This window comes from Muntiacus reevesi, chromosome 8, assembly GCF_963930625.1.
Source record: "Muntiacus reevesi chromosome 8, mMunRee1.1, whole genome shotgun sequence".
In the NCBI taxonomy this organism is placed as follows: Eukaryota; Metazoa; Chordata; class Mammalia; order Artiodactyla; family Cervidae; genus Muntiacus; species Muntiacus reevesi.
Window position 1 is genome coordinate 34,171,994 of NC_089256.1, and position 72,089 is coordinate 34,244,082.

Below are 72,089 nucleotides of genomic sequence, written 5' to 3' on the forward strand. Positions count from 1 at the left end.
CATGTCTGGTCATTCAAGTCTTCCATCTTTTATTCACCATGTTGTTTCTGAAACATAAATCTCCAGAGGACAGGGGCCTTGCCTGCTTAACTTTTGGTGTGAACTTTCCAGTGAATCATATTTGATAAGTGACCTCCCAGGATATAGTGGCTAATACAAGCACAGATTATTTACTTTCCATATGTATTATGTCTGCCAAAATAGGTTTACCTAGGTTTAGGTTTAGTAAGTTTATAGCCAACCCCATGCCTGTATTTACCTTTCCTTGGGAAACCATAGCAAATTGATTCCACCAAAGCAAGACAATAATGTACTCAGATATATTTTTAGATACCTATTGTGGCTGAAGATCCTTGTTATACAATGGGGAACAGAGTCTGGGAGATGGGAGTCACAAAGTGGCAAAAAGAATGTCCTGTTCTCCTAAATAGTTTCAGGTCTATCAGGAAAGATAAAGGAAATGAATTGGGTAACAGTAAAGCCAAACAGAAAGGTGATGCTACTAGAAAGATAGTGGCAAAAGATTTCATGAGCTGAACAAAGAGCTGGTTTGATTGTTAGGTGAGTTTATTCATCTGTAGAATGAAGGTAATAACAGTACCTATCTCATATAGTGGTTTTGAGGATTAATAAATAAGGCACTTATAACATTGTTAAATACTATTGTTAGTAGCATCAGGATGTCTCATTCTAGCCTTCCAAAATCTTTTTCTCTAATTTTCTTGTTCTCTAGTATTTTAGCTCCACACTAAAACCATTGCTGTTATTGGTGTTGCTGTAATTATTTTTTACTTTACTGTTGTTCTTACAGCCGACACTTACTTATATTTGCCAACATTTAATTATTTATTTGTTTTCCCTTATTCTGTATTCCATTGCTTTCTCTGAGTTCAATTTATTTTCTTGCCAAAATAGATTCTTCAGCTGTGCTTATATTGAGGGTCTGAGGTCTTTAGTCAACATATTTTAATGATATAGATTTTCTTATCATTTCTTGTGTAAAATGTATTAATTTTGCTCTAAAGTGTTAACCACACTCTATCTGGGTACAGAATTCTAGGTTGATGGTTATTTTCCCTCAGCAATTTGGAACTATTACTTTTTTTTTTTTTAACCTGTATGATTGTGGACAAGAAGTATGTCATTTCTTTGGAAATATTAGTCATTTGTCTCTGGTTGTTTTTATAGTTTACAGTCTCTCTAGATGTTCTTCATTTGTTTTTTCATTGTCCTTATATTTTCCTTTAAATCCTTGAACATATTTATATTTACTAGTGTTATCTCAGCCACGGGGTGAGGAAGGTGGAGTATGTATCCTCTAAAACCTTATCTGTGAATGGTTGAGGGCTGCTTCTAAGGCTGCTAACTCTCGGGCTTTTCTGATTTGACCTGGAAATGGGGTGGCATGACTCCCTGTCCAGAAAGGAGGCCCCTGGCCAAGAGTCACGGATGCTTGCGGTCGGCAGCCTGCGGGTATAGACGTGAATGTTGAGGGCGTGTGAAGCGGCATCTGCCTACAATGTTGTCACCCTCCCATTCCCCCTGCTCACTCAGATATCAATGATAGAATCACAGGAAAGGCGAAAATAACAATTAAAAGGGCCTCCTCCTTCAAGGGTTGTTGTTTGAGGGAATTTGTGCGTTTGTGTGCATGTGTATCTGCGAGTATAAAAACAAATGTTCTTAGGACTGTCAACAGTACAGTCAAGGGAGTGGTGAGCTGCTGCTTCAGTTCATGAACACTAAAGAAGAAGAGAAATAGATTTAGTCTCTTCACTTCCACTGAGGGGTCTCCTTCCAATCATCAGTTATTTGTGCATCTTTCCCCCAATCCTGCAAGATACACATATGGCTCCGAGGTGGTCAGTTGTGATCAGGACAAAAAGTGAATGTTTACTTTATGGTCTACTGATTAAATATTTAAGCCAATCTACAAAGAGCTGAATAAAACTGGAGTAGAGAGCTGGGCTGTCCCAGTCACAGACTTCATCTTTACAAAGTGCTGATGTCCAAAGTTGAAGCTATGAAAGCAGGAGGTTTAGAAACACTTAACTGTTGTGAAAATCCCTCCAAGTTTGTTCTTTGTATCTATCTCACAGTTTCCTTTATGTTATAAACACATATGCACTCACTATAATCATTTCTTGTTCCCACTTTGAGAGGCATTTTAGGATCTGAAGGAGCAAAGAATGGATAAATTAATTTGATCACTAATTTGTAGTTTTGGGCTGAGTCCCTGAATTCTAGGATATGAAAATGATAGTAAAAGTAGCTAGATGAATATTTCAGTTCGGTTCAGTTCAATTGCTCAGTTGTGTCCGACTCTTTGCGACCCCATGGACTGTAGCACACCAGGCCTCCCTGTCCTTCACCAACTCTCAGAGTTTACCCAAACTCATGTCCACTGAGTTGGTGATGCAATCCAGCCATCTCATCCACTGTCATCCCCTTCTACTGCCTTCAATCTTTCCCAGCATCAGGGTCTTTTCCAATGAGTCAGCTCTTCACATCAGGTGGCCAAAGATGCATATATGGGAGGTATTAAATCACCTTTACCACAGATCCATAATTATAAAGTTTCCACTTCATTTTAGGGTCAAAGGGAAAATGATGTGGGTAAATATGTCAATCCTGATAAATAAAATTCTAGGTCCTGAAAAACAATAAGTAACATGCTTAATGAAAACAAGAATCTCTGTTTTTCTGGGTTGCTTTCATTTAGCTATTCCCTACACATCTCTGTGAAAATGCTACTCAGCCCATTGATTGGAAGTACTATATGTCTCCCATTTTTCCTGTCTTGACTACATCTCCATGTGCCCTTTTCCAAAGGGAAAATCTTTTTTCTTTTTCAATCATCTCAGTCTAGTGGGGTGGAGAGCCAAACCGGGGTAGTACAGGAGTGGCACTGAAGTACACGAACTTCAAAGTGTGTTAGTTCAGATAAAAGGAGTTTTGAGGCTGAATGAGTTTGGAAAGTTGAGAAGGTTCCTAAACAAGGTTTGGCTGATATGGAAATAAACGAAAAAGCAAAGAGCAAATAGAACAAGAGTGAATCTTGGACAATTTTCAGAGACAAACATATAGGCTTGGTTTTAGTCCATAAGGTCAAATATTCCCTCTGTCTCACATTGGGCCATCTGCTTAATCCACCAAGACAAAGACCAGAGCAATGAGGATTAACTTCAAGGTCAGAAGAATCTATTATGACTTTGTGACAAAATAGCTGTGTGACCTTGAGCCAATCAGATCACTGTCCTGGGCCTCACCCCAAAACAAAGAAAGCAAAAACAAAAGCATAAAGTCTCTATGAAGCCTTTCAAGTTCTTTTCAGCATTGTGGATCCATAAAATGCTACTTAACAGAAGCTTGCCTGGAATAAAATTAAATCCAAAAGGAAAATAGCTTTTAAAAAAAAATCATATCTGAACATTTAATTTGTCATTTGCTTTATGACATGTGCATGAGGCTTGTTTAAAACAACTCGACAAGGTTAATTACCAGTGCAGAATACAACGACTGTGTCGGTAGCACAATATTTTGTTAGGCTTGTGTGACAACATTGCAAAGTAGATCAGCTGCACGATTGTTTGTGATTTGGCATCCTCTTAGTTTAAAATGGCCACAATCCTAAACATGTGCCCCTCAATTCCCCACCTCTATGGATAAAGGGTGTGCCCTTAAAAAAAATTAACTAAAAAAAAAGCACTTTTCAACAATTTATTGAACTCTTCAGAAGGTGTACATAGGGTGGAAACACAGGGGACAAGTTTGCAGGTGGCTCTGATGCTACATAAACAGAAGCCTGTAAGTGCTGTCTCGGAAGATGTGAGGTTATTCAAACACTGGCAAAAAGTTTGTCCCAAACTAAGAGAGATTCTTGATTTGGTTAAGGGGTCTTGCTGAGAAGTATCAATTAGTTGTTTAAATACTTCAAACAATTCCTTGCCTTGTCATAAAATCAAGTTCTTAAAAATAACTGTCAACTCACTTTTTGAATAACCCACAAATAGCACCTTAATATTCAAGGAGGGGTGACTCCCAGTTACAATCACCTGGGTTTTGTACACATAATGTCAGTTTTCGCTTACAGAAGGAAACAGGTCACCACACTTCCCTAGACTGAAAAAACAGAGGCACCTACCTGCAATAAACATGCTATTTCCTGGGGAAGATTCCACTTTTTCTCCTCTGGGGAGAATCAAACTCTCTGTCAGTTGAAGGAGTATTGAACAAATGCCATAAAAAGCGAATGCCAATTTTTCTGAGATTGTTAACAATGGTGAAGATGTTTATTCTTATTGAAGTTATTTATTCTCATTTATATGACCTTGAATAAAATATACTCGTATAGAAGACATGCACTTATGTCAGGCCAAACCTACTAATTCATGTATTTTATCATATGATGATGTGGGTTATTTAATCCAGCAAAATATTTAGACTTTATCTTTTTGCAACATGAAATGACAGCAATTGAAAAGCTTTATGATTTGCATAAGGAGTTTAATCTTTGTGACCTTTCAAGAAAATGTTCTAGTTGAAAAAGTAACATGGCTGGTCGATTTCCATTGGAAGCCATTTGCTTTTGGGGACTTATGAAGGTTACTGTGGTCTAGACCAGGGGGAGATAATTTTATTTTTCCTGAAAATTTACCTGGTTAAGTGGGATCAAAATTGTTCTCATTTGTGCAACTGCAGAGATACGGTTTTGCATGTGCTGTGTACCATCTCCTATTATATTATGATTTGGCTAATAATTTGATATAAGAGATGCAGGTTTGATCCCTGGGTCAGGAAGATCCCCTGGAGGAGGAAATGACAACCCACTCCTGTATTCTTGCCTGGGCAATCTCATGGACAGAGGAGCCTGGTAGGCTACCTACAGTTCATGGGGTTGCAGAGTGGGACATGACTGAGTGGCTGAGCACACAATAATCTGACACCTTATATCAGCTGTTGACTATAAAGGAAATTTGATAAAATACTAAGAAGTGGGAGGAGGAAAATAACTAGACAGCAGCATCAGTGAAAGTGGGGCATCTTTCTTCTGCGACGACTTTGGCCTTTGTTGGACACATTTCTGATGTCTCTGCTCCAATGTTCTTCTCTCATATCAAATTTGTATATTAACTGCCAGGAAGAAAAGAAGGAAATCAAAGTGAAACCATAACTCTGAACCAAACTGCAGAGAATTTTCTTTTTTTCAACAGAAGAGATGGAAAGGAATTGGCACTGGCACTTAGAAAATTACCCACACTTGTTTGAATGAAATGTTTTCCACCTTTAGACCCATGGCTCAACTCCTTACAATCCAAATTCTTTACAAATGTGGCTCTGCCAGCATCCTCAAGTGAAAAAGAAAATTGACATCATTATTTGGATAATATACATTATCATTACCTATTAAGAACTTCATCCTTTGATGTTCCAACATTTAACAATACCCTATGTGGGGTAACAGGCCACCTGCTACTCACTCCCCTCTCCATTTTTTTCTGGTATTAATATTATTGAATATCTTTGTTGAATAAGTGAAGAATTAAGTGAACAAATAAGTGAAAAATAGACAAGTTCTGCTACCCAGAATACAGAGACAGGAGAAGTGACCCTCTGTGAGCAGTTGTGTTTGGGACTCAATGGATGTGAATGTCAGCGACTCCTGGAGATGGTGAAGGACAGAGGAACCTGGCGAGCTGTGGTCCACGGGGTTGCAAAGAGTCAGACAGGACTTAACAACTGAAGAATGGCAACGGCAACAAAGCACAAGCACCCCCTCTCCGGCCGCAGAAAGCTGGCGTCTCTGCATCGTGTCTGGAGGCTTCCTTGTTAGTCGCTTTCTGGGTGGGTTCAGCATGGGGACAGGCCATGGGCAGAATGTCAGAGAAAGAGCTCCTAGGGTTGGGGAGTATCTCCTCCCAGCTCCCACCCAGCAGGTCCATCTCAAGTCAGCTGTCCGCCTGGATCCAGACCACACGTGTTCCTGCAAAGGAGGCCAGCGTGCCTGGCCGCCCCTCCGTGTTCGGTCACTGCCCCCTCTCTGCTGCTCCTCGGGTCTAGGGCTGGCGGTAGCCCCAATGTCCCTGCCTCCTGGTCCTCGCAGGCTCCCTACATGCTTTACCAAACTCTCCTCAAAGGGTCCTCATCTGAACGCGCAACCTCTTTCCTGCTGGACAATACCCTGAACCACACGGTAACTCGTCATGTTAGGAAACGAATGAACTGATGTTTTGCTCTAGCATATATTTTGTGCATGTTGTTTTGGTGGTGGTGACTTTGTTACCTTCAAAAATACTATGTCCCTAAAAGTGTTTCTCACAGACGGGTAAAATGCAACTGAATGAAATGACACTCAAGTATTAAGTTAAACAGTCACAAAGCAACACATTATAATACACTATCCTACATTATAGTATCATACACTATCCCATGTTATAGTATCATACACTATCCCATGTTATAGTATCATACACTATCCTACATTATAGTATCATACACTATCCCATGTTATAGTATCATACACTATCCCACGTTATAGTATCATACACTATCCCACGTTATAGTATCATACACTGTCCTACATGATATTATATTACAGTAGCTGTGTGTGTGTGTTAGCTGCTCAGTCATGTCTGACTGTTTGCAACCCAAACAGACAGAGGAGCCTGGCGGGCTACAGTCCATGGGGATTCTCCAGGCAAGAATACTGGAGGGGGTTGCCATGCCCTCCTCCAGGGGATCTTCCCCACCCAGGGACTGAACCCAGGTCTCCTGCATTGCCGGCAGATTCTTTACTTTGTGAGCCACCAGGTAGCCCATTTACAATAATTATTGGATTGGCCAGAAACCCAAGTGAACCTTTTGGCCAACTCGGTTTATTAATTATATGACTATATTATATTACATTACACTACACTACACTACATTACATAGTATTACACCAATTTTTTGTTAAAACTATAGAACACATGTAAACATTTCTGATAAGGTAGGTTATTTGAGACTTTAATTTTCTTCCTTGATTTTTTTCCTGCACATTTCAAACTTTCTACAATAAATATGTGCTTTTTTCATCAATAAATACTTAAAAACTATTAACCAGTTGGGCAGAATCCCAAACATATATTGTCTTCTACACCAGAGCTGAATGAGCCTGATCTAGGGTGCTGTTTGCACATGTATCCTTGTGCTCTTTCTCTCGGTAGAACTCTACAAAGACATATTTCTGGCTGGGAGGATATGTGAGAGTCACATGAGCCCCAGGTGACTGCTGTCATTCCCAGAAGAGATCCTGAACTATTCTGCACCGTTATCCTCAGCTCACCTCCCCTCTGACTCTTTCCCCTTCTTCCAGCCCTCTCTGCACTTTTGGTTCCCCAGGAAGACCCTCACTCTCACTGTTTCTCTCCTGACCTGCCTCCAGTCATGCCTGGGCCCAGGTGGGCCGGGGTCCTTGAATCAGTCCCATGGTCCTCCACCTCAGTTCTGCCCCCTGGCTCCCAGTCACCCCTGGCTCTTCTGCACTGTGTCTCTCTGAGGCTCTTCATGGTCACTCCCCTGAGGTCAGGCCACTCTCCATCCCGTCTGTGTCCACACCTTGCCATCAAGGGCCACCCTCCACCAAATCTGTATCATCTTCCTGCAGAGGGCTTGGGTGGTCTAACTCGTACCATGTACCTTGGATGATGTACAAAGTCCTGACTTCATCTTGAGTGAGAAGCCTCCCTGTTGAGTATGTCTGCGATAGGTGGGTTCTATGATAAACTGTGCCTGAGCAAAACCATCTGGGGTTTTATTGTTTAATTATGTTATGTTTTGAGTACATGAAACTAACATGTGAACATAACTTACATGAATGCTTCATGATGATAGGTCTCAGCAACCTCAGACCCACAACTGGAGTTTCACGGGGTGCTGTGCCTTTTGTATATGTGACACAACCCTTTATGGATCCAAACCTGGGATAGCTGTAAAAGAGTCAGACCATTCCACGTGAAGAAAAGGTTAAGCAAATGAGGAAAAAAATCCCATGGCTCAAGCAATCAAGGATACAGAGGGGCTTCTGAACAAAGTTAGGGACACGTCCTCTTTCATCTAAGAAGTATGGGAAGGTCATTACCGAAGTTTGTTAAATCTTGAACTAAAGGGGACGAGTTCACCAAACTTTTGCAGCTAGAATTAATAAATGAGCATGTACACAAAAAGGCAATATTTGGAGAAACAAAAGGGAACCCTATAAAATTAACATTCTTTCTTTCCCCTAAGAGGGATTCTATCACATGTAACATTTTTGTGGCAGGCTTTGCCAGTGTTCTGGGTACAGGCCCTTAGGACCTCACACTCCTACCTCTGCATTCCAGCCTGACTTCTAACACCCTACAGCTGCACCTTTGTCAGTAACTCCCTGGGTGGAAATAACCCTTCACCCTAGTGATGTGTAACATGCCCTCTGAAGTCTTCCTCAAGTGATGACCAATAATGATGGGGATACCAGTATCCTCACTCTCTTGTCCCTTGACTGATATTTTACACTGTGTCCCGCCTAGTCCCTGGGGTTAAGCCTCGGTCACTGGCTCTAGTTTCCTAATGCACTTCTGCTGGCTGTCTTTCCTTCCCTGTGTCCCCTGACTCCCGGCACACCAGTGTACCCGCACGTCTCATTCGAACCAAACCTGTTTCAGATGTTTCCCAGGGGAAGCAGAGCAGGGCCAACAAGGGTCCTGAGGTTATAGCCCAGCTTTGAAGGATCATGGTGAATGCCTGCCTTGCTTCCTTGTGCATGCTAAGTCACTTCAGTCGTGTCTGACTCTGTGACCCCATGGACCGTAGCCCGCCAGGCTCCTCTTTCCATGGGATTCTCCAGGCAAGAATACTGGGGTGGTTGCCATGCCTTCCTCCAGGGGACCTTCCCAAAGCAGGGACAGAACCCATGTTTCTTACGTCTCCTGCATTGGCAGCTGGGTTCTTTATTATGCTCTTTCATGTGGGTATTTGCCAGTGTAGACAGGAAGGGGTTGCTGAAACAGCATGCATCCTTCATGTCTTTCGAAGAAAGATTCTGCTGTAATGAAATAGTTCTTCTGGTTAGTAGGCATGCATGAAAAGCTATGGATACTAAATTTAGATATCAAACCTTAACTTTTTATGGGAAGTTTGGAAGCTGGTCACATTCAGAATGGCATGTCCCCAACTTTATTTCCATGATAGAAAGACAGTGGGCAGGACTGTCAAACAAAAGGCATTCTTAGTTACACAGTCCAGCCTACCACTTAGGAACAAAAGCAAGCAATTTATTAAACATTCCCTTGACCAACAATGGCTTAAGAGAAGAAAAACATCCAGTGGGGGGGGTGGATTTCATGAATCTCCAAAGTTATTAAAAGTCTAAAAGCTTAAAAACCCTCCAATTCTGCTTTGCTTTTCCCCTCTTGGTTAATGGCAGCACTTCATCGCACATTTCACTTTGGAGCAAGTGTTGTGATTGTGTAAACTCTCTGTAATGAGTGGCGACTCGTAGCTCTGCATAAACACATTGCACTATATTTATAAACTTTCCTCTCTATTTACATTTGAAAATGTTAGGTGACAATCCACCGTAAATGTCCCTCCTTTTCTTTTCTCTCCTATTTTTTTTTCAGAAGCAGTATACATGAGGATGACTGATGACTCTTTCTTCATTGAAACTAGTGTTGTGTGTGTGCGTGTGTGTGTTTGAGTGAGTGATTGGAGAGGATAAGAGTTATAGAGGAAGCAAGATGGAGTAAATTTGAGAGAGAGAAAGGGAAAGAGAATGGTTATACTTAGAAAAACAATTTTTGGAGATGCAAATTTTAACATGAAAGAACTTTATTATCTTAAATAAACTGAGGATAATGCAAATTATAGAAAAATCTGAACTGAAATTCTAATGCTCATCAAGTGTTTGGAACTGTGATGCTTCATACAGTGACTAGTATCCACAAATGGCTAAATTTAAATTAGTTAAAATGAGTCAAAATTAAAAATTCAGTTATCCATTAGATGAGTCACATTTGAAACCTTCAGCAGACATGTGAAGCTAGTGGACAGACCTAGTAAGGATACAGAATATTTCCATCATTGCAGAAAGCTCAGTTGGGTAGTCTTGGTCCAGAAAGTGAAGTATTTTGGCATCATATACAACAGACGTAACTGCGTGCTATCATCTGATGAAGCATATGGAAATTCTGCCATCCTCCACCCCATTTCCTCTTTCTTCCAGAGACTTGAAATAGGAAGAAAAAAAAAAACCCACAGAACTACAAAAAAGAGAGAAAAGACAAAGAGGACCGTTGTAAAAATAAGACACTTTGAAGAATCTGAAGCAGATGTTACGCTGGGAGCTAGTATGTACTATAGTACCACCTGCGCCCACTTAATTCTGTCCAAGATCGTTTCCTCCACAGTTACCATGAAGAAACACTGAGATTCAAGGATTTAAGAATATTTGATGGGGAGTCAGGGAAGACAAAGCAAGAGTAAGGTGCACATGGGAATAACAGTTCATTCCCAGTGGGCATTCCTGGTTCCCTGCCCAAAGCTTGACCACCATGCAAAGCCATTCCATATGTTCACATTTTGCATAAGAAATTATATCTTAGCTACTGCTGGTATATATATATATATATATATATATATATATATATATATATATATGTCAGAAGGGAATATATATTTATATATATATAAGTGTAGAAGTGAAATTTGTGTGTGAAGATGGTCGAGGATCATTCTTTTATCCCATCAGCAACCTGTTTTGCTACCTCTGTTTCATAGAACTTCAGTGATTCTGAAGTTGTTTTAACCCCTTCCTTAGAGTGACTTGCTAATTTTCTGGCACAACTCTTAACTTGACTATTCTTGGTGAAGGAAGTTGCCAGTTTTAACTCACTGATTCTAATTATTGAAGGTATTCTATTGATGAACCCATAGAGACAGAGTGAATTATCTGATGAGTAATATGAAACTTCTCTTCAAAAACAAATTGCCTGGAAAAAGATACATTCCTCAGAAGATGCCATCATTTTTCTTCTGGAGAAGGTACTGGTTCCCATTAATGGATGTAAATCAGAAAATCTAACTGCACCAGAAGAAAGACCATTTTGGAGTCGATGTGGATGACCCAGTATATTACCACTCTAGTGACAGTGGGATCTTTAGAGAAATTGAATAGGAAGTATCAGCCAACTGAAAAAACACCCCATCTGAAAGCTCAGACAGAGAGTAAGTGCTGTCCCAGACCTATGATTTGCTGGCATCTTTGATTGTTCTCTTGGCTTGGCATAATTCTTCTCTCTTTATAGAAGAGGGCTCGTTTTTCACATTTTCTCAGCCAATGTTTTCCCTTCTGACCCATAGAGAGAAACTTGAGATCATCGGCTGCATTTTCTGCTTGATTCTCCACATGTGTGACTCTCACAAAAAGAAGACAAACACTCTGAATGAAGACCGCAAGGTGAACTTTAGGATGGGAATCACAGATTTCTTAGTTTATTCAATTACTCATCTACTTATTCATTCAAAAAATTTATGTGAGGTGCTGTGCTATAAACTGGAGATCCAATGAGAAAGGTATACAAATCCCCTCTTTCTTGAAGATTACATTCTAGTAAAACATAATAACCAGGGATATTAGTTTCCTACTGCTGGTGCAACAAATTACTGCAAATTTAATGGCTTAAACCTGTACAAGTGTATTATCTTAATGATTCTGCAGGGCAGAAGTCTGACATGGGTCTTGCAGGATTGAAAGTTTCTTTCTCGAGCTTCTAGGGGAGAATTCACTTCTTTACCTTCCCAGCTTCTGCAGGCCACCTGCACTTCCTGTTTCACATCTCTTCCCTCTGTTATCAGAGGCACAGTGTCAGAGCCAAGGCCTTCCCACATCACAGTCCTTTGGTCCTTCTTCGGTCATCACATCTCTCCTTGACAACAGGGTTCAGGAGTGGTCCTTTACTTTTAAGGATTCACATAGTTAGATTGGGCCCACCAGGATATTCTCCCCATTTCAAAGGTCAGTAGTCACATCTGCAAAGTTCCTTTTGGTCATGCAAGGTATTTATTCACAAGTTCAAAGGATTCAGGCAAAGACATCTCTTGGAAGCCATTATTCTGCCTACCATATCTTGTGCACCAATGAAATTAAAACAGTTGTTACAAATGAGGCATCAGCACACACTGGTCAGAGTGGCCATCACCAAAAAATCTACAAATAATAAACGCTGGATAGGATGTGGAGAGAAAGGAACCCTGTTGGTGGGAATGCAAACTGTTACAGCCACTATGGAGAACAGTGTAGAGATTCCTTTAAAAATAAAAACAGAGCTACCGTATGATCCTGCAATCCCACTCCGGGGCATACAACTGGACAAAACCACAGTTCAGAAAGATATGTGCACTCCAGCGTTCATTGCAGCATCATCTACAATAATCATGACATGGAAGCAACCTAAATATCCATCGAAAGATGAATGGACAAAGAAGATATGATAGATATACACACACAATGGAATACTACTCAGCCATGAAAAAGAAATAGTGCCATTTGCAGCCACATGGATATTCCTAGAGATTTTTATACTAAGTGAAGTAAGCCAGACAGGGAAAAAGAAGTACCATTTGATATTACCTCTGTGTGAAATCAAAAAAAGATACAAATATACTTATGTACAAAACAGAAATAGATTTGCAGACATAGAAAACAAACTTATGATTACCAAAGAGGAAGTAGGGAGACAGGGATAAGTTAGGAGTTTGGGATTAATGTACACACAGTATTTTATATAAAATAGATAGCCAACAAAGACGTGCTATATAGTACAGGGCACTACACCCAATATTTCATAATAACCTATAAAGGAAAATAATCTGAAAAAGAATATATGTTTGAAATATATTTCAATATTATTCAAATTTGAATATTTGAGATATTCAATATTTCATAATAAACTGTGAGGGAAAAGTATTTGAAAAATTTTATATACATATATATATATACATATATGTATATATGTTGAATCATTTTGTTGTATACCTGAAACTAACACAGCATTGTAAATCAATTATGCTTTTAAAAAAATCACAAAAAGACTGTCTTTGATGAAGCAGGAAAAATTAATGCTATTTTAAAAAACAGTTGCATATCGTGGTGAATGTTGCAAAAGAAACACAGGGTGATACGAGAGGGAATAACAGTAGGGTGCTCACTTGAGAACGGTTAGGAGAGGCATTTCCAAGGTAGTATTCAAGCTGAGCACTGAGGGACTTCCCAGGAGTCTCCATGGTAAAGAACTGTCTGCCCATGCAGGAGATGTGGGTTGGATATCTGGGTCAAGAAGATTCCCTGGAGGAGAAAATGACAACTCTTTCCAGTATTCTTGCCTGGAAAAATCCCACGCACAGAGGAGCCTGGCAACTACAGCCTATGGGGTTGCAAAGATTGAACGCAACTGAGCGACTGAGCCCGCATGCACACACAGGGGTGAAGGGAAGTTCCCCTCAATCAGCGGAGCTGGGCTGGGTGTGAGATCTGACAGATCCCATCCTCCCCCGGCAGCTGATTAGTTTAGGGATGCGCCTGTGACGTTGCTTGGGCCCACGGAGCTCTTCTTTAAGACTTGCAAGCTTAGTTTTCCAGGGAAAGTGTTTTATTCTTATCTGTGGTGGATCTTGTAAGTATAAAATCTTAGCATAGCCATCAATGCTTTTTGCCTTGCAGAGAACACTGATATAAAAAGGAAAGCTGGAATGTAAAGTTAAACAGAGACAAAAGATGGCAAAAAGCCTTTTCCTCGAAGTAAAATTCCTGATGGTATTATTTAGGATTCTTTCGGTGTTAAACGTTAGAAACTGAAAAACCTGTCTGAAGCAAAGATGTAAAATATAACTCTGGTTGCATGGTAGAAGCCTGATCTCTCAGGCTGGTTGGACCCCTAACCTTCTTATGGTCTCATGAACTTCTCGACGCATTTTACTCTTTTGTTCACAAAACACAGGTTTCTATCTTCAACAACCAAAGTAATCCTAAAGAGTGCAATAGTACGTAACTCTACTTTGAGAAACTATAGCACACCCAGAGCTCTCCATGACGTCTGATAAACATTTAAAAATTGGTGTAAAATGTTACTATTGGCTTTTATTTTTTTATTTCAAAACCACAGATACCTCTTCATATCACATTATAAGAGCTGGCTTTGCTCATTTGTCTGATTATTTGTGATTAGAATGCATTTGTGACCTCCATAAGCTAGCTATTTTCTTTCTGCTTTTTAAAACATTGTGAGATATAGCACACACATGAAGTATACATACAGCTTAAAGAATCATAAAAGATAGTAGTAAAGTGACAACTTGCAATGACCAATTTGAACAATCTCCTTGCCTTCTAACCTCCTCTGTGCACCTGTATGCACGCATCTCTCTTCCTACCTCCAAAGGTAACCACGATCCTGACTTTTCTGTTAATCAGGCTTCCGTTTTTCTTTAGAATATTACTGCGTACATGTATGCCTTCCCAAGCGATGGTTTTTAATTTGCTGATTTTAACATTTATATAAATAGACCCCGTAAAATACATTCATCTACTACTTGCTTTGTTGCTCAGCACTGAATTTTGAGACTCATTCACACTGATATGTACAGGAATTCATTCACCTCCACTATTATATACTAAACCATGCTATGACTATGCAACAATTTACTTACGCAGTTCTCCTGAAAATGGACAGTTAGATGATTTCTAATTGCTTGCTATTAGAAAACATGTCACCTGGGGCACAGGAGTAAGCTTCTCTGCTGTGTACACCTAGGGGTACAAGAACGGGGGCATAGAAAAAGAACATCTTCAGCTTTAGGAGTAATTCCAAGTAGGTCTCCAGAATAGCTGCAGCATTTTATGATCCAACCAGCAGTGTACAAGATACAGACTGCTTCATGTTGCAGCTCAAATGTGGTATTGTGAGACTTTATCATTATTGTTAGCATTACTATTATTATTAATAATTTGTGGGTTGTGAAATGGTATCTCACTGATATTTTAAATGGAATTTTCTTAAGGATACTGATCACTTTTTGCAGGTGTATGGGGAAAGCATCATTTTTTCTATTAAAAAACCCATCATTTTTCTTCTATAAAAGCATGTTTGTATGAAAACATTGTGCATTTTGGAATTGAATTATCAGCTTATTGATGTTGCAGTATTTCATTGAGTTTGTGAGTTGCCTTTAAATATTTTTTTTTAATAAAAAAATTCTTAATTTTAATGTAGTAGAATTTATTGCCTGGGGTGTGTATTCTTTTGTTCAATTCTCTGTATCTCCCTTCACCAATGCTACCTATTTTTATTGCTAGTAGTGAAGTAAAAAGTCTTGATATCTGGTAGGACTAGTATATTCAGCAGTATATTGATTATTCTTGGCCATTTGACATACTTGTAAATTTTAGAATTACTTACTAAGTTCCACAAAAAATCTTCTTGGAATTCCAACTGAAACTCTACTTTATCTAGAGATTAATTTGGGGAGAACTGTCATTTTAAAAATATTGTCTCCTTATCTGTGAATATAATTGGTATATCCATTTATTATTTAAATAGGTTATATTTTCACCGATATTTTAAATTGTATTCCTTTTAAATTATATTTTCTGTTTGCAATTGGTGTATCAGTGACAATTGGTTCTTGTTAACTTTGTTTGACAACCTTGCTTAATATTCCTTTAAAATCTATTATTTGAAGAAATCTTGTGCTTTTTATATTTACAATTTTAGCATACAATCGTAAGGAAAAAACAGGTAAAGCTTAGAAAGGAACACAGTATTTTTCATTTTTCTCAAATGGCTGCTGTCATACCACCTATGAAATAGAGGATTTGTTTCCTTTTTTAAAAAATGTATTTACTTATTTGGCTGTACCTGGTCTTAGTTGCAGCATGTGGGAGATAATTCCCCAACCAGGGACAGAACCCACCCCCCTGCACTGGGAGTGTGGAGTCTTAGTCACTGGACCACCAGGGAAGTCCCAATATTTTGTTTCTAGATTTGTAATCTTTATTCTTTGTATTTAAAAAATTTGTGGACACTCTATCAAAAAATCCTATAAATAGAATTTTCCTGATATCAAAAGAAAAATATTTTAACATTTTACTGTGGAGTGATTGTTTGCTGTGGGTTCCTTATAGATAACTGCTATCAGATGAAAGGGAGTCCTCTCTCCTGAGACGTCTTTAAAAATTGGCTTCCCTGGTGGTTCAGATGGTAAAGAATTTGCCTGCAATGCAGGAGACTCAGGTTTGATCCCTGGGCTGGGAAGATCCCCTGAAACAGGGGAAGGCTACCCACTCTAGTATTCCATGGACAGAGGAGCTTGGGGGCCTTCAGTCCATGGGGTTGCATGGTTGAATTTTATTAAATGCCTTTTTTTTCCTTTTTAACATCTATGGTGATTGTATGATTTTTTTTCTGTATTCTTTGAATGCAGTAAGTTACACTAATACATATTCTATTGTTGCACCAACCTTGCATTCCTGGAATAGACCCATTAGTCATCAGAAGTTATCTGTTTATACAATGCAAGATTGTTTCATAATATTTTGTTTAGAGTTTTTAGTATATGTTTATGTGTGAAATGACCTATACATTTTCTTGGTTTTTAAATTTTTTCTTTCTTGATTTTATTAGTAAGTTCATACTAGTCTCATACATTGATGAGTATTTTATTCCGCCATTGCTACAGTAATGACGCCATTATGTCAATGGTTTGCAGCTACTTTTTCTCACGATCTATGTTATATTATAATTCTTACTATCTTTGGTGAGCTCAAAGTTGGACTCTGCCTTATGTGGGTTTTACAAGGCTAAAAAAGTAACTCATTTAGCACATGCTGTTTTCATGACTGAAGATGGAAATGTAAGAGGCATGAGCCAAACTTAAAGGGGCAACCATCACATTTTCTCGTAATTTATTGGCCAGTCACATGGAGAAGCTCAGAGTCAAAGAAGTCAGACATTGCACTCTGTCCCTGGGGAAGCTTGACAATGACAAAATGGGAATACGGAATTGTTAATAAATATCAGCTTATCATAGTCACCCCTTCTTGATCACAAAAACGTTCTTTCTTCCAAAAGTAAAATACACTTACTCGCTCATGAAGACATCCAAAAATCTCATTCAAATATGGCATTAAGATCTAGATCTCCACTGGATTCAATTTCTTTTACTTTTGAGACCTAAGCACACAAAAAAGGCATCTTCTGTGTAAGATGTTTTATGTCTTATGTTTAACATGTCCTTCCCTCACCCCGCACCAACTCTAGCAGTGGAGCAGAGTTCAGTTCAGTTCAGTTGCTCAGTCGTGTCCGACTCATTGCGACCCCATGAATCACAGCACGCCAGGCCTCCCTGTCCATCACCAACTCCCGAAGTTTACTCAAACTCATGTCCAGCTGACCTTAAATCAGCACCCCCTCTGGAAAGGGAAAGAATGGGAATTTCATCATTGTTACTAGTGTAACAACTTGGAAATTCCTCTAGGAAAATGTGGTCCACCCCCTACTGTGGAAGTAGGAAGTGTTTCTTTTTGCTTCCTTCCTTACTCTCTCTCTCTTTTCTTTTTATTTATTTTTGCCAACCGGGCATTGAACCCAGACCCCAGTAGTGAAAGGGCAGAGTCCTAACCACTGGACTGTCAGGGAATTCCCAGGAAGCTTTTCTTGATTAAACTCTAGGCATGGCTCCCTGGGAGAAGTTTCACAGTCTAGTGTCCTGCTCACCTCCTTAACTACTCTCTGGGTCATCTTCCCTGCTTCATAATTTTCCCCAGTCACATCTACAAAGGGCTACAATGTCTGCAGCTCAGGTGTATTGAATAGTTGCAGTCTCTTGTTAATCCAGGTTGTTGGCATTTTTGGAAACAAAATTCTCTTAAATACTTAAAAAAAAAATGATTCCTTTCCCTGGGCAAAATAATGTGTGCTGTTTTGTTTGTGAGATGCCACTCTAAACATCATTATGAGTCCTTTGAGCTTAACAGGATTCTTATGGCAGTCTCAGTCCCTGGACCGTTCTGCCTAATTGAAGAGTGTTTACAGGGAGTCATCTTAACCCAATCAGAGGATTTAATGAAAATATATTAGCTAAGATTTTTTAATTTGGTCTTTTCTCCTAGTCTATATTTTAATGGCCACAACCTTAGCCCTGTGACTATGGGCAAATTTGAAAAAGATTTACCATCTGGAGATGAGTAACAATTGTAATTTTCAACCCTTCAACTCCTGGAATTTCTGGACTCTCATTTTCCGTCTTACCTCTGCAATAACTTGAAAAGCAGAAAATACCTAATAAACTTATGACTTGGGCAGAAAAGTTATAAGACAAAGAGTGTCTCCAGAAAGAACTTTTAGGTCAGTTTTGATGTTTTATGTGTATGTGTGTGTGTGTGCGTGTGTGTGCAATTTATTCAATTCATTTAAATTTTACACTATTTTAATAAAATTTTCTTTATATTTTTCATTAAAAATTTAATCTCCACAGTGGTTACAATCATTTTTTTCTGCTAATAATAATTAGTCATGCTTTCTCTTCCTTTTTCTTAATCAATCTTGCTAGAAGTCTGTCAATTTTCTCCATCTTCCCAAAATATCAATTTTGTGTTGTCTCTCTCTACTATATCTTTGCCTTCCATTTCATTCATTTTTGTGTTTATTGTTGCATTTTCCTTCCACTTATTTTCTTCAATTAATTCTGTTATCTTTTCTTATATCTGAAGTTGAATGCCTTTTCCTTTCAGCCTCTCTTCTTTACTAATACATGCATTTCATTTATACAGCCTATAAATTTTGCTCTAATTGCCATTTTAGCTACAATTCACATTAAAATATGCAGTTTGAAAATCATTTAGTCTTTTTTTCTAATTGCAACTGTCTGTTGATCTATGAATTACTTAGAAGTGCATTTAAATGTACAAATATATATGCTCTTAAAGTCTTTTTTATTGGTTTTTATTTTGTGTTACTCAGAGAATATTGATTTATTGAATTTTGTTTAACCTTGATTTGTAGCAAAGCACAGAATCTTTTTTTTTTTTTTTTTTTGCATGCAAGGAATAAGGAGTAAGCATCCTTAAAAAAACATGTATGAGAATGCTTATATCAATTTACTCATGATGCTCAAAATGGAAACAGCTCATATATTCAGCAATAGAAAAATGGATAAAGAATTGAATATTACTCAAGAACAGTCAGTCACCAATAAAAATGAATAACATAAATGAATCTCAAAACATTATGTTGCAAGAAGGCTTACACTTGAGCACATAAAAAGTACAAAAAGTAGGATTCCTTTTATATAACGTTCTAGAACTGAAAGAATTAGTCTACAATGGAAAAAGCAAAGAACTTGGTTGTTCTGGAGTGGAGTTAGGGAGGGTGAGGATTGACAAAGATAGAATTTTCATGATAAGGTTTTGAATTACAATTATAAAAATTATTAAGTTGTACACTTTAGGTTTGTACTTTTTAAACATCCGAGACATAATTTACTATTGCTTTTGAAGGTCAATTTAACTAGGCATACAATTTTGAGTTACCAGTTGAATTACACCCTGTAGTTTGAAGACATTTTTTTAACTGTCTTTGGACTCTTATTGTTACTGTTGAGAAATCATCTGTTACTCTAATCATTGTGCTTCCGTAGACTCTATTTGACTGCTTTTACTACCTTCTCTTTAGCATCAGTGCTTTGTACTTTCAAAGGAGATTGATCTAGCTTTCATTTTATTAATTCTTTTGAGAATCTTTCGGAATTTCTGAATCTGGCTCTGGAACCTTTCATCTGTTCTAGAAAATGTTTAGCCATTATTCCTTGGACGTGTGCCACGCCCTATTTTTAATATTAACTCTAGGTAGATATCACAATACCCTCTTACTTATTCTCCACCACGCCTCTGCAACATTCTGGGCAGTATCTTTTTAACTGCCTTACTGTTAATTCTATTCTCAGCTGTACTTAATTCACTGTTTAACTGTTTCCCTGCCTTTCTAATTTCAATTATGATGTTTTTAACTTCAAGAATTTGATTTTTTTAAAAACCTGCTTGATTATTTTTTAGGAACTGTTATTACTTTTTGTACTTTTATTACATTTTAAATATTTCTTTAAATATATAAAACAAGCTTATTTTATATGGTATATATGATAATCCAATAAATACCATTTTTAGGTGTATTATAATGCCATATTTGGTTTCTACATGTGTTTTTGCCTCCTCATATGTCAAATAACTTTTATATATCAATTCATGTTTCTTAGAACATGGAGACTTTTTGACACTGTGGTGTTAAAATATTTTTCATGGTGTATTTGTGTTTGCTTATGCTTGGAACCTGTGGACATTACTTATCAGGGACAGCTGTAAGATAAATTTCCAGCTTGAAGTTTCTGGAAATGGCCTCAGCATGAATAAGTATAGTCTTGTAGCTGACAGTTCTCAAAGCAAACATTTTTCTTTTTAGACTTAGCTAAAACCCAAACCTAAGACTGGCAGTTAACCTCCTGCCTCCTACTATGGGATAGGTTTTTCCTAGCTCAGCATTCAGAGGCGTGGACTCTAAGAGCTGCTCTCTGATATAATCTCACAGGCTTTGTCTTCTGCCTGTCACATGCCTGGTCCCTTAATTCCAGGTGTGGGCTATGAGAAATTGGCACATATCGCCAGGGAAACTGTTGTTCCTCACATGAACACGTCTCCCAGAATTTATTTATTTTCTGGATGATGTCCTTTCACAAACTGCACTTTGTGGTTCAAAATTTAGTTATGAGAGAACTTTCTAACATGAGAGAATTTATTGTCATTTGAATGTCCAATGATTTTTGGTATGTTATATATACATCAAAATAACATATCTTCTTTATCTCTTTTAATAACTTTGCATTTCATTTAATATTAATACAGTCATGTTGATTTTAAAAATCAGTCTTTAGAGTTAGCCAGCATTTATATATTTCCCCTTACCTTATTCATTCCCACTTCTCTCTCCACACCAGTTTTGATCACTTGTAGAGACAGTATGAATCTCCCCCTCAAATTAGATTTGAATGTCAAGGCTGATGGCACAACATACCCATTAAGGTGAGATGAAAAGATTTAGTACGTGAGAAGGCTTTCTGAAGAGAGGATAGGAGATCCTCAGCTTGGTTCAAACAAGGCTTGAGAAGGTCTGGAGAGGAGACTGATTGAGTTCTCATCTTCACTAGGAGTTGAGGCTTGAGTGAGGGTTCTTGCGCGTGACAGGACCCTGCATGGTTTAAATTTCTACTGGGACCAAAAGTAACCCAAGCTTTCTGATTTCCTTGTTCAGACGGGAGCAGAGGGGAAGGGAGAGGTGGGAGGTTTGTCAGCACCCAAACATCAAAGATGGGATCAGCTTCTCTATCACAGCACCTCCCACAGTGGGGTCATTTTGGACCTTCATTCCAAATTCTGGATAATTTTCTTTCTCATGTGTATCTAAACAGTTTTAAGTAGAAGTGTGGCTGGTTTCTTTCCTCATTATCATTTTCTTATTCTTCTTTCAACTCATTTTTCATTTTGCTAGAAGGTATTTTTTTTTTCCTGAGGTGGTCTGTAAGTGACATAATTACTAAATGCTGGTTTTCTGGGATATCAGACATAAGTATAAAACAAATCCTCTCATAATTTTAACCCTATATCCTCTTCTAGGGTCTGCTTTTGCCTTTGAGAACTCAGACTCCAATCTGATTTTCATTTGTATCTTCCAAAGTCCCCTCCAGAAGTCTTACTCTTGTATTATAGTTTTCCTCTCTGCTTTGGGGTATTTCTAAACAGTATTGTTGCCTATCCTGCTTGGTATTTTCTGATTTTAGAAATCTGAATCTTCAGTTCCTTGTGTAGCTCTAATCTCACTGCTCACTCATTGGTCCTGCATCTGAATTGATTCTGCTCTTCAATTCATATATGGAGCATGTAATTTTTATATTAATGCTATTGGTTGTTAGAGATGTTTATTTTTCATGCTTTTAATAACTTTGAGGATCTCTGTAAGGATATTCAACATGTTTATGTTAAGATCTTTTAAAATTTTTGCTTCTCCTGTTAACTTTATTTCCTCAAGAGTTAGTTCTTCCATTCATTCATCTCTTCTGTGATGTTGGATTTCCCTAAGCATTTGTGAATTTTTGATCAACTTCTCATACTCATGTGTGAAAATACCTATTCGCTTCTGGGAAGTTTCCAGTCTAGACATAGAGGCACATTTTCTATGGCTTTTGAGTATGGATTGGATGTACTTCCAAATAGGTTACAACTATTCATGTGGGGAAGCTTCCTCTCTCTCCTGATTTTGCAGCTATTTGAAGCAATGAGCTGTCTCTTTGGCCAAACATCTTCACCGTATGCTTTAACGGGGAGGTAAATACCAAACACATCTACTGCTGAACTCAAGTGAGGGTCAGAGAGAGAAGCCAAAACTCCAGGCTGACCCATGTACACTTTCTTATCTGTATACAGGTGTACTTATCCTATGGCCCCTCCTTTATTTTTATTTATTTTTTCAGTTGGTTTTATATATTCATTAATTCTTCTCTTTCCTTATTCCTAGGGTCCTGGATCCATACTCGTATCTCCAACAATCTCCATTGGCCCACTTTTTAACCTTTTACATCTTGGGTTTCCATGTAAGATTTCATTTGAAAACAAATGAATTCGTAAGTGAACATTTAAAAATCTCTCTAAACACGACCCTATTCCCATTAAGAATTTTATCCTATGGGCAGCCTGCTGATAACTTGTATTACGCTTTGCACGTTGCTGCATTCTTATCAGTGATGATAGTAATGCCAGCCAAGTCAACAGTTTCTGAGGGGTAGCTATTAAGAAGAAAACTTTCAATTAACACAAGAAAGGTATTTAAGTAAACATAACGATAAGGAATTGAATTTATGAGAATTTCTTCCCCCAAATGAAATTGTTGTTATTTTGTTACATATCTTGATCTAGTGTTGTTATACCTGCAAGCTTAGATATGGTTAGGGTCCTGGGTGAACTTAAAAAGGATATGACTGAGTGAGTACAATTTTCCAATCTTATAAGAGTTTTAATACTGTGCTACACTAGTTTGGATCAGGTTTTGTGGATAATCACGAGTGGTATAATGCAACCACTGGTGTGGCTAAGACATGGGCCTTCCTGGGCATGGGAGAAGCCACACACTGTTCATTCTGCAGGATTCTGCACTACCCTGGAAGCAACATTGGACAGGGAGGCGATTTTCTATTATTTGACTGGGGTGGGTGGAATAATTTTAATTGCTAAGAAATTGCATTTTCATTGTAAAGCAATTCAAGTTATAGCAGATTCATAATGCAGCTATTGTAAAAATGACATTTCAGTGACATTTCTGTGAGAAGAACATGGTGATTTTGAAAATGACATGGTGAAGGCATAGCAGTTATGCGAATAACACGTTTTCACAATCCATGTGCTGAGAGCATAAATAATGATGATGGCAATAATATTAATAATAATGGCATTCCATGAGAGAAAACCTTTTATCTCCACAATTCCAAAGTTCTTTAACTCACACCTATCCAATGTTACATTCCACTTAAATAATTGATCTTGACTCTTTTTGATGGAATGGAGCTAAGGAAGCAGTGGTTGTTCAACTCTGTAGCAAATTAATGGCAAGCATAGAATCAGAACTCTATTTTCTTTTAAAAAGTCTTTGGGGATGACTCACCAGAATGAGTATCATGAAGGTATGGGAAATGATATTGTTCCAATTTTATTATAGATGTATTTCCATCAGTTTCTTAGGTGGGTTGTTGGTGAGCAATTAGCAACTTCTCTCTTCATGTACATAAAAGAAAATGTAGCATTATTTTATTTCAGGATGAGCTGAGTTGCTCATTTCAAATATGTTTATAAAATACTCTAATAAGTTAAACAGGTAAGCTGCTTTTGTTAGCCTCAAGACATATTATTCCCACAGTGGGTATGTCATCACCATTTTCTTTTCACAATGTCATTATCATGTCATTAATATAGAAATTTCCCATCTTTTCTTCTACATATATTTTAAGAGAAAAATAGCTCCTTCGCAACTACATTGTCAGTGATTGGAAATAAAAGAGTTGGAGTGATGGCTGTCAGCACACATGATCCATGTGGTCAGTGTTCTGCCATGAGCGTTACCAATATAATTTATTAAACAAGCTACAAGACAGAGGAAAAATTTACCCTTTGACCAAATGCCTTGACCACTTGATTTGATGATTTGTGTATGTATGAAGCGGCTTACTCAAATTTAAGAATTTAGAGTCAGAGCTTAATTACTTGTCGCTGATAGCTTGTATTTAATTGATAGCCTGTATTTAATTGATACAGTGTATTCAGGCTGGGTTTTATTGTGTTAGTTCTAATGCAAAATGTGAGGCTGAGGCTCTCTCTCAGGCTAGAGGGGAGGTGAAGCATAGTTGTAAGAGTTAAGATTCAGAAATTCCAGTTTGGATCAATTTGGAAGATGTCTGCCTATAACTGGCCATTATTTCGTTATCCATTAAGTTGGCACTGGAAGTGGAAGTTGAATGTCTCTTTATCATTATGCCTTTGGTCTTCTGGAAGGGTGGTTAGGCTTAGTAAAATTTAGAAGAAACAAACAAAAACGTTTCTTTGGTTTTTAAACAAAGCACTTACTCTTTACGAATTCATTTTCCTTCCTGGGCAAAGAATATATGATTCCAAGCTAATTCCATTACTGATTTGTTGCTACAATGAACACCAGAGAGCTAATGAATTCTTCTGTTTCAAAGGCTATGATTTACATCTTGTTTGGATCACTTGGCCCCATGATGTCAAGCCTTCAATCAGAGTTCTATGGTCTGACTTCTTCATTTTCACAGCTTGCAGGCAGTATTTCCCATGTTCTGCCAACACAGGGCTCCCATGTCTCTTGTCAGCCTTCACTCAGATGACTAAATGGCAAGGTGTATCAGTGCATGTTAAAGCGACCATGCAAATTTGCCACAAAACACTGACATTGTAACATCTGCAAAGGAGTCGTCACCATATCAATAACAATAAGTAATACTGCCATTTCTCTCCCATGGTTTCAGCAAAAAAAAAGACACAGACACGGGGCCAAGATGAGAAAGACTTGAATATGTTTCATTCTGGTTTTTGTAAAAAGTCATTTGCAAAAGAAAGTCTAAGAAGGTATATTCAAATAATTGTAAAACAAAAGAAAATATAAGAAAGTAGATTAAAATATTTAAAGGTAAACACCGAATACAGTGATGGGGCAAGACCCTGGGTAGGACTGGAGAAGCCGTCTGGAGCTTGGATGAGAAAAATGATAAAATTAACATACAAAAGTCCCACCTAATCTTTAGGCTGTTGATACAGTTACTGAAATCAGTGATGATAAAGGATGATGATGACAAAGGAAAAGGTCAAATCTCATTGAATACTTCCATCCTACACTAGCAGTCAGAGGAAAAGAAGGAAAATAAAAATCTGTATCTTCAGGACAACTGGACCAGTCAGACTCTTCAAAGAGTTTCATGATAAGTGTCAACTTGAAAAATGCAGCATGTGAGAGTTGTGAGTTGTTTCATCCAGGGCAAAATGAGGACTGCAGCCCAGAAGACAGTGCCTGAGCTAGCTTGGAGAAGCTGCTTCTAAGAGGCAGGAGGAAGATCAGCGTACCTGTGACTTTGGTGAAGGGGGAGTACATGGAAAAAAGTACCTATTTTTCTAGAAGGTTTCAGCTAGTCGCATGAAGCTTTTACTAGTCACAAGGAATGATCATCACCTTGAAGGATTTCAGTGCTTTTCTAGACACGAGGGGACAGGAGAATTGGGTTCATAAAGTCGGCTCCTGAAAATATCTAACAATCTGAAGACCTGTCTGCCAGTTTTTCCCCAAGCACAGAGTGCCTCATTCCTGCTCCCCACCCGGAGTTCCTTCCAGGGGGTGTTGGAACCCAGCAGCTGCAGCAGCACATGATTTAGTGCATGCAGAGGTAGATGGCAAGGGCCGTACTGCAATTGACCAAAGAAACTATCAACCTGGGTGCCTGACCTGACGGAGCCCCAAATCCCTTCCCAGCTGAGACCAGGAGCTGGCCCAGCCCCATCTCTGGTGCTGCAGTGAGATGCTGGCCTGGCACCTCTGTGCCACTAACCCACTCAGCTCCTCAGCTCCCATCTGGGGACACTCTGGGGAAGACCCAGACATTTGATTACGCTTTCTCTAGGAAAGCATGTTCAATATCTAGTTTAGACATTTTGTACAGGTTCTCAGCAGTCTTGGAATTTGGTCAAGGCAGCCCCTGAAAAAGAATGAGAGCTGAGTGCCAGCCCAAATCCCACTTTTGAACAGAGCAACTCCACTTTTCACCTTATACTTTGTTCATAAAAGGGGTTCTACTACAAACATTTGTAGACCACATCTCCAGTTTCACTCCTCATTTCACGGAAAGCTAGACCAGAGAGAAGTGACTGACCCAAAATCAAGGCTCATGAGGCTAAATTCAGGCAACTGATAACATGATAATATGAGGACTATTTTGCCGAATTGAGAGAGGAATTATAAATGCTGGATAAAATCTGGTGGCTGAAGAACGAATGAATTCAATAGTCACAGAAAACCATTGGTATTTATGCCTGCTGTCACTCTTGCTTTAGTTTCCTAGCCAGAAAATGTGGGTTTTCTGCCAGGGATCTTAGCTAGGCTACCTATACAAGATAGAAAATTCCTGGGCCCATAACACATCTCTCAAGATGAGGAGGTATTGTGGACAAGAGAACCTTTTCTCGTCCCTCAGGTGTTTCATCCAAAGAGCTCGTTTTGGTGCCAGAAAAAGAACTGTGCCCTTGGCAATATCTCGGCTGTGATCCAGCATCCTGTGATGCCGGTCCCTGACCTTGGCCGTCCAGAGTCCAAGGCCACTGGGTAAAGGGCAGTGGTCCACATACTGGGCTCCCAGGCCCGCAGCATGGGGAATCTGCAGCCGGTCAAGCTGCCCGCACCTCTGTCCTCCGAGCCGGATTCCTGATGGGTCCGTGGGATGCCCGTGGCTCCTCTGTGCGAAGCCCGCCCCCTCTGCGGTCTGGCTTCCCGAATTCTCTCCCGGACAGCTGCGGCTGACAGCCTGCCCACAGCACTGCTCTGAGATGCCTCAGGGAACAGCTGGAACGCTCCCAAGGGCTGAGTTTTCCACCACGACTCTGGTACCAAATATTTTTCCCACTTCATAGATAATATGGAAAATATGTTAAGGAAATACCACTTAGCGTCGGAAGTTCCAAAATGGGCCAAATATTATTGTGAGAATTGCTTGCCCTATTTATTTGCCGCCTATTAAATCAATTTGCGGGGGTGAGTATTTTCTGTGTTAACGTATCATGTTGTTCTAAAGCTCAAATGGAGGTCACAGATTAGATTCACTCACTGGGGGTGAAAATGCAGCTTTCTTCTGTTGGAAGAGGATATTTTCTTGCTTCCCTTTAGATTCCAAATGATTTTTCTTCAGTAACCCTCCCCCTAAATCCTCTACCTGCTACTTTTTAAAGCTCGGAGATCTGGAGCTGGAGGTTTCAGTAACGAGCTGTGCCTTTAAAACCAGTAAAAGCAAATGGGTTTTAAGAACCCAACCGGATCTTGGTCCATCATAACATTTAATCTGCGTTACATCTCACTTCCTAATCACTCCTTCCATGCCAATTGTAAGCCGGGAGGTGGGGGGAGGGGGGGCATCCCCAGAGAAGCGCCCGGGAAACAAGTTTACCTGCGAGCTGCCCAGCCCAGAACACGCGCTCCCGCGCCTTCTGACCGCATCCTCCCGGACCATCCCATACGCTAAAAATAACCTCCCGAATACTAGTCCCTCTTCCCCTTCCTTGTTGCTGGTCGCTATGGTGCTGCTTTCGACTGTGAAGAACTCGGCGCCATTATCACTCTGAGTGTCTCTCTCGGAGATGTGATCTAATTGCAGAATCCACACCTGTTCCATAGTTCAATAGAATTCAGCTCCGGTGGAGGCAGACGCAAACAACACAGGCACACTTGTGCACACACACACACACACACACACACACACACGATTACCTAAGAGTTCAGTGGGGGTCAAAGACAAATAAATTGATCAAGAGGGTGAGCTTATCAGGAAATAATACCATGAAGGGGAGGAGGGGGGAAAAGGCTGTGTTTTGTGGTCACTGGAAGATTGCTGATGGGTGCATAAATAAGGCATGCTGCAACATCTGTTCTTTGTTGTGCATTCAGCTTTTTAATGTGTTCAAAGAGCAGCTCTGACGCATCGCTGACTACCACTCCCCATCCGAGCAGCATTTTACCAGAAAATAATAAACCTTCCTGGTGGGGTGCAGGGAGCCAAGGCATTCGGGCAATGCCATTAATTTGGAAATATCTCTTTTTTTGCTGGGATTTTAAAATCTCTCTCCCTTTGAACATTGCACAAATTTGGGACCCAGCCTAGCATCCCTCTCAGCCTAAACATTAAATCAGTCTGAATATCTATTCAACCGTTTTTTTTGTTTGTTTTTTTTTTTTAAGTCAGTAAAGGAAAGGTGGGAGGGGGCAGTCAAGTCCAAGTTTATAGACATTTTCCCCTCTGTTTTTAATTCTATTAATGTGAGCGTCTATCTATCGGGATGACTTTTTTTTAAAAAAGCATGTTCCAGTATTTATTTGTACTGATAAAATTCAGAGGCAGCTGAGGCCTCTGACAGTTGAACAATATTGGCTGGTTATTTTGATACAGTGTGGTAGGCAGCACAAGATTAAAAAAACAGAGCATCCGAAACTGAGAAAAACCAGCTTGAATTCTAAAATAAAATTTTAGCAGCATGGATTTCTCTTGCCATAGGCTATGAGGCTACTATGAATTTCAGATGCATTTCCTGGGCTGTCAATGAGGTGGAAAGATGAGACTGGCATCACGAAGATTTGCTGCGGCTCCATCCAGGGTAATTGCAAGCCTAGGTGGAGCAGCATTAAGCCAGCACCAAGAAGAGCTACTGGTGTGCACACAGCGCGGAAACAGCTCGCCAGGCAACCGAGGACGGGCCCGGGACTTCTTTATGTCCCTTCATCTGATTCCTACATTTCCCCACTTTTTAGGTCAGGGCTCAGAGGCACTGCAACGCCAGTGTGGTGCTGAAGGTCGCCTCCATAACCAGCTGGACTTCATCTTGTGAAAGGGGGACAGGACCTTTTGGGTACAGGACTGCCATTTAAAGTCCTTCTTTCCAACATTCTCTTTTATAATCTTGGTGTGCAGGATTTTGGTCTTCCCCAAAGAAGAAAGGCTTAGTCAGCCCTTTCCCAAAGGACAGTTTCCATTCGATCGATGTCAAAGGGACCAGGTCTCCATTAGGCTCTGCGTCATTAGTAAAAGCATCCTTAACTGCCTGTGGGACTTCTTGGTATCCCAGCTATACTTTCAGTTAAAATCTTTTTGTGCCTTTTCGTGCCAGGATTCTAGGTACAGTGGGTCACCCAAAACTTCAGCGTATAGTACCAGAAGACAGACATCTAAATTTGTGGTTAGATGGGTGATATTTTTAAAAGTATAGTTTCCTGTGTTATACAGTAAGACGTTGTTTATCTATTTTATATATCGTAGTGTATATCTGTTAATCCCAAGCTCCTAATTTATCCCTACCCCACCTTTGGTAGCCAGAAGTCTTCTGTGTCTGTGAGTCTATTTCTGTTCTGTAAATAAATTCATTTGTGTCATATTTTAGATTCTACATACAAGCAATATCATATGATATTTGTCTTTCTCTGTCTGACTTACTTCACTTAAAATGATAATCTCTAGGTCCTAGACTGGTGATATTTAAAAAATTCTATCCTTTTGTTAGCTGTTGCATGATCTTCTTTTTAGCTTACATGGGGATTTATAATGTTCAGTGTCAAGACAACACAATCATAGTGAAAGATATTGGATTTGTCACAGATTAAACCTAATTATCCTGGAGGAAGGCATGACAACCCACTCCAGCATTCTTGCCTTGAGAGTTCCCATGGACAAAGGAGCCTGGTGGGCTACAGTCCATGGGGTCAAAAAGACTCGGACACAACTGAGCGACTAACCACATAAGCACAAACCTAATTATGTTATATTTGATGGTATCTTTGCTGCTTAAAAATCCCACAGGATGACAACTTTCCAAATGGTCAACTAAAATGACCATTTCCAAGGGTGCATTCTATTCTACTTTCAACCCCATCAGCATGGAAGTAAATGAAGATTTAGGGAAGGGTACATTTTGTGGATGTGTCGTTAGCATATATTCTATACAGACTTAATGCACATAACAATTGCCCAGTTAATGAATTTTCACCACAATAATGCTTGAAATTTTGAACTATTTATCAAACAACTTCTTTTTTTATATAACAACTTTTAACCTCCTCAAGCCCACTAGACAGACATGCTATGAGAAGTGACATTATTGTTTCAGACAAAGATATACTAATTTACTGAGCACAAATGTCTAGTCAAAGAATAGGATGTGGAACAAATTTTAATCATGTGCCCCATTTGGGTGAACTCCTAAGTTTTGCATTGTTTTTGCCAACCAGATGAAAGGGAAGAAGATATGGCATTTTCCATAATGCTTTTTCAATATGTTACAAAGCTCAACTTGACCATTTCTAGGTTAAACATTCAAAGAAAAATATATGCCTAAGACAAGACTGAGTGATTCTGATGTTGAAGGCATATATGAAGATCAGTCTCCTGACTTTCTACCACCTTCCAAAAAAGGCTCTGCTCCCTAGGGCCTGCAGTGAGGACCAGCCCAGGCCAGCCTGTCGTCCTGCGGGATTGTCACCCAGGGTCTGGGGTCAACTCACAGTCTGCTCTGGGTGTTGCCCCGAAGAGAAGACAATGTACCTTGACTGAGGTGTTGATACACTCTTAGGCACAGCCTCACCCCAGTGGCAGGTCAAAGTGAGGATGTAAAATCCAGGCCCCTCTACAGCAGGTCAGGACAATTTGGAATGTCCATCCCACTCTGGAGCTCCCAGGGAAGCTGGCTGAGTAACTTGCTGGGACCACTCAGCCAATCTTCCACAGTGACCTGATTTTGAGGTCTCACCTTAAAATTTTGGCTTACCAACCTCCGTCTCAGAGTCTGCCTCCCTGGGAAGACTCTACCTGCAGCACTGCTTCATCTTTCTTTCCAGCCCCCACCACTGCTCACCGCCTTTGATGACTACAATAAACCTTCGTTATCCGACATGTGGTGACAAGCTATATTTATTATCATCTCCTTTATTGCTTATCTAAACTTGTTTTTATTGTTTGATTGATACATTTTTTTCCAATCTGGGATATTATTCAGATACCTTGAATTGGGATGGAATGCATTAGAATTTTCCCATTGAAGTTAATAAAACATTGTTTCATTTAAATGCCTTCACACAGCAGTGAGGCTTGGGGAGAAGATGAGATTGTTGAGTGAGGGAGAGCGCTGTCGGAGGCTGCATTGGCCAAGAGTGCTCTCAGCCACATGGGGCTGAAGATCCAGCCCACAAATACCTGAACAACCAGGAAAACACACTCCCTTGATTAGCAAGAAATCCAGAGGCAGGAAAGTTCCAGGCTGGATAACAGTGGCTCAATCATGTCATCAAGAACTGACCTCCTCGCCTTCTTCTCAGACTTTGGTCCTCAGCGTATCAGCCACCCTTCATGTGGCAAGAGATGCTTGCCTCTCTGATAGGCAACAATGTCAAAGGCTGGAAGAGGGGGAGAGAGATTGCCATCTCCCTGAGTCCATCTTTACGGACAGTAAAATCTTTCTCAGAACTCCCCTCATTAGACTGCACTTGTGTGGATGATTCTGCAGCTTCTTCTGCCGTGGGAGGTCGTGGTGAGCTGGAGCAGCACCCACAGTGACACGCACCTGTCAGACTTCCCTTCCTTCTTTTCCTTTTTTGCTCATTTCTCACTCTTCCTTTCATGCTTTTCCCAAATGAAGCTATGTGCACGCAAACACTGTCTCAGGCTTGTTTCTTCGGGTAACTCACACCACACAAGGGTACCGCCTCCATCACTAGGGACCTCCCACTCCATCTCCCTTGACGTGAGCAAACGCATCCCTAACTGCCTCTGGGACTTCTTGGCACCCCAGGTATACTTTTAACTTCTTTCTACTACAATCTTTTTGTGCATTTTGCAGAATCTTCCTGACCAGTATCTCAGATCACTAGTATCTATCTCAACTCTCTATCTTTACAAAGGAGCCTGTTTCTGGCTTAAAGGAAACTCACAAATTATAAATGACAAACCAAAAAGCACAACAAGAAACTGACTGTGCAGGCTGAGCCCAACATACCCACGTTTGTTTCTTCTTCCACCAGCCAGCCTTTCCGTTCGAGATTTCTCATGAGTGAGGGCAACACGAGGGCATGATGGCACTGGGGCTGAGTGGATTCATAGCACATGCAACACTCTCTCCAAAATATTATTTCTTAGTCTAATTTTTTCTCCCTTATTTTCTCCAAATTTTTCCTGAGATAAAGGTGGTTGATCAACTAAGAATTGCATCCTTTCTCCATCCTTTGTGTATGTCTCACACTTTGATTTGGAAGATAACCTCTATTGTCTTGGAACCTTATGAAAAACAGTTACAACTGAATAAAATTTGTATACATATACAAAGGATTGCAGCCTTATGAATGCTCTGAGCCTCTAAGACCTGATCGTTGGTATAGAATTATTTGATTGTAATTGTCTTTGTGGTCTATTTGCAATGACTATAAAGATGAAGAGTTCCTGATGGTCAAAGAAGAGTAAAAAAGATGGCAAAACTTTAAACTAAAGATCATTCTCTGTTAGGAAATAATTGATGGGCAAATAGATGCTGAATTAGGGATGTGTAAGTGGCTCTTCTAGTCTCAAATCTGTTTAGTTCTTTGTTGGTAATTAAAAATATAATCATTCCCTCATGGAAAGCTGTTTTCACAAACTTGCTATAACTCTTTTTGTATTTGGGGGCCTCAAAAGAGAAAAAAATGATCCTACTGATGAAGAGAGAATGGGGAAATAAATGAAGTAATTATGAGCTGGAGTAACAAATACCACTTAGGCATATACCAATTATTTCTGCAAAATCCACAATTTATGGCAAGAAATCTCAATGTTTACATATTGATCAACTTTTATTCATACCAAAAGAGAATACATTGTAATAAAGATTTCTCACTGATTTGGAGAAAAGTGTATTCCACTAAAGTGTTAGATTACTGCCTCGTCTCATCATCTCTTATTTTTACCACCACAACAAAAACAGCTTTATGGGAAGAAAATATTGTACTGTATAAATCTCTTCATGAATGAATGGGCCTAAAAAGGAGAGAATCGTCCAGGTCCTCTTTACTATCTGGCTGTTTATTGTAAAGTATTGTCTGAAATGAAAGCTGAATTGGGTAACTCTTGCACCAAAGCTGCTGACAAAGATTTATATGGTTTCACCACAATGAGTGTACCTCACTTTGAATGATGACAGGAACTAGAATAATGCCATCCCTGCCCTAGAGGAAGTATTTTTTTAATCTTAGCCATGTTTTACAGATGGCAATTTTTGGTTCATGGAAAGCAAACTTAGAGATTATTTCATGTACCCCTTACCATGAGAAAGCAGAAGTCAGAGAGATTAAAGAAATGCACTAGGTTAATGGCAAAGTTCAAGTCCTAGAGTTCAACTGCCTAGAGTTCAAGTCCTCCAGTTCCAAATCTAGCATCATTCCCTTGGCACCATGCTGTGAAGAATAATACCAGTCAGTTCTCTCTATCAGCCTAAAGGGGCATTACAATGTTGCTCTCTGAGATAGACACCTGCTGGGTAATTTATGGGGGAGTGTTCAAGTTATAAGTGAAACATAGGACTTTTTTCACTTCCGAAATCAGAAAGGAGTTCAGCTTTAAGTTTTCACTTGATATTTGACCAAGAATCTTTCTCTTATAATTTACCCAGAGTGTGGTAATGATGCACCAAAACAATGATGCTTATAAATGAATCTTTGCTCTTTGTAGTTATCCACTAGTATCATCATGAGGTGGTGCCCAAGAATGTCTGTATAGACATCTGGGAGCCTACCTGACAAGGAAAATAATTAATCTAATGGACACTGTAACTGAAAGAACAATCTTATATCTTCCCATCCTAATTTCCAACTCTGGGTAAAAGGAAAATTTGTCTTTATTCTTATCATTTTCCACTTAGGGTTGTAATGGTTACATTACCTAAAAATAGAATTTTTTATCTTGTAAAGATTTCACTTCAACTGTTTGCATGTGACTATAAAGGGCTAGCTGTTCAAGCCGGTTTTAGAAAATGCAGAGGAACCAGAGGTCAATTTGCCAGCATCTGTTGGATTATCGAAAAAGCAAGAAAATTCCAGGAAAACAACTCGTTCTGCTTTATTGACTATGCCAAAGCCTTTTACTGTGTGGATCACCACAAACTGTGGAAAATTCTGAACAAGATGGGAATAGCAGACCACCTGACCTGCCTCCTGAGAAACCTGTATGCAAGTCAAGAAGCAACAGCTAGAACTGGACATGGAACAACAGACTGGTTCCAAATTGGGAAAGGAGTATGTTAAAGCTGTATATTGTCACCCTGTTTATTTAACTTATGTACAGAGTACATCATGAGAAACGCTGGGCTGGGTGAAGCACAAGCTGGAATCAAGATTTCTGGGAGAAATATCAATAACCTCAGAAATGCAGATGACACCACCCATATGACAGAAAGCAAAGAAGAACTGAAGAGCCTCTTGATGAAAATGAAAGAGGAGAGTGAAAAAGTTGGCTTAAAACTCAACATTCAGAAAACTAAGATCATGGCATCTGGTTCCATCACTTCATAGCAAATATATGGTGAAACAGTGGAAACAGTGACAGACTTTATTTTGGGGGGCTCCAAAATCACTGCAGATGGTGACTGCAGCCATGAAATTAAAACATGCTTACTCCTTCGAAGAAAAGCTATGACCAACATAGACAACATATTAAAAAGCAGAGGCATTACTGTGCCAACAAAGGTTCATCTAGTCAAGGCTATGGTTTTTCCAGTAGTCACGTATGGATGTGAGAGTTGGACTATAAAGAAAGCTGAGCATTGAAGAATTGATGCTTTTTAACTGTGGTGTTGGGGAAGACTCTTGAGAGTCCGTTGGACTGCCAGGAGAGCCAACCAATCCATCCCAAAGGACATCAGTCCTGAATATTCTTTGGAAGGACTGATGCTGAAGCTGAAACTATACTTTGGCCACTTGATGTGAAGAGCTCACTCATTTGAAAAGACCCTGAAGCTGGGAAAGATTGAAGGCAGGAGGAGAAGGGGATGACAGAGGATGAGATGGTTGAATGGCATCACTGACTTGATGGACATGAGTTTGAGTAAACTCCAGGGGTTGGTGATGGACAGGAAGCCTGGTGTGCTGCAGTCCATGTGGGTTGCAAAAAGTTGGACACGACTGAGCGACTGGACTGAACTGAACTGAACAAAGGGTTAAATAGCTTTGTTGCTTGAAGAGACCCTTGTACACAAGTAACCCTGTAGCTATGATCTGGAAGGTAGAGAATAAATAAAGAAAAGTTGATGATTCCTCACACCACAAAGTGAAACAATGTTTTTTGCTGGGACAAGAAGATGGCATGGCATCCATGGGTTTTTTCCCCCTTTGTGTAGTAGGTGTGAACTGCACAGTTTCTGAGAATTGTTGCTTTAATCTGGGATGTTATCTTTATTGAGTGAGGGAGATCACCCTCCTGTATGTTACAAAAGGTGAGGAGACACTGCCACACAGATGGATGAAGAGACCTTGAGCGGGGGCAGGCCCGGACGGCACAGTTCATGCTGGGATGGCTGGATGAATCAAGTAACTGGGACTCTGAGCAATATAGTTTGTGTATCATAATATCTGTTTCCCCCTTTTCTTACAAGGAGACGGGTGCACATTACCTACTCATAATAGAACCGAGCCTTGAGGAAGAGACAGGAAATATTCCAGAAAGGAGTTGAAGGGTTGTAACAGGAAGATATTAGAAGGGTGTTCGCTCTTTGAGGAGCCACCCTCAGGGAAGCCCCATGAAGAGCTTAAGCTCCTTTTCTTCACCGTGAGACCAGGGGCAATTTCCCCTCTGAGGGACTATTTGGCAATGTGTGGATATCTTTCTGTGGTCCCAACTTGGGGCCAGGTGCTGCTGGTGTCCAGTGGGAAGAGCCCAGGGGTGCGGGTCAGCACACCACTATGTTCAGAACTGTGCTTTGTGGCAGAGGATCATCCAGCCCCCTGTATCTACAGCACCACGGATGAGAGACCCTGCTTCACATTCAGAACAACCACAGCATTCATCCTAATTGAAGTGTTTCTCCTCATGTTTTCGCTCCCAGCCCATGGGTAAAGTGAGTTCTGCACATGTTGTCTTGCACTTGGAGCGCAAGGGGAGAGGTTCAGAGGCAGGCAGCAGGTGGACAGGTGGTCTTTCTCACACCGCCCCTCCTTGAGGTCTCAGAGCTGGCAGAAACCTCACACCTAGAAGGGGAAAGGCCCTGATTCCAGAAAGTAACCAGCTGTGGAGAGGTGTGCCCTTGGTTTCCGGGTGGTTTCAGAGACCCCAGTGCCCCTTTTCTCTACTCCTCTGAAGTCTAAAAACTACACAGGTTTCCATTGCGTTCTTCTTGTCAGGGGAAGGCCTTGACAAGAGACCGGAAGCGGAAGAGGTGGCAGGAAGGCCTTCCTTCCGGTCTTCAGAGCCTGCTCCTCCCCCCCAGCAGCAGAAGACAGCTACTGCTCCAACCTCCAGGCGTTCAAAACACCTCTATATCCTGCCTGTGGCCCTTCTTTGTGAAGGGGCCCCGCCATCGGCCCGTGACCGCACCTTCTGTGGTAAGAGTGCCGGCTGAATCCTTATCCTCTGAAACCTGATTACCAACCACATGACTCTCCCCTACTTCCGGACACCCGAATACGGGGTTCTTCCTCTCGACTCCTAGGTCCTGGGGAGCACAGATCTCCCCTTTGGTTTCCTCAGCCCTAAGAGTTGTAGCTGCTTCCTCTAGTTAGGATGATTTTCAAGCCTTCTTTTTGCTCTTTTAGTTTTCAACACCTGTGTAACCAATTGCTTGTATTAAATACCCTCCATTTGAACGTCCTGCATGACATCTGTTTTCCTGAAAGAACCCTGACTGTTACCCCTCAGGATTGCTGAAAGGAAGGGGCAGAAGTTGACAGAGGATAGAAACCACCAAGCGGTTTGTTTGGGAGGCCATCCTGAAGAAACGGCCATCACCTTTTTTCCTCCAAACATTGCTGGTAACGCTTGCATGTGGGGAGGTTAACACTTCCGTATCATTGATGAAACTCAGACCTATTTGCTGCGAATCTCTGTGGTGCAGAAGATGAACTCTGAAGCGAGACGTCCTTCCTCTCACATTGAAAGACAACTACCTTCACACTGAGATAATGGTGAGCAGGACATGGCAGTCCTTGGTGAAGAAGCTTCCTGACAATAGTGAAAGAAATAGAGAATTCAGATTCTTGTGAGAAGGTACGGGGTGAAGACAGCCCTGTCCTGCGGTCACTGTGGTGGGAGCTGCCACAGACGTGCCCCTCAGGGCTGAGAGCTGGAAGTTATTCAGTCCGGCCCCAAGAACAAGCAGATCTGCGTGGACCAGAGCTGTTGAGTCAGGAGCGATCCTAGACAAGAAAGACTATCAGATGTTAGTAACTGTATGACACACCCTCATTTCAGAGATTTCAAACGTGAGCATATGCTTTTCACAGAAATAATTAAATATGGAAATCCAGAACCTAGAGAGAGAAACCATAGCAGCTAATACAAATAGAGTATAAATAAGAAGGCAAATACATAATGATAAAGACTAATACCTTGAATATGAAGAGAACTCTCCAGTGCAAATTTAGAATATGGGGAAATCTCAATCCCATGACAAGATCTTTATGGAAGCCTCCAGATTCAATCAGGAGTAAATACTTCATTGGCATGAGATAAACTCCTGTTTAGACAGCACTCATTTATGGGTTGTGCTTGGCCCACACTCCTTCTTATGGACAGAAACAAATTGGAAAAACAACAATTTATACCGTGGTATATGCCCTTATTACAACACTTTGGTTTCCAGTGATACCGTATATTCTTATATTCTGCCTTATGCTTAGTATGAGTGCCTAAAATTTTGAGAAAGAAGAAGTCATCCCTTTTATGAGGTCGTGGTTGAATCCTATATGATAGCAGGGCTTCTCCTCTCTGCCTTCAGTAGTTGCCTGTAATGTTACAGGTAACTTGGACACAGGTACCGCACATGGGGAGTTATTCACAGGAGCACTGGCCAGAAGAAGAAGCTAGGACGTGGCTCTAGATGTGCACAACCAGGCAGGGTAGCTGGGACACCTGGCCCGGCTGCAATGATGAACCCTGGAGAGTCAGGTGGGTTGTTGAAAGCTGGTGTCTTGGTCTTCAAAGAGCTGACAGTCTCAGACAGAAGACCAAGAAGTGAATGAACCCAAAATAAAGCCACATGCTGAATGCCAGCATAGAGATGTGTGTACCAGGTTCTATGGGAGCACAAAGAAGTGAAATAGTAAATGTTTCTGTGAAGCAAGGTCAAAGTCCAAATGGATGTGGTATTTGGGTTGAGTTCTGATGAATGAGAATTTCCCCAAAACACAAGGTTGCAAGGGAAGGAGGATAATTTCTAGGAATAAAGAATAGTATGGTGAAATTCCTCTCCTAAGCATATATTTAGAGAAAACTCTGATTTGAAAAGGCACATGCACCCCAATTTTCATACCACCACTGCTTACAATAGCCAAGCCAAGGAGGTATCCATCAACAGATGAATGTATAAAGAAGATGTGGTGCATACATATAATGGAGTACTACTCAGCCATTCAAAAGAATGAAATAATGCCGTTTGCAGCAACATGGATGGAACTGGAGATGGTCACACTAAGTGAAGGAAGCCAGATGTGTGCATGGTCAGTCACTGAGTCATGTCTGACTCATTGCAATGCTATGGAATAAAACCCGCCATAGTGGCTGTCTGTCCATGGACAGGTTCCTCTGTCCATGGGATTCTCCAGACAAGAACACTGGAATGGGTTGCCAGTTCTCCCTCCAGGGGATCTTTCTGACCCAGGGGTCAAACCCACATCTCCTGTGTCTCCTGCATTGGCAGGTGGGTTCTTTACCACTGAGCCACCTGGGAAGCCCTAGTGAGTCATATAGAGAAAGACAAATATCTTATGATATCACTTTATATGTGGAATCTAAAATGTGACACAAGTGAACTTCTGCAAAACAGAAACAGACTCACAAACATAAAAAGCAAGTTATGGTTACCAAAGAGGGAGTAGGGGAGTGATACATTAGGAATTTGGGATTAACAGATGCATACTACTGTATGTAAAATAGATAACCAACAAGGGCTTACTGTATAGCACATGGAACTAGATTCAAAAAAGAGGAAGACCTAAGGATAGAAGGCTGGGTCATTTTGCCCAACCATTGGGCAGAAAGAAAAAGAGAAAAATAGAAAGTAGTTGGAAAAATAAAGGTCAAGGAAGCAGGAGGAGGTCAGAAGATAGTGGAATCAAGGAAAGAAAATGGAAGAATCTATAAAGGAAGCCATTAGCATTGTTGTGTGTTGTGGTTCAGTCACTCAGTCGTGTCTGACTCTTTGTGGCCCCAGGGGCTGCAGCACACCAGGCTCCCCTGTCCTTCCACACAGCTATGTGTAGCAATAGTCAAAGTGGAAGAACCAGAGAATGTTCTCACAATTGGGAGGCCACAGTCGTCTTAGGTGGAGCATTTTAGTGGAGTTGTTAAGGGTGAACATTGGATGGATTAAGGAACAAAGAGGACATGGAAAATGTTAGTGCAAGCTAGTTTGCCACAATAATGGAAGAAGCTTGACAGCAGAGAAAAGTAAAGAGTGGCGGTTGGAGATAAATGCAATGTTGAAGTGGCAGAGATGTGACTGTGCTTATATGCTGAGATGACAGAACAAGTAAGGGAGGGGGATTCGTGGAAGAAGAAGAGGAAGCAAATGTTGAGCACAGGGAGGTAGCTGCTCTGGATGAAAATTGTCTTTTTTTCTGAGATGGGAGGGAAGAATTAGTTTGCTATAGATATGGATTCATCTAGCAGACTGCTGGTTCATAGTGAAAAGGTATGACAAGACAGCAGGCAATCCAAACGGCTGATAACACTCATGGTTAAGATGGGAAGTCTATCTATTTTAGTGGGGGTAGGAAGGAATCTCCAGCTAAGAGGCTTTTGAAATACTGGTTAAAAGCATGGGCTTTAGAGGATGAGAGGACAGCAAGTAGTAATTTTGACACTCCCTAGCTGAGTGACCTGAAGTTGTTTAAATCCTTTTCTAGGCTTCCAGGCCTTCATTTGTAAATTGGGAATTATAATAATATCTATGTTATACCATTTTGTGAAGATTTAATGAAATCATGCATGTAAAGTGTCTGCCGTCTCATAGGTACTCATGTCTAACTGGGCTGAAAAAAAGTTAGGACCAAAGTAGACATTCAGATATGTGTATAGACCAGGCCAACTTGGAACCATTACAAAGAATCATTGGAATTTAGCCATCATCCTAGAGACTAGCTGGGGTGAAGAGCGAAGCACTTCCAAGAGCCAGCGGGGAGCCCGTGGGTTGTGGCCGGCCCTGAAGATAGCAGATCTGTGCCGGCGCCCAAACGGAAGCCCTGCTGAGAGCCTGCTGAGAGCAGCCTCTGAGATCCATCCTGCTTGTGTAAGTAGTCCCCACTTCCTGGTGAAGATGGCCACATAAGCACAGGAGCCTGTCAAATTCCAGCTAAAGCGTCAAAGGGAACACGAGAATCGGAAACTCCATCACCACTGCTGAGAGCTAGAGCAGAACCCTTTTCCTTTGTCGAAATGTCAAGTAAGATTTTGCCAATGGGACCCTATCTAGAAAAGACACTAGGGCTCCCTTACTGAGAAAGTGGTACTGTCCTAAGAGGAAAAAGGCAAAGGAGGTCTTGAAGGCATTGTAGTAATCCCTTGATACGTGGGATCCATGGTAGGAAGGCATGACAGTCTCAGGATCAGCAGGGAATGCCTCCCTCACAGTTCTTACGAACCCGAGGGCAGTCACTGCTTGGGGCCAGGCACTCATGACCGCATCATACGGCCAGTAGTTGCGCTGAACTGTTGAGGATTCTCCACAAGCTCACACGGTTCTTTTCAGTCGATTTTGTGGTCACATAGAGAACGAGATCAGGTCATTCCGGATTTGGCTCCTGGCACAATGACTTTGCCATACACAGAGAAAGCTATGACCTCAGCTCATAAAATGTCAGAGTAAGTCTCCCACCAAGATGTGTAATCACTAAATGGGTAAAATGTCATATAGCATAGATCTAAAAGAGGATTAGAAAAAATCCAAGCAAACTATGATGGGATCTAAGAAAAATCTATTCACTGTTTTGCTGAGAAATACTAGGCCAGATAAAATAGTCATCATTCAAGGATGAATAAACAGACAAAATAAAACCTCATTATGAGGCAAATGAAAAATTTTGTGACTTGAAGAAATGAAAATATAGCACTCAAGAGGCAGAGGAAGAGCATGCTTTTGAAAAAGATTTACTACAGGAAATGGGAATAAATTTTAAGCAACATATGCTTTGTGATCTAAATAACATTCAAAGACCTCATGAAGCAGGAGATGAAAAATGAGAGAAGAAAATATATTGAGGTAAGAAAGAAGCTGGTTAAGGAACTAAATATAGAGTAAGATGAAAGAAGGAAAAATGCTATAAAACTGAATATGAACTATCAAAATGGAAAATGCATTAGAAGCAATAAAGTGATTAATTGGCAATGTTTATAATGAAATCAGTAATATAAAGGACAAATTTGAAGTCTTCTTCTAGAATTAAAAGAAAGTGAAAATTATACAAAAATGCTGTGAAAAGAGATGATAGATGCAGAGGGCAGAAAGTGAAACCCAACATGAAGAAAACTGGTACTGCCAAAGAAAACACCTGAATAAATAGGAAAAGTAGCAGTGCTATAGCAATGTTATATGTGTGTGTGTATATATATATATATTTTAAGTTTTAGAAAATAAGTAAGTAAACACTTGTAATAATTTGAAAATAAGTAAGTAAATAAAAAAGATACCTGAACTTAAGTAAGTAAATATTCAGATCAAGTGGGCTTGATGAATGCTAAACAAAATTAAAATAAACAGACCAGCTTCTTTGAAAGTTTGAAATTTTAGTTTTTCATAAAAAGAATTATGGAAGACAGGGAAAAAAAAACAAAAGAAAATAATCAGGACAAGAAGTTAATAAAGCAACATCTTCAGAGGCCTAATTTACCAAGATCTAAGAATGCTAAACCTAGACACATTATTATTATTGTACTTTTTTGAAGTCAGTAAATAAGCATTCTCTCATACCAAGTGTCAAAACCTAAATCAATCAAGTCATCTTCATGACAGAAAAAAATAAAAGTTTTCTAGATAATCATAAAATAAGTTCAGTTTTAAAAATATCCTGTAAAATAAAAATGTACTTTGTTAAAAGTATTTCAGTATTTACTGCCAGTAAGTACTGAAATATTTTAATGTGGGATCAAGTCTAAATTGTTGTAAATACACTGTAGCTACAATAGAGATTGCAAACTTCATCTTTAATCCTTGGAAGAGAAAATATAGCATGTAAATAATAATATCTAGCAAATAAGAATTTGGGTCTAAATCCTCAGATAGTGGAGGAGACCTCAAAGAAGGGAAGGCAGTATCTCCTGTTTACAGTGCAGAGGAGAGAAAATGGTAGACACATTCTTCCCCCTTGACATGAACAGAGAAATAGAGTTGTTTATTATTTAAAGGCAACTTTGACTAAAAGTAAAAGTCAGATGTATACTTTTTCATTAGAAGAGAGAAAAGAGAAAGAAAACTTGTATGATAGAGTCAAAGATAAATATTAAAGGAGATAGCAAAGAAACTGAGACAAAATCTAAATCAAGCTGAGTAATACAAACATATAATTTATGACAAATATAATGACTTAATCATATTAAATGGCAAAAATTAGGTCATTAGACAATCAGCACTAATTGTCTATTAAAGATAGCTATGAAAGATTAACACAAGAAAATTGAAAGTATAAGATCATATTTAAATATAAAGAACTATTCTCCCCAACTAACAGTTGGAATTACAATCATACAAGATGAACTAGATTTTCAAGAAAAAAAATTTTAAGTGTCTCATAGATAATCTGTTTTTTTCAATGTTGGTAAGAAGATCCCAAATTAAAATGTATCAGGATTCAACTTCCATGTGCCAAATAACAGAATATATAATAAGCATAAAGCAAGAACTGTTAGAATTAGAAAGAGGAACTGACTGCAATGGATGCATAATAAAAAATGAAATATTTTTCTGTCCTTAAGAGTTAAAGTAGGCAATAGGCAAAGAAATGGGGTATCTTATATCATCAACTGAGTCAATTTGAAAATGCGCATGGAGATTTATTCCTCAAATAGAACATGCATTCTGCTTTTAAATATTTGGAAACACATAAAATATTATATATGTTTGATCAGAAAGATAACTTCAGAATTTTCTAAAACACAGATCTATGCAGATCATATTCTTTAATCAAAATGTAACAATTAATAGTTGAAAAAGAATAATTTTTTAAAAATTTCCCAACCTTTTTAAGTAAAGAAAAAAAGAAATATTCTTCTGGGTCAAATATGAGATTAAAAATGTAATTGCAAAATACTTAGAAAATTGCAATTATAAGCATACTACATATTCAAACCTATAGTATTTAGTTAAAGCTGTAGTTGGGCTTTCCAGGTAGCACTAATGGTCAAGAACTTACCTACCAATTTAGGAGACTTAAGAATCATGGGTTTGACCCCTGGATAGGGAAGATCCCCTGGAGGAGGGCATGGGAGCCCACTCCAGCATTCTTGCCTGGAGAATCCCATGGAGAAAGAAGCCTGGCAGGCTGTAATACATAGGGTTGCAAAAAGTCAGATATGAGTGAAGCGACTTAGGAGGCATGAGAGTTTTAAAAAATAAAAGAAACAAATGAATTAATGCATTAATTTGAGAAACTAAGAGCAAAACAAAGCATGGCTAACAGGAAAAAAAAGAAAAAAGTTATTAAGGATGAAAGCAGAAATTAAAACTTAGTAAACTAAAAGGAATAGAATGGAGAAATAAATCCAAGTGGTTCTTTAGGGGAAAAAGTCAACAATAAATAGAGCAAAAAAAGAAAATATACAAACTTCTGTTTATTCTAATCAAAGAAAAAATTTGAGATGAAAAAAATTAAGGATAAGAACGTGTCATCTTAGACACGAAAACACTTGAAAATCTTGATATAATGAATCATTTCATTCTTATCAAACATGAATATTAACTGCTAAGAAGCAGGAAACATTCTTGAGAACAAAAGAATAAACAAAAGTAAATATTTACCTATTCAGAGATGTAAAGCAAAATTCTTTCAAATTTTAAAGAATGAATAATTTTCTGACTTATTAACTCTTCAAGGGCATTAATACATGGGAACAAATCCTATTTCAAGAACTGGCAAAACTTTAACACCAAAAACTTATAAAACTAACTCAAAAGAGAAAATGACAAAGTAACCTCACAAATATTGAGATTTAGATGCCAAAATCTAAAATGCAATACTACATTTACCTAGCTGTTTGTGAAATAATGGAAACAAACCCTAGCAGATTTTCTTCCAAGAATGCAAATATAAATCAATATTATGAATTAATTTAATTTTCACATCAATATGTCACAGAAGAAAAATAAAGTTATTATTCAAAAATATGCCAAAAACTATTTTGCAAAAAATGCAGCATCCATTTTTAGTTAAAGCACCTGATAACTAGGACCATAATAAGAGTGAAGTATTCTTTCTTAAATTGGTACAGATTATCTATCTAAATATGTGATCAGTTCAGTTCAGTTTCTCAGTCATGTCCGATTCTTTGAGACCCCATGGACTGCAGAATGCCAGGCTTCCCTGTCCATCACCAACTCCCAGAGTTTACTCAAATTCATGTCCATCTAGTCAGTGATGCCATCCAACCATCTCATCTTCTGTCATCCCCTTCTCCCACCTTCAATCTTTCCCAGCATCAGGGTCTTTTCAGTGAGTCAGTTCTTCTTGTCAGGTGGCCAAAGTACTGGAGTTTCAGCTTCAATATCAGTTCCAATGAATATTCAAGACTGATTTCCTTTAGGGTTGACTGGTTGGATCTCCTTGCAGTCCAAGGGACTCTCTTGAGAGTTCAAAAGCATCAATTCTTTGGGACTCAGCTTTCTTTATAGTCCAACTCTCACATCCACACAAGACTACTAGAAAAACTATAGCTTTGACTAGACGGACCTTTGTTGGCAAAGTAATGTCTCTGTTTTTAATATGCTGTCTAGGTTGGTCATAATCATAACTTTTCTTCTAAGGAACAAGCATCGTTTAATTTCATGGCTACAGTCACCATCTGCAGTGATTTTGGAGGCCAGGAAAATAAAGTCTGTCACTGTTTCCATTGTTTCCCCATCTATTTGCCAAGCCAGGCTTCAACATGAACTGTGAACTTCCAGATGTTCAAGTTGGATTTCGAAAAGGCAGAAGAACCAGGAATCAAATTGCCAACATTTGTTGGATTATCAAAAAAGCAAAAGAGTTCCAGAAAAATATCTACTGCTGCTTTATTGACTACACCAAAGCCTTTGACTGTGTGGATCACAACAAACTGTGGAAAATTCTGAAAGAGATGAGAATACCAGACCACCTGACCTGCCTTCTGAGAAATCCATATGCAGGTCAAGAAGCAACAGTTAGAACTGCACATTGAACAGCAGAGTGATTCCAAATAGGAAAAGAAGTGAGTCAAGGCTATATACTGTCACCCTGCTTATTTAACTTATATGTAGAGTACATCATGAGAAACACTGGGGTGGATGAAGCACAAGCTGGAATCAAGATTGCCAGGAGAAATATCAATAATCTCAGATATGCAGAAAGTGAAGAGGAACTGAAGAGCCTCTTGATGAAAGTGAAAGAGGAGAGTGAAAAAGTTGACTTAAAGCTCAGCATTCAGAACACTAAGATCATGGCATCTGGTCCCATCACTTCATGGCAAATAGATGGGGAAATACGTGATGTTAACAATAAAACTCCAGGAACATTGACTTTAAAAGAAGAAAAAAATACATGGATGCTTTTTATTATAAATACTATTCAACATTTTTCTGCAATTCCTAGCCCATGAAATAAGATCTGATAGAGAGGGAGAAGGGGTTAGTGATTGAAGAGGAAGAGGAAACTATTACTCTTCATTCATTTTATGATGGTCTATCCTGAAGTCTTAAAACCAGGGGAAAAGAATCAGTTAAAAATAAGAGATTTTTATTGAGAGATTTCAGCTTAAGTGACCGATCATAACCAAATATACAAAAATCAATTGATTTCATATATAAAAGCAATAAATAACTAGAGGAGTTGATTTAAACATCTCATTCATAATGAAATGAGCAAATTATCTGGGAATATATTTAATAGGAAATGTTTAAGACCCATAGGAAGAAAGCTATAAAATTTATTGTGGATTTAAGACTTCAATGAATGGAGAGAAACACTGTATTTTGTTCCAGTTTGTTTACTGAGAACTTGTAAAGCTGTCAAGTTTGAACGGGTCCCAGAGCAACAGAATCTGGTTCCACTCAGGAACGTAGATGCAAAATTCCTAAGTAGAGCAGCATCATATCAAGTCAAGCAGCATATGGAAATGGTAACACATCTAGAGCAGATAGGGTCGATTCTAAGAATGCAAAGCTTGCTCAACTTCAGGGCAGAAAACTTGCCTGTCTTGTTCTTGTCTATATTCCTGACATTTACCATAGTCATTGACATGTACATAATAGTGTTAGTCATTCAGTCATGTCTGGTTCTTTGCAACCCCATGGACTGTAGCCCACCAGGCTCCTCTGGACCATGGAATTCTCGAGGCAAGAATACTGGAGTGGATAGCCATTCCCTTCTCCAGGGGATCTTCCTCACCCAGTGATCAAACCCAGATCTCTTACATTGAAGGCAGATTCTTTACCATCTGAGCCCCCAGGGAAGCACATATACATAAAAAGTTCTCAATAAATATGTGTCAACTGAATGAACATTATGTTGTCCTTTGTTTTGCTACATTAGTAGATTAAAGGAGAAAATCTTGTCAATGTATGACAAAACCCACTGAAATGTTGTGAAGTAATTAGCCTCCAACTAATAAAATAAAATTAAAAAAAAAATAAAAATAAAGGAGAAAATCTCCTTAATATCTTAATAGATGTCTGAAAAAAATCATTTGAGAAAATTCAAAATCCATTTTTCATTAAATGCTAAGATAGAAATAGAATGAGCTCTTTTTTTAATCTTGCTAATGTTTTCTACTAGAAATATGCAGCAAGTGTACTACTTAATAATAAAATATTCAGGAGCAAGAAAGGTGTGCTTACTATCACCTTAATTTATCACAACTTTACTGGAATTCTTGGTTAAAAAATTAATCCCGAAAATAAGAATAGTGAAAGGGAGGAGTAGATGAAACAAAATAGTTTTTATGTATAGTTGACATTATTTTTAGCTCAGATAATGACACTTTAAGAGGATCAAGAGACAACTGATAAGTAAAGAGATTGACTTCAAGATCAACATGCAGAAAGCTTTTGGCTTTCCCACACCCTAGCAATAACTGAATAAAACTTTAATAATCATCCCATTGACAATTAACAAAATTGAGTAACAAAATAATTAAGTTTTTAGGAATGAAACAGAAATATGCCAAGACCCAGAAGAAAATATATCATAAAGCTTAGTGGAAAAGTTGAATAAATGCAGAAGAGACCATGTTGCTAGGTTATATAGATATCACTTCTTTGTAACTTCTCTATAAATTCAATTAAATCTTAATTTAAAAAATCCCATAGGAATTTTTATTTTGTTTTTTGGAACAGAACTCAATAAGCCACACTTCCAAACTTTGAAAGAGAAAATAAAAGAAAAATCAAGATATTTTTGAAAAAGAGAAATCAAGAGGGTCAATTTGCCCTGTCAAACATGAAAAATAAACTATAATATATTGCAACTACACATGTTGCAGCTGCTGCTGCTGCTAAGTCACTTCAGTCGTGTCCGACTCTGTACGACCCCATAGACGGCAGCCCACCAGGCTCCCCCATCCCTGGGATTCTCCAGGCAAGAACACTGGAGTGGGCTGCCATTTCCTTCTCCACTACACATGTTAGCTGGGGACTAATCAATCAATAGACAAAAAAAGAGAAGGAAATCTAGATGCCTACCAGCCAGTAATTAAAAGTCAAATACATTAGAAAAAGAAAAAAAGACCTGATGTTTAAAAAAACATTTTTATGTATCAAGGAGAAAAATAATGTTTATATAACTTTGGCATGGAGGCCTTCATAGCCAAGATATAAAATCCAAAAGACATGAAGTAACAGATGGACAAATTTGCCCACATAAAAATCAAAATCTTCTGTATGACAAAAAGCAATATGAAGCTTAAAAGCAGGTTTAGACTCAAATAAACTGTTTTTGCTTTATCCTTTAATAGATAAAGTATTCATAATTAAAGTAAGTACACTTTTAAATAGTTAAGGAAGACAACCAATTTTTAAAATGAGCAAAGGATAAGAATAAACTATTCACTGAAAAAAATCATAGTTTCTAAAGATGTTTAATCTCATTAATAACTGGAGAAAATGGGAATTAAAATATGAGAGCTTTGCTCCTAGAACATGGACCCAAGTGTCAGTGAGGGTCGGGGGACAGCCATTTTCGGTTGCTGCTGTTGGGAGTATGAATTGGCAAAGATGATTCGGCAGTATTAGAATTAAAAACACAAGTCTCCCCAGTTAGACTTTCTGTTAAGAGAAAATATACATGTACTGGGGGAGACTGAAAGTAAAAAGAGAAGAGGGTGGCAGAGGATGAGACGGTTAGATAGCATCACTGACTCAATAACTATGAATTCGAGCCATCTCCAGGAGATAGTGGAGGACAGAGGAGCCTGGCATGCTGCAGTCCATGGGGTCACAAAGAGTCGGACCTGACTTAGCCACTGAACAATAACAACTTATACATAGTTCGAAATAGGAAAATATTGGAAATGTATGTATCTGACAGTATGAGTCACTTCTAGTACTATGTAATCTATATGGGCAAATAAAAACAAATATTGCAAGGGCAGAGAAAAGGAATTATATAGACTTGTATATAAGAACATAAAGAGGAAGACATTGTTAAATAAAAATAAACTCCATCTGCTTTAAGACTTTGTTCATCTTGAATCCTCAACATCTTAAACAATTCTTGACATACAGGTTCTCAATTAAAAATCTCTTGAATAAATAAGTGTGAAAATAAGTGTATGAACCATTTAAATATAATGGTCCTATTAATATTTAAAACTGAATATGAACAATGTTTACAAGTATAGAAAAAGGACTGAAAATTTAACAGCAAATATTTTTAGTACTTCTAGGAGTCAAGTTTAGGAAAAGCTGTCATTAGGAAGCATCTCAATTATCCTTTCCTGCATAACAAACCATTCACATTCAGGGACCTAAAACAGCAGTCATTTTCTCATTCTCTCCGATTCCATGGATCATGAATGTAGACAGAATGCAACAGAGACAGCTTGTGTCTGAGCTAAGATACCTGAAACCTCGTCTTAAAAGACTGGGGTCTTTTAAGGGGTGACTAAACCACCACCACCCCTAAGCTCACCCCTCAAAAGACCGGGACTCGATGTCTGGAGACTTCTTACATGTCGGTGCCCAGGTTAGGACGATTTCAAGGCTACTCCTCTGGGACTGTCAGCTGCAGTGACATCTGTGTGGCCTGGGACTCTTCACAGCACGGAGGCTTCAGGGTTGGTGGACTTTTCCTATAGTGACTTAGGAATCCAGGAGCAAGTGTTCCCATGGACAAAGTGGAAGGTGCAAGACCTGTCATGACCTAGCCTTCAAAGCCAGCCAGCATCACTTCTGCCATGTTCTATTGGTTGAAGCATTCGTGAGTCCACCCAAATTCAAGGGGAGGAGTAGTAAAGAGCCACCAGAGAGGGGAAATGTTTATTTTTGTTAATCTTTTTTTTTTTTTTTAAGTAACCTCTTTAATTTGAGAATTTACTCATGACAGTAAAAGAGGTGATGAAAAACACAGAATCTGAAACCAGAAAACCCAAGTTCAAATTCTGACACTTCAGTCCTAATAGCTGACTGATCCTGGGCAAACCCTTAGCCTTTCTGTGCCTCGGTTTCTTTATATGTAAAATTAGAGATAATTACAACAGCTACTTCATGACTGTTGGGAAGATTTTGTGTGTCGACACATACAAAATTCCTTAGGACAAAGTCAGGCATATTGTATTAGGCATAACTATTATTTGTGTGTAAAAATTTTTAAATTGAGCCTGAATAAGAAATGGTCTTTTAAAGATTCAACAATAATGAGAGATAAAGCTTTGTATTAAGTGGATATTCCTAACCCTCAGCTGGGCTTCCCTGGTGGCTCAGTTGGTACAGAATCTGCCTGTAATGCAGGAGACCCAGGTTCAATCCCTGGGTCGGGAAGTTTCCCTGGAGAAGGGATAGGCTACCCACTCCAGCACTCTCGCCTGGAGAATCCCATGGACAGAGGAGTCTGGTAGGCTACAGTCCATGGGGTCGCAAGAGTCAGACATGACTTAGTGACTAAACCACCACCACCCCTCAGGTAAATTTAAAATCTTCTGTCTAGTTGAGTAAGCCATCATTCTAAAAACCACAGTCTGAGCTTCCTCATGACATGGCTGCCTCATGCCTACTACAGAACAGCTCAGGACCCCAGAAATGAATGTCTCAGATTAACCACGGAACAACCTACCTTGTCCTAATCTCTGGAGTCAGCAGTCTCTTCCGCCATGCTCTGTTGGTCTCTAGAGTTGGTCCAGATTCCACGGGAATATTCTCTTTCGGAGGAATGTCAAAAAAAATTGAAGATACATGTTAAAATTTCTATGTCCTCTCTTTCCAGGACAGCATGTTGGAGTAAGAACACTTTTAGATCAGACACATCCCTTGGGTTTGAATACCATCTCGGTCACTTGCTGTTTAGACTTGTTATGGCTATTTAATAAATTAGCACATATAAGATACTTGGTATATACCAAATTAAGTGTTTAGTAAAACCTAGCTGCATTGTTTGAGATAAAAATTAAAGTTTTGTTTCTATGGCCGGATGGGTATTTTTTGGGCTGTTGTGCTATAGAATAGGAAATTTCAAAAACTAAACAGTAGGTAAATTCATATGATGTGCCAGTATAGAGAGGCAATAAAATTGCTAGATATTCATCTTCTTAGAAAACACAAAAAGTGCATGTATCTGCCCAAGGAATTCTCCCCAATGCATATTCCCAACTGGGGATATATGTCTAGTTTTCAATTTTTAGGGTTGCCTGCATGCTAAGTTCTGTCGTGTCTGACTCTTTGCAACCCCATGGACTATAGCCGGCCAGGCTCCTCTGTCCATGGAATTCTCCAGACAAGAATACTGGAGTGGGTTGCCATGCGCCTTTTCAGGGGATCTTCCTGACCAGGGATGGAACCCGTACTTCTTGTGTCTCCTGTATTGGCAGGGGGTGTTCTTTACCACTAGTGCCACCTGGGAAACCCAGGGTAGTCTAGTTCCAAGCAAAAAAAAAGTTGAATATACACCTCCTCCTTCCTGTTTCTAATCACCTTAGCTTTGTGGCACATATCTAGAAAATTCAGCATTTATGGAAACCCTTTTCAGGAGTGACCACAGAATTCTCTTTTCTTATGCCTAAATGGTGAGCAAGGTCTCATAAAATGCATATCACATCATTATATTATGTTTAAACACTTTTATTTCTCCAGAGAGTTTAAAATATACAAACATGTGACTCTGTGAGGAAATGATCCAAAAAAGATTATAAATACGGCCATAAATGTCAAAGTTTCTAAAACATTTCCCTGGCTCTATATTCAGAAGAAAGTGTTTACACAGTGAGCACACGCCAGCATGTTTTATGACTGTTATTGTGGGCATTAAATGTTACAAATGCAATCTGTTTGACATACACATAAACGATGATCTCCACAGAACTTTAAGAAGCACCTCTAAGTCTGTGGGCCTGATCGGCAGGAACAATCGCAAAAGGCCCGGGCAGCAGGCGCTCCAGAGTGAGGAAGACGTTGCCCTAGCTCGGAGACAATTAGGAATTCCTCTTCAGGTGACTAAACAGCAACTTCAGGTTTTTTCTTAATCAATATTTAGTTTTAAAACTGTGTTTGTTTCTGAAAAGTGTGCTACAGTTAATAGTTAATCATCACTTGTGTTCCTGTTTGACTCGTTCAGGATAATCAATATTTCTTTTCTTAAAAAAAAAAAAAAGAACACAGGAAAGGAAGAAGAAAGGAAAGCAGGAGAAGGAAAGGAAATGCAAAACAGGAGAGAGGAAGGAAGGAAGATGGAGATGGAGGGAGGAGGGGAAATGGAGATGAAATGGAGATGAAGACAGGGAGCAAGAGAGAGGGAAAGAGAGAGAGGAAAAAGAAGGAAATGTCCCCCATTTAGACTTGCCCTGTCTAGAGGGTCTCTTGTAAATGTCCCCCATTTAGACTTGTCATATCTAGAGTGTCTCTTGGAAATGTCCCCCATTTAGACTTGCCCTGGCTGGAGGGTCTCTTGGAGATGTCCTCCAGTTTAGACTTGCCCTGACTGGAGGACAAGACTTGCCTCTTTCCTTCTTGGACCCTCTTACTCTTCAATGAATCAGCAGTGAAGTTGACCTTGCCAGGCCCATCCTCCTTTGAAAGGAAACTACTCCCCCTTCAGCCCCTGCTGCCTGCCTGTTTTCTACAATCCTCTTTCCTAACTTACATCTCAACACCAGTAGCTCTAGAGCTGTGATGTCCAGCATAAATCTAACGTGAGCCCCCAATGGGAGCCTCATGTGTAATTTTACCTTGGCAAGTTGTCACATTAAGGAAAGTTAGAAGGAATAGGTGAACTTCATTTGAATAATATATCTTATAAGCCAGTATATCTAAAATATAATCATAGGAACATGCCATCAATATGAAAATGAAATACTTTACACTTTTTTTTAGTACTGACTTTTTGAAATCCAATGTTTTTTCCACACATATAACTCACCGCGATTAGAAGTAGTCACATTTCTCTTGTATTCTATCCTTCTTACTGCTTCCTATTCATCCATAACATAATCGCCACTTAGCTTGAACCAGTTTGAGTTCGGCTCTGCTTCTTCAAGCAAAGCTGAATACAATAGCCACAGTGGTCACGGTGTTTCTTTGTTTATTTCCGGTCTTCAAGAAATTATTTGGTATGGCACCAAATTATTTATCTTCAGTTGTCTGCCACTGGAGATGTTTGGGATTATTTGTGCTTTATGGGATGATATGGTTTAACTTTATCTTCCTATCATGTACCCTTTTCTATTTGAGGTTACATTATGTTTACAAAAATGGGCTTCCCTGGAGGCTCAGACAGTAAAGAATCTGCCTGCAATGTGAGAGACCTGGGTTCTATCTCTGGGTCAGGAAGATCCTCTGGAGAAGGGAATGGCTACGCACTCCAGTATTCTTGCCTGGAGAATCCCATAGACAGAGGAGCCTAGCGGGCTATAGTCCATGGAGTTTCAAAGAGTCAGACATGACTGAGTGACTAATGCTATCTATGTTTGCAAAAATACTGATACAATGCATTTTTTCATCTGGCAATTGACAGAATTCCTTTTAACAATGCCCTGTGAGACTCTTACGAAAGTTAACATTAAATGCCTTAGCGAGGGGCTATCCCTCATAACATATAATTTCATTATTTTAAATCCAAGTAAAGATCAAATTTTCCAATTCATCTCAGCCATTTATTAACCTTAGGTTTCTTGATGATTAACTTTGATGACAATAGCATTTCACACCATGTTCAAATATAATACTTTGCTTCTTACTCTACAGTGGGGTTATTTTGAGATAAATTTTTCTACTCTGGAGCGATTTAGAGAAACCACAAGTCTGAGTTAATTATCCAAGCCTCAGTTTGCTTATTAATTAAATGGAAGAGTTCCTTGACTGTAACCTGTTCTGACAACAACAGATCTTAATTATACTTGGTGTATGAATGCAACAAAACACACGTATCTTGATTGTTTTAAAAATTATTGTGAGTGATAATATTGAAAGATTAAAGACAATCACATGGGAAATAAATACTTTTTTTTTCTGAAATTTATTCTAATTATTTCCTCACCTCTGACCTTGTATGTCCAGTAGGGTTGGGACAGGACCTTGGGTGCCCCAAGCCTCATTAATCAAGACAAGTCACATTTTAAAGCAATAATTTTAAAAATAAAAGGGAATGCAATAAATTGATGATGAAAAAAATCAGACTTTTAAACAAAAGATAGGATCAGAGATTGCAGTGAGCAGAAAATACTGCTCCCAGATCATTAGTAACATTAGTGATCAAACCACTTTACTTCAGTTGAGTAGAATTTCAGAAGTTTCCACTAGACATAGAACTCAATATGTTTTCAGCTCTTCAGCAACCACTGGGTTCTAATATCTTTACTTACGTATCTTTTTTTCTCCTTTCATTTTTCACAGGTTGGGGTTCTCCCCAGATATTATATGAGGAGATTCAAACGTGTTTCACTCTTCAGATCTCTGTTGGTGCTGCATGATTCTAAATAACTTGTGAAACCTACTTTTAGGCAGAGTATAAATAACGTGGTTGAGAATAGAAATCTATGAATAGTGGTTTGACTGAAAGAATGGTGTAGCCAATTTCACTCCATTGAGGTATCACTAAACAAGATAAGCTTGTTTAATTGCATACAAAGGAATGACCAAATTAAGCATGAGAAACTGTGAGAAAATTTTCAGTCAGGACTTTCCCCACCCCCCCACCCCCCCCACCCCCCCGCCTGAATTTTTACTCTTCTGTGTGGTTTGAAATAGAATTCTCAAGAGCCACTCCACCTTTCTCTCAAGCCCTTGGGGAAAGCAATTTGATCTAGACTTATTTTTATCAGTGGCCTCCTAATAGCCTGTGTTTCAGGCCAAGTGGGAAGAAGGAAGCAGTAAGGATGGCAGTGTGCAGTCTAAAAGCTAAACCAGAACTTCTCAAACTCTAATTCCTTGGGATGTTCCTAAAACGCAGATTCTGAGATGCAACCTGATATTCTGCATTTCTAACAAATTCCCTGGTAATGCCAAAGTTGCTATTTAAGACGCCAGACTCTGAGTAGCAAGGATCTATGCTACTTGTGAATTTCTGTTGTTGCTTTAGACCCTGAGTGTTTAAAAAATTGCTCTACTTGGAAAAATAATTTAGGTTGCTTCTCTAGAAGTTAAGATTCTTAAGAGTGGGAGTTTTGTCTTGTTTGTTCTTGTAGCCTTACTGCTTAGGACATTACAGGGTGTATTAAAGGTACTTTAATGTTGTTGGTTGTTGAATGAACAAAAAAATGAAATATGACCAATTTTCAAACAGGAGTTCTTAAGTTTTTTTGGTCCTATGTTCCTTGTCCCTTTGACAATCTGGTAGATTGTGGATCCCTTCTCAGATTAATATTTTTAAATGCATAAAAGAAGATGTATACAGATTGCAAAGGAAACCAATTAGAGGAAATTATAGTTATAAAAATATGTAAAAGTCAAACGTGATATAATAATACATGTGCTTTTAAAAAACAAAATCTATCAGTAGATCTAATAATTACCATAATTTTGAAGAAGTGATGAGATATAAACAATGTTTTCAGATATCTGCAACAACTCTAATTTGATAGGAAAATATCTGTAATTTCTTTTGGTGATGAAGAGACAGGTACTGCTAATAGTACTCAAGTTGTTGCCTGTCTTCATAATTGAAGGATATGCTCAATTTCAGTTGGAAGTGAGTGAAGATAATGTTGTAGTTATTTTCACATTCAAGTTCACAGCCACCCTGCATTCTACCCATGACCCTCTTCGGATCTGTGGACCCTAATTTAAGAACCTGTTTTTGGACAAGTTTTATTTATCATTTTCCACTGTTGGCTGAAAATCCTTTCATGAAAAGGATAAAAACAGTGATACTTATGATTATTTTATCAAATGTAGTGTCTGGTGCTGGACATACATATTATTCCAGTTTTTTAATGCAGTACTTAAACTTGCAGAAATCTGAAATAGCTCTTCCCAGTGATTATTTTCTTCCATTCCATTCATATTTACAACAGTGACAAAAATATAATGGATGCCTATACTCACTGGATAAACAACTCATAAATGCAGGTTTGTAAAGTGCATTCCCATGAAACAGATCCATAAACCTGGTTAGCACACCAAGACACCGTCAAGAATGTTTGAACTAAATCTTAATTTGTTCCTCACGAACATTTCACATGGCCTTCGAAGTGAATTATGCGCTGCCTTGTTGACAAGGAATGTAACAGACTACACATTTGAGAGATGGAACGGGGCTTGTGGGATTGTTTTATTGAACAATTTCACAGGTGTTAACAGGAGAGGTGGGCTGAAGAGTTTCAGCAGAGAGAAAGTAACTCCAAGCCTGGAGTTACTCACACACCTGTTGGCAGGTCATCATATCTCTTCTATTCTGCTTCCTTTGCAATAATTTTTATGGCCACCTCACTGATCTCCTCCTCAGAAGTCAGAGTGAGGGGAAGGGAGAGAGGGAAGAAAGAAAAAGAAAGCAGGAGAGAACTAGCTAGTAATCAACTCTGGCACAGTGCCAGTCTGTCCCCTAGAGCAGGGGGTCTCGGACTTGGGGCTGGAAGCAGGTGCAAAGGAGATTTGTTTGGCTTATGCACCGCTAATAAAAATCAAATTTGGCATGATGAAAAGGGAACCCTCCCCTACTGTTGGTGGGGATGTAAACTGGTACAGTTACTATGGAAAACAGTATGGAAGTTCCGTAAAAAACTAAAATAAGGTTGTCATATGATCCAGCAATCCCACTCCTGGGTATATTCACAGAGAAGGTGAAAAGTCTAATTCAGAAAGATACACCCTCCCAATATTCTATAAATGCACTATCTACAATAGCCTAGATATGTAAGCAATCTAAGTGTTCACTGACAGATGAATGGATAAAGATGATGTGGTAGATGTAGTACATATACACAACGGAATATTACTCAGCCATGAAAAAGGGTGAAATGCTGCCAGTTGCGGCAACATGGATGGACCTAGAGATTATCACACTAAGTGAAAGAAGTCAGAGAAAAACAAATCTCATATGATGTCACTTATATGTGGAATCTAAAAAAAGATACGAAGGAACTTATACACCAAACAGAAATAGACTCACAAGCATAGAAATCAAATTTATGATTACTAAAAGGGAAATGAGTAGGGGAGAGATAAATTAGCAGTTTGGGGTTAGCAGATACTCACTACTGTATCTAAAACAGATCACTAACAAGGTCCTTCTGTACTGCACAGGGAACTATACTGAGTATCTTGTAATAACGTATAATTGAAAAGAATCTGAAAAAGTATATGTATATGTGTATATACCCAGGTATATATATATATATGTATATATACCTGAAATATATACACCCAAAATATATGCCTGAAACATATAAACCTGAAACAGAACATTGTAAATCAACTAGATTTCAATCTGTTAAAAAAATTGAATTTGGTGCTCTTAGAAGAGTGCAGATAGCTTCATGAACCCCTTCTAGGGCTGAGCGCAGGCTGACAGCACTCTTGTGTAGTGTCTGCCAGATTCCGGGATGCAAATGCTTAGGAAGCTGATCGCGGATTTGGGACGAGATGTGTGGACGGGCCCTGGTGGTCCTGCAAGCTGGACCAATGAACGCTGTCCTTCAGCCGCGCTGCCCCCTGTCCAACCTGCCACATACTCGAGGGCACTGGAATGCAGGACTTTTCCTGCAGCTTGTTTCCCAGGCTTCTGACATGGTTTCCAAAGCCAGAGTGAGGAATGTGCTGGCTATTCTGAGATGCCAACGGAGATTTCTGTTCATTGTGAAGAAACCAAGAGGCTTTGGCTGTCGACGGCAAAGACCGCGCCTGGGATACGGGAACTAGGGAAACCGGCTTGGGCTACACTTGATTGGCTGCTCCCTGTCTGTTTTTCCATCTGTTAAAAGCAGCTGTGAGGTCACAACTAAGTGAATGGTGGGAAATGATTTGAAAAAGTAATGGGGTCACACAGGGGGAAGGAAAAAAAGAGTAGTACTTTTCTTTCTTCTCCTCAGCTTCCCTATTCCACTAAATAAGACATTCTGCAAGGATTGGGTACTATTTCTGTCTTTTCACACTTCTTCTCTTGCTAATTTTCAGTGGGCTTCTGAGATCTGATATAAATGTGCCGGCGATGTGGAAACTGATAGAGAGGCAGAGATGTATATGAAAGATGATATACATACATTTTACCACTCATCTTAATGTTGCAGTTTTGGTGATGATCCAGTTGCTTAAATGGAAATATAGACTTCGAGAGCATATTACTTAAAAAAATCATATCATGTGTCCCTTGAATCATATTTTACCCAGGAAACAAAGCCTATCTTTACTTGTGATGATGTCTAGAGAAGAAGTTAGGAGGTTTTGTTCAGGGTTCTTAAATCAGTAGAGCATGATCCTTCAGGAGATCGCAAAGCCCTACTGAGTTCCAAACCAATGACCCAAGCCACCCCAACCTCGCCTTCCTGCCTGATTACAGAGACGCTAGACTATGGAGGAAGTATTGAAGCCGCCGCTGGGCTTTTCCTCTGCCCCCTGTACCCCTGCCCTGCCTCCTTCCCACAGGAAGTTACTGTCAGCACTGGAGGGTTTTTAATAGGAAGTCTGGGGTCCCTGGCTTTATCCCATGACCATCTCTCATTTCTTCATGGAGTCCTATTTCTGGCTTCAGTCACCTCCTCTATCCTAGAGACAACGGAGTAAGGTAGAAAGCAGTAAGATCTGAATATTCATTTAAAGAGCACTTTAATGATACTTTAGGGAAATAAACAGTAAGTCAGGTTTAGATAGTGAGAATAAGTTTAGAAGCCATTTTCTGCCACTTTGCCATAGGTCCATTATCTCATTTAACTTAGATGTTCATGGTCTACCTATGGTATGAAAGAGGAGTCATTCTGAAGGCAGGGAGAAGACAGATTCTTATGAACATGTTGGTGCAAGAAGTTGCAATGTGGAATGTCTAACATCCTGTTTCCAGGCTTGCCATTGACCTCCAGGCCTTGGAGGTCCAGCCTGGCAAACTTCTGCTGATCTGAGACTCATCTGAGACACTATGAGTTTCTTCCAGGAAACATCCCTGTGAGCTTCCCACTTGGGCTCCCCTGGGGTCTCCTCTGTTTGCTGCACATACCACAGTATATTATCTGTCTGTCCCGTTGGGATGCCCACTTCTTGAGAGGAGAGAAGACAACTTGCCCATCACTGTGATCCTATTTTTTTGCCTGTATATGGAAAGTGCTTCACAACGATTGGTGAATGAATGAGTTCGGAAGGGATGTTACTGTAAGTGCAAAGAACTTGGATGGAGTTGATAGAATAGCAGGATTTTCAGTAGAATTTTAAAGAATGCATTCTTTGGAGTAAGAAGGTATGTTTTCATGGGAAAATAAAGGGTGACTCAGCGGGAAGGAATCTGCCTGCCATTGCAAAAGAAACGAGTCCCATCCCTGGGTTGGGAAGATCCCCTGGAAAAGGAAATGGCAACTCACTCCAGTATTCTTGCCTGGGAAATCCCATGGACTAAGAAGCCCAACGAACTACAGTCCATGGGCTCACAAAAGAGTCAGACACAACTGAGCGACTAGACAACAACAACAAATGAGATCTGTGTAGAAGGTGGTGTCAAGTTTTATTTTGCTTTGGTTTTATAAACAGTAAGTAAGAGCAGCCAAGCAACAGGGAAGGCAATCGGTTCACTTCAGTCATTTCACTCCCTCAGTTGCTCAGTTCAGTTGCTCAGTGTCTGACTCTTTGTGACCCCAAGAACCGCAGCACTCCAGGCCTCCCTGCCCATTACCAACTCCCGGAGTTTACTCAAACTCATGCCCATTGAGTCGGTGATGCCATCCAACCATCTCATCCTCTGTCGTCCCCTTCTCCTCCTGCCCTCAATCCTTCCCAGCATCAGGGTCTTTCCAATGAGTCAGCTCTTCACATCAGGTGGCCAAAGTACTGGAGTTTCAGCTTCAGCATCAGTCCTTCCAATGAACACCCAGGACTGATCTCCTTTAGGATGAACTGTTTGGATCTTCTTGCAGTCCCAGGGACTCTCAACATTCTTCTCCAACACCACAGTTCAAAAGCATCAATTCTTCAGTGCTTAGCTTTCTTTATAGTCCAACTCTCACATCCACATGACTACTGGAAAAACCATAGCATTGACTAGATGGACCTTTGTTGGCAAAGTAATGTCTCTGTTTTTAAATACGCTGTCTAGGTTGGTCATAACTTTCCTTCCAAGAAGTAAGTGTCTTTTAATTTCATGGCTGCAATCACCCTCTACAGTGATTTTGGAGCCCCAAAAAGTAAAGTCGGGCACAGGAGCAGCTGAGAGGAGATGCCCCATGTCCAAGGTAAGGAGCAGCAGCTACACTTTGCTGGAGCAGCCGTGAAGAGATACTTCACGTCCAAGGTAAGAGAAACCCAAGTAAGATGGTAGGTGCTGAGAGAGGGCATCAGAGGGCAGACAGGCTGAAACCACAATCACAGACAACTAGCCAATCTGATCATACAGACCACAGCTTGTCTAACTCAACGGAACTAAGCCATGCCATGTGGGGCCACCCAAGATGGTTGGGTCATGGTGGGGAGGTCTGGCAGAATGTGGTCCACTGGAGAAGGGAATGGCAAACCATTTCAGTATCTATGCCTTGAGAACCACATGAACACAGTGAAAAGGCAAAAAGATAGGACATTGAGAGAAGAACTCCCAAGGTCGGTAGGTGCCCAATCTCCACTGGAGATCAGTGGAGAAGGAACTCCAAAAAGAATGAAGGGACAGAGCCAAAGCAAAAAAAAATACCCAGTTGTGGATGTGATTGGTGATAGTTCACATGCTGTAAGGTCCAATGCTGTAAAGAGCAATATTGCATAGGAACCTGTAATGTTAGTTCCCTGAATCAAGGCAAATTGGAAGTGGTCAAACAGGAGATGGCAAGAGTGAACGTCAACATTCTAGGAATCAGTGAACTAAAATGGACTGGAATGGGTGAATTTAACTCAGATGACCATTATATCTACTACTGTGGGGAGGAATCCTTTAGAAGAAATGGAGTGGCCATCATAGTCAACAAGAGTCTGAAATGCAGTACTTGGATGCAATCTCAAAAAACCACAGAATGATCTCTGTTCATTTCCAAGGTAAACCATTCAATATCACGGTAATCCAAGTCTTTGTCCTGACCAATGATGCTGAAAAAGTTGAAGTTGAATGGTTCTATGAAGACTTACAAAACCTTTTAGAACTAACACCTAACAAAGTTGTCCTTTTCATTATAGGGGACTGGAATGCAAAAGGAGGAAGTCAAGAAAACACCTGGAGTAACAGGCAAATTTGGCCTTGGAGTACAGAATGAAGCAGGGCAAAGGCTAATAGAGTTTTGCCAAGAGAACGCACTGGTCATAGCAAACACCCTCTTCCAACAACACAAGAGAAGACTCTACACATGGACATCACCAGATGACCAACACTGAAATCAGATTGATTATATTCTTTGCAGCCAAAAATGGAGAAGTTCTATACAGTCAGTAAAAACAAGACTGGGAGCTGACTCTGGCTCAGATCATGAACTCCTTATTGCCTAATTAAGACTTAAATGGAAAAAAGTAGGGAAAACCATTAGACCCTTCAGCTATGACCTAAATCAAATCCCTTATGATTATACAGTGGAAGTGAGAAATATATTTAAGGGACTAGATCTGATAGACAGAGTGCCTGATGAACTATGGACAGAGGTTCATGACAGGGATCAAGACCATCCCCGAGAAAAAGGCAGTCGGTAGGCAGTCACTTGAAGCCTTTATGCAAAAGACGTACACAATGACTGGGAGCTATACTGATGGCACCGTCCCTGGATATGCCATACATCTGGTGCACTCTTGCAAAGGTTGTCACGCAAAGTCACAGTCCCTGAGTGTCTAAAAGGCACCTTAGAAAAGAATGAAGCAAATCTTTCACTAGAGGTTTCCTCTGGGGCTGCCTCATTCAGCTGTACTTCTGACTGCAAGAGTGAACCAGCTCTGAATATCTACATTTCTTCTTCATCCCCTGGAAAGTAAAATTCAACTTCACAGAAGTAATTTCATTCAATTATTAATGGCATCAGAAAATGTTCCCATTTTCACTTTCTGTGGTTAAATTTTATCTTTCATAAAAATCACATGTAGTTTCTTTATCAGCTGGTAGGCAGAACTGCTCAACACCTGAGAAAATCCCTTATGTCTTAGATACTTCTTTTATTCTCTCATTAAACACTTTTGAGAAAGATTACTTTATTACACTACATTATACACACATACATGCTCACATACCCTTATGTCATTAATGGTATATCTTTAGCATCTTCTACAGCAAGCTTGCCATGTTTTATTTTTTTAATCTGCACTTCATAAGTGTTGTTGCCAGGTTCATAAAAAAGATCACAAGAAATTATTTCTAGCATGAGAAGCAGTTAACCAAAAACTGTACTGCCTCTCCAACCCCTTCCCCTATTCTGTCCCTTATGAATGCCTCTTGGACCAGAGGGAGTCCAGGATGGTGGTGTAAGAAGATCCTGAACTCACTTTGTCCCACAGACACACCAAACCCATGTCTACCTATGGCATAATTACTGCTAAAAAGAACTGGTAATTAGCAGGGCAGCTCCTCCACAGTAGTTCCTCTGGGATAAAAGGGATCCATCGAGATGGGTAGGGGAGGAAGAGGTGTGGTCTTGCCAAAAACCCCACTCTCAGCAGTGATACACAGTAAGGACCTTGTGGTCTGATGCTGCTCCATGAGAAGTAAAGGGCTTGTGTCGACCGCGAGCATGCCAACCCTTGGGACCTGCATTGAAGAGACAGGCCCCCAGAACATCTGGCTTTAGAGAGCAATGGGGCTTATGTCCTGGGAACCCAAGGGCTGTATGGATCCTCAGACACTCCATCTGAAAGACTCGCAAGTAACTGCATTCATCCTGACACAGCATAAAGGCAACATTTAGAGAAGTGCCTGGACCACATGTGAAAAGGGGTTTATTTGCTAATTTTAAAGTATCCCTGCGGGACAGGGACAAGTTAGGACTTTCCTGGGAATGGAGGCACAGCTGAGTGCCATTTTTGCATTCTTTCTGTACCTCACTTGTGCAGGTGAAGATGGGGACACAGCCTCAGTAAAGCTGCAGGCTCGCTCTGCTCCCAGCACTCGTCGCCACCCTCAGCGTGCTGCTGAATCATGACTGCCACAGGCACTCCCACCCCAGCACTGTCTCCCAGCCTTGTCAAGGCCCCAGGCTTGCCCTGCCTACAGTGGTCATCCCGTGTGTCCTGCCCTCAGCACTCCTGCAGTCTTGCTAAACCCAGGAGGTCAGCACAGCCCACAGTGGGTATACAAAAGTTTATGAGACTCTGGACCACCTGGCCCTGGTGGCCACAGAAGCTTGCTTTCTTGGGCCTCGTGGGACTGTGACAATCAGAAAGCCAGTTCTGGGCAGGCGCTCAAGCCTAAGGCTCTGCACAACAGCAGGCTGAAATACACTACCCCGGTCTGCCCATGAGAAAGGCCCATTTCCTTGTCCCGATGCTTCAACCTGAGCGACAGGCTTCAGGAGTGCTGCATGCCTAGGGCTTACAGAGGTGCCCTCACGTCACTTAGGCAGGAGACACCATCCCTGTGCGCTTCCTTGGTCTTGTCACAGCTCACCAGTATCCCCCAGAGAGAGCTCATACACTCATCTAAAGCCCCAGTACATCACACAGAGACACCTCAGTTACAAGAAGAAAAACAGAGAAATCACAAATATGTGAAGATTATTCAAGATGTTGCTGAAAAGTCAATAGGCAAGTGAAGAAATCAAAGGACAAATCAAAAGATAACTGGAGACAAATAAAAATAGAAATGCAGCATTCCAAAATTAACATGATACAGTAAAACCAGTTCTAAGAGGGATAGCAGTTCAGGCCCATCTTCAGAAGCAAGAACATTCTCCAATAAACAACCAAAGTTTACCTCTAAAGGAACTAGTGAAACAATATCAAAGCTCAAAGTTAGTAGAAGGAAGGAAATAATAAAGTGCAGAGTGGGAATAAATGAAATAGAGACAAAAAGAAAAGATCAATAAATTAAGAATTGATACTTTGAAAAAATAAACAAAATTGATAAGTCCTTTAGAAAGACTTGATAGACTCTAAAAAGAGAAGTTCTAGCTGGTACCACAGAAATACAAAAGATTATAAGATTACAATGAATAATTATATGCTGACAAATTGGGTGACTTAGGAAAATGGATAAATTCTTAGGAACATACAATCTCCAAGACTGAACCATGAAGAGACATAAATCTGCAAACAAAAGCCCTATATCAGTTGATACTTTGGTGAAATCTATCAAATATTCAAAGAAAATTTAATACCTATCTTCTCAAACTACTTAAAAAAATTGAAGGGGAGAGTACACTTTCAAACTCATTTTATGAGGCCAACATTACCCTGATGCCAAAACTAAACAAGGATATCACAAGAAAAGAAAACTACAGGTCAGTATCCCTCATGAACATTGATGCAAAAATCCTCAACAAAATATTAGCAAGGTGAATTCAACAATACATGAAAAGATCATATATATTGATCAAGTGGGATTTATTCCAGAGATACAAGGTCCACAAATCAATCAACGTGATACCACAGTAACAAAATGAAGAATAAAAGTCTGTGGTCACTTAATAAATCCAGAAAAAGCATTTGACAAAATTCAACATCTATTTATAGTTAAAAATAACTCAGCAAAGTGGGTACAGAGGGAATATACCTCAACATAATAAAGGCCATATATATCAAATCCACAGCTAACATCATACTCAATAGTGACAAGCTGAAAGCTCAGGAATAAGATAATGTCCAACATGAAAAAGAAGCAAAACTGCCACTGTTTGCAGATGACATGATATTATATGATTAAAACCTAAAGACTCCACCAAAAAACAGCCATAACTAATAAATGAATTCAGTAAAGTTGCAAGATAAAACATCAATATTTAGAAGTCTATTCTGTTTCTATACACTGATAACAAAAGTCAGGAAGATCAATTAAAACAATTCCACTTACAACTTCATCAAAAGGAATAAAATACCTAGATATTAATTTTAAACAAGTAGGTGAAATATCTATACACAGACATCTATAAGACATTGATGAAAAATTCAATAAGACACAAATAAATGAACAGATATTTTCTATTCATGGCAAAGAAGAACTAATATTACTAAAATGTCCATACTACCCAATGATTCAAAGCAATCCCTATCAAAATTCCAAAGCATTTTCCGCTGAACTAGGAAAATAATTATAACATTCAAATAGAACCACAAAACATCACAAATAGCCAAAACAACCTTTAGAAAGAAGGACAAAGATAGAGATATTACACACCCTGATTTTGAAGTTTACTGCAAAGTTATAGTAATCAAACACCATGGTATGAGCATAAAAACAGAGAGAGATCAGTGGAACAGAGTGGACAGCCCAGAAATAAACCCAAATATATATAGTCAACTAATTTATTACAAAGGAGCCAAAAATATGAAATGAGAAAATGACAGTCTCTTTCATATATGGGGTTAGAAAAACCGGACAGCTACATTCAAAAGAATAAAACTAGATTACTATCTTATATAATACACAAAAATTAATTAAAGATGAATTAAAGACTTGAGGCTGTATAGTGTCACCCTGCTTATTTAACATATGCAGAGTATATCATGTGAAATACTGGGCTGGAGGAAGCACAAGCTTGAATCGAGATTGCTGGCAGAAATATAAATAACCTCAGATATGCAGACGACACCACCCTTATGGCAGAAGGTGAAGAGGAACTAAAGAGCCTCTTGATGAAGGTGAAGGAGGAGAGTGAAAAAACTGACTTAAAACTCAGCATTCAGAAAACTAAGATCATGGCATCTGGTCCCATCAGGTCAGTTCAGCTCAGTTCAGTCGCTCAGTCATGTCTGACTGTTTGCAACCCCATGGACCAAGCATGCCAGGCTTCCCTGTCCATCACCAACTCTCAGAGCTTGCTCAAACTCATGTCCATCAAGTTGGTGATGCCATCCAACCATCTATTCCTCTGTCGTCCCCTTCTCCTACCACCTTCAATCTTTCCTAGCATCAGGGTCTTTTCCAATGCATCAGTCCTTCACATCAGGTGGTCAAAGAGTTTCAGCTTCAGCATCAGCCCTTCCAATGAATATTCAGGACTGATTTACTTTAGGATGGACTAATTGGATCTCCTTGCAGTCCAAGGGACTCTGAAGAGTCTTCTCCAACACCACAGTTCAAATCATCACTTCCTTGGTGCTCAGTTTTCTTTATGTGAGAGTCCAACTCTCACATCCATACATGACTATTGTAAAAACTACAGCTTTGACTAGATGGATCTTTGCCGGCAAAGCAATGTCTCTGCTTTTTAATATGCTGTCTAGGTTGGTTATAGCTTTTCTTCCAAGGAGCAAGTGTCTTTTAATTTCATGGCTGCGATCACTATCTGCAGTGATTTGGAGCCCAAGAAAATAAAGTCTCTCACTATTTCCATTGTTTCCCCATCTATTTGCCATGAAGTGATGGGACTGCATGCCATGGTCTTAGTTTTCTGAATGTTGAGTTTTAAGCTGATATTTTCACTCTCCTCTTTCATTTTCATCAAGAGGCTCTTTAGTTCTTCACTTTCTACCATAAGGGTGGTGTCATCTTCAAATTTGAGGTTATTGGTATTTCTTCCAGCAAATCTTGACTCCAGCTTGTGCTTCATCCAGCCCAGCATCTCTCATGATGTACTCTGCATGTAAGCTAAATAAGCAGGGTGACAGTATACAGCCTTGACATACTCCTTTCCTGATTTGGAACCAGTCTGTTGTTCCATGTTCAGTTCTAACTGTTGCTTCTTGACCTGTATACAAATTTCTCAGGAAGCAGGTCAGGTGGTCTGGTATTCCCATCTCTTTAAGAATTTTCCATGCTATGTTGTGATCCACACAGTCAAAGGCTTTGGCATAGCCAATAAAGCAGAAGTAGATGTTTTTCTGGAACTCTCTTCCTTTTTTGATGATCCAACGGATGTTGGCAATTTGATCTCTGGTTCCTCTTCCTTTTCTAAATCCAGCTTGAACATCTGGAAAGTTCATGTTTAAGGTACTGTTGAAGCCTGGCCTGGACAATTTTGAGCATTACTTTACTAGTGTGTGAGTTGAGTGCAATTGTGTGGTACTTTGAGCATTCTTTGCCATTGCCTTTCTTTGGGGTTGGAATGAAAACTGACCTTTTCCAGTCCCATGGCCACTGCTGAGTTTTCCAAATTTGCTGACATATTGAGTGCAGCACTTTCACAGTATCGTCTTTTAGGATTTTAAATAACTCAACTGAAATTCCATCACCTCTTCTAGCTTTGTTGGTCGTGATGCTTCCTAAGGCCCACCTGACTTCACATTCCAGGATATCTGGCTCTACATGAGTGATCACACCATCGTAGTTATCTGGGTCATGAAGATCTTTTTTGTACAGTTCTTCTGTGTATTCTTGCCACCTCTTCTTAATATCTTCTGCTTTTGTTAGGTCCATACCATTTCTGTCCTTTATTGAGTCCATCTTTGCATGAAATGTTCCCTTGGTATCTCTGATTTTCTTGAAGAGATCTCTAATCTTTCCCAATCTATTATTTTCCTCTATTTCTTTGCACTGATCACTGAGGAAGGCTTTCTTATCTCTCCTTGCTGCTCTTTGGAACTCTGCTTTCAAATGGGTATATTTTCCTTTTCGCCTTTGACTTTTGCTTCTCTTCTTTTCTCAGCTATTTGTAAGGCTTCCTCAGACAACCGTTTTGCCTTTTTGCATATCTTTTTCTTAGGGATGGTCTCAATCACTGCTTCCTGTACAATGTCACAAACCTCCATCCATAGTTCTGCAGGTACTCTGTCTATGAGATCTAGTCCCTGAATCTCTTTGTCACTTCCACTGTATAATCATAAGGGATTTGATTTAATTCATACCAGGATGGTCTAGTGGTTTTCCCTACTTTCTTCAATTTAAGTCTGAGTTTGGCAATAAGGAGTTCATGATCTGAGCCACAGTCAGTTCCCGGTCTTGTTTTTGCTAACTGTATAGAGCTTCTCCATCTTTGGCTGCAAATAATATAATCAATCTGATTTCAGTATTGACCACCTGGTGATGTCTATTGTTGTTGGAAGAGGGTGTTTGCTATGACCAGTGCATTCTCTTGGCAAAAGTCTGTTAGCCCTTGTCCTGCTTCATTTTGTACTCCAAGGCCAAATTTGCCTGTTACTCCAGGTATCTCTTGACTTCCTACTTTTGCCTTCCAGTCCTCTATAATGAAAAGGATAGCTTTTTGGGGTATTAGTTCTAGAAGGTCTTGTAGGTCTTCATAGAACCATTCAACTTCAGCTTCTTCAGCATTACTGGATTGGACATAGACTTGGATTACTGTGATATTGAATGGTTTGCCTTGGAAACAAATAGAGATCACTGTTGTTTTTGAGATTGCACCCAAGAACTGCATTTCAAACTCTTCGGTTGACTATGAGGGCGACTCCATTTTTTTTAAGGGGTTTTTGCCCACAGTAGTAGATATAGTGGTCATCTGAGTTAAATTCCCCCATTCCAGTCCATTTCAGTTCACTGATTTCTAAAATGTTGGTGTTCATTCTTGCCATTTCCTGTTTGACCAATTCCAATTTGCCTTGATTCAGGGACCTAACATTCCAGGTTCCTATGCAATACTGTTCTTTATAGCATCAGACTTTGCTTCCATCACCAGTCACATCCACAACTGGATATTGTTTGTGCTTTGGCTTCGTGTCTTCATTCTTTCTAGAGTTATTTCTCCACTGTTCTCTGGTAGCATATTAGGCATCTACTGATCTGTGGAGTTCACCTGTCAGTATCATATCTTTTGGCCTTTTCATACTGTTCATGGGGTTTCCAAGACAACAATACTGAAGTGATTTGACATTCCCTTCTCCAGTGGACCACATTTTGTGAGAACTCTCCACCATAACCCAGCCGTCTTGGGTGTCCCAACATGGCATGGCTCATAGTTTCATTGAGTTAGACAAGGCTGTGGTCCATGTGATCAGTTTGATTGAAGTGAAGTGAAGTGAAGTCGCTCAGTCGTGTCCGACTCTTTACAACCCTGTGGATTGTAGCCTACCAGGCTCCTCTGTCCATGGGATTCTCCATGCGAGAATACTGGAATGGTTTGCCATTTCCTTCTCCAGGGGATATTCCTGACCCAGGGATCAAATTCGGGTCTCCCACATAGGAGGCAGACGCTTTAACCTCTGAGCCACCAGGGAAGCCCTCAGTTTGATTAGTTTTCTGTAATTGCAGTTTTCATTCTGTGTGCCCTCTGATGGATGAGGATAATGTGATTATGGAAGCTCCCTGGTGGGGGAGACTGACTGTAAGGGGAACTGGGTCTTGTTCTGATGTGGGGAGGGCCATGCTCAGGAAATCTTTAATCCAAATTTCTGTTGATGGGCGGGGCTGTGTTCCCTCCAGGTTTGAGACCAACCTATGTTGAAGGTAATCAAGATAATGGCAACTTCCTTCAAGAGGTCCCCTGCATGCACTGCCTCACTCAGTTCCCCTGACCCTATAGCAGGCCACTCCTGACTTATGCCTCTGCCCAGGACTCCTGAACCCTCACAGACAACTCTGGGTCAGTCTCTTGGGCTCACTGCTCCTTTCTCCTGGACTCTGGTGCATAAGGCTTTGTTTGTGCCTCCAAGAGTCTGTTTCCCCAGGCCTGTGTAATTCTGGTAGCTCTATGGTGGGATTAACAGAGACCTCTTCCAAGAGGGCTTATTCCACACCCAGGTCTGCTGTACCCAGAGACCCTGCCCCTGCTGGCCACTGGCCACTGCTGACCCACACCTCCACAGAAGACACTCAAACACTCAAAGGCAGGTCTGGCTCAGTTTTTGTGGGTTCTCCTGGGGCACACAAGGTTTTGTTTGAGCCCTCTAAGCATCTTTGGTACATATGGGGTTTGATTCTAAACACAATTTAGCCTCTCCTGTCATATTGCTGGGGCTCTCCTTTGTCCTTGGACATGGGGTATCTTTTTTTGGTGAGATCCAACATTCTCCTGTCAATGGTTGTTCAGCAGTGAGTTGAAATTTTGGAGTTCTCGCAGGAGAAGATGAGCACCTGTCCTTCTACTCCGCCGTCTTCACTTCATGGCAAATAGATGGGGAAACAATGGAAACAGTGACAAACTTTATTTTATTGGGCTCAAAAATCACTGCAGATGGTGACTGCAGCCATGAAATTAAAAGATGCTTGCTGCTTGGAAGAGAAACTATGAGAAACCTAGACATTATATTAAAAAGCAGAGACATTACTTTGCTGACAAAGGTCCATCTAGTGAAAGCTATGGTTTTTCCAGTAGTCATGTATGGATGTGAGAGTTGGACTATAAAAGAAGCTGAGCACCTAAGAATTGATGGTTTTGAACTGTGGTGTTGGAGAAGACTCTTGAGTGTCCCTTGGACTGCAAGGAGATCCAACCGGTTCATCCTAAAGGAGATCAGTCCTGGATGTTCACTGGAAGGATTGATGCTGATGCTCTAGCTCCAATACTTTGGCCACCTCATGTGAAGAGCTAACTCACTGGAAAAGACCCTGAAGTTGGGAAAGATTGAAGGAGGGAGGAGAAGGGGATGACAGAGGATGAGATGGCTGGATGACCTCACCGACTCAATGGATGTGAGTTTGAGCAAGCTCCGGGAGTTGATGGTGGACAGGGAAGCCGGGTGTGCTGTGATTCATGGGGTTGCAAAGAGTCGGACACGACTGAGTGAATGAACTGAACTGTCTGAAAGACTTGAATGTAAGGCCTGAAATCCTAAAACTCCTAAAGGAAAACATAGGCAGTAATCTCATTAGCTTTGAAATTTTGGACCAGAATTCTACCCCCGCTCATAAAAAGGTCAACAAAAGCAAAAATAACCAACTGAGACTCTGTCAAACTGAAAATCTCTGCACAGCAAAGGAAACCATCAAGAAAATAAAAAGGCAGCCTCCCGAATGGGATAAAATGCTTATACATCACATCTCTGATAAGGGGTTAATGTCCAAAACACATGAGGAATTCAAACAACTCAAAAGTCAAACAACCAAGATTTTAAAAGTGGGCAAAGGACTTAGGTAGACATTTTTCCAAAGAAGACATACAGATGGCCAAGAGGCACATGAAAATATTTTCAACATCATTAATTATCAGTGGAATGCAAATCAAAAGCACAATATCACTTCACACTTGTCAGAATGGATATTGTGAAAAAGACAAGTGTTGGAGAAGATGTAAAGAAAAAGGGATCTTTTCACACTGTTGGTGGGAATGTAAGCTACTATGGAGAACAGTATGGAGGTTCCTCAAAAATTTAAAAATAGAACCAGCACATGATTCAACTGTTCTACTTCTATTTGTCTGAACAACATGAAAACCCTAATTCAAAGATATTTAGCACCCCTATGTTCATTGCAGAATGATATACACAGCCAAGATACGGAAACAGCCTAAATGTCCATCAGTGGTTGAATGGATAAAAATGTGGTATAGTTTGGTATACAATGAAGTACTAC

At 39.7% G+C, this 72,089-nt stretch overlaps 1 long non-coding RNA gene across 2 annotated transcripts; it reads right to left on the reverse strand.

Annotated features, from left to right (window-relative positions):
• Positions 1–3,729: 3,729 nt before the first annotated feature.
• On the reverse strand, positions 3,730–54,924 carry LOC136173468 (uncharacterized). Of its 2 annotated transcripts, none has more exons than XR_010664235.1 (4): positions 54,811–54,924; positions 51,075–51,159; positions 43,993–44,117; positions 3,730–5,133 (listed from the first exon to the last, which is right to left on the reverse strand). It is a non-coding gene; the product is annotated as an uncharacterized lncRNA (long non-coding RNA). The 2 variants fall into 2 exon arrangements; XR_010664234.1 differs by having other exon boundaries at positions 43,989–44,117.
• Between the last annotated feature and the right edge of the window lie 17,165 nt (positions 54,925–72,089).